The sequence below is a fragment of the Lycium barbarum genome, chromosome 5, assembly GCF_019175385.1.
Source record: "Lycium barbarum isolate Lr01 chromosome 5, ASM1917538v2, whole genome shotgun sequence".
Lineage (NCBI taxonomy): Eukaryota > Viridiplantae > Streptophyta > Magnoliopsida > Solanales > Solanaceae > Lycium > Lycium barbarum.
Window position 1 is genome coordinate 67,461,915 of NC_083341.1, and position 72,089 is coordinate 67,534,003.

A 72,089-nucleotide genomic window follows, 5' to 3' on the forward strand; every position below is an offset into this window, starting at 1 on the left:
CTCGAATGTTAAACACTCGGGATTCTATTAAAATTTCGCCTGAGTTTCCCCTGTAATCTGGCACTACTGACCTGTCACAGCAACCCATAATATCATCGCCTCACAGGGCTACATAACAATATCAACACATCTATGGCCACACACGACCAAAAAAACATTAAAAAAATAAAGCATACATACCTTATATCGTCGACGTTTCATCTTGAATCTCTTCCGGGGATTGGAACAAATGGGGGTACATAGATTTCATCTACTCCTCTGCTTCCCAAGTCATTTCTTCCCGATAGTTGTTCCGCCATAGAATTTTGACTGAAGCAACCTCTTTATTCTGAAGCCTTCGTACTTGTCTATCTAAAATAGCAATAGGCACTTCTTCGTATGTTAGCTTCTCTGTCACTTGCACATCGTCAACCAGAACTATTCTTGTAGGATCCCCAATACACTTGCGGAGCATCGAAACATGGAATACCGGGTGAACTGATTCAAACTCCGAAGGTAAATCCAATTCATATGCTACCTGTCCCACCTTACGGACAATTTTATAAGGTCCGATGTATCTTGGACTCAATTTCCCTCTTTTTCCAAATCTCATCACCCCTTTCATTGGCGATACCTTCTGAAATACCCAGTCATTTTCCTGAAATTCTAAATCCCGTGGGCGGTTGTCTGCATAAGACTTTTGGCGACTTTGAGCTGTTAACAGTCGGTCTCGAATCAGTTTAACCTTTTCAACTGCTTGTTGGATCAAGTTAGGGCCTATCAATTGTACTTCTCAGGTTTCAAACCATCCAATTGGAGATCTGCATTTTCTTCCATATAAGGCTTCATACGGGGCCATTTGAATGCTGGAATGATAGCTGTTATTATAGGCAAATTCAATAAGAGGCAAATGCTCATCCCAACTAACGCCAAAGTCCAATACACATGCTCGTAGCATATCCTCTAAGGTCTTAATAGTGCGCTCGGCTTGTCCGTCAGTCTGCGGATGGAACGCCGTGCTGAGCTTAACTTGGGTACCTAGACCTTCTTGAAAGGACTTCCAGAACTTGGCTGTGAACTGTTCCCCTCTGTCTGTAATAATGGCCAAAGGATTACCGTGAAGTCGTACAATCTCCTTGAGATACAATTTAGCATAATCTTCCGCTGAATATGTGGTCCTAACGGGGAGAAAATGAGCTGCTTTCGTGAGTCTATCCACGATCACCCATATAGAATCATACTTCCCTCGCGTACGGGGTAATCCTACCACAAAATCCATCTTAATTTCGTCCCATTTCCACGTAGGAATTTCTATTGCTTGCAATAAGCCTCCTAGCTTTTGATGCTCGGCCTTCACTTGCTGGCAATTTGGGCACTGTGCTACAAATTCTGCTATGTCTCGCTTCATGACATCCCACCAATATATCAATTTGAGATCGTGGTACATCTTGGTTGCACCTGGATGAATAGAATACCGGGAATAATGTGCTTCCTCTAAAATCCGTTGGCACAAGTTTGCCACATTCGGTACACATAGCCGGCCTCGATATCTAAGAACCCCTTCTATGGAAACTTCGAATGGAGACTTTTCCTTTTCCTAAGATAGATCTCGATAGTGGCGTAACTGAGGATCTTCATATTGTCGTTCCTTCACTTCCAGATTCAATGATGAAACTGTGGGGTCATGGATGCTAATACCTGCGTTATCCGAATCAATTGGTCATACACCGAGACTTGCTAACCGATGGACTTCACGAACCATTTCTCGCTTTTCCGAAGGAACTCCACATAAACTACCCATCGATCGGCGGCTAAGTGCATCTGCTACTACATTCGCCTTCCCTGGATGATATAGAATGTTCACATCATAATCCTTCAGTAATTCTAACCATCTCCTTTGCCGCAGGTTCAACTCCTTCTGTTTGAAAATATATTGAAGGCTTTTGTGATCCGTATAGATATCCACGTGTACGCCATATAAGTAGTGTCTCCATATTTTCAATGCATGGATGACCGCAGCTAGCTCAAGATCATGAGTGGGATAATTCTGTTCATGTTTTCGCAACTGCCTCGAAACATATGCAATAACTTTCCCATTCTGCATCAATACACATCCTAATCCCACACCGGAGGCGTCACAATACACTACATAGCCATCTGATCCTTCTGGAAGTGTTAGCACTGGCTCTGTGGTCAACCTGTTTTTCAGCTCTTGGAAGCTACGTTCACAGGCATCACTCCACTGGAATTTAGCCGACTTCTGGGTTAACTTTGTCAATGGGGCTGAAATAGATGAGAAGCCCTCTACAAATCTTCTATAGTATCCTGCTAACCCAAGGAAACTACGAACTTCTGTAGGCGTCGTAGGTCTTGGCCAAGTCTTCACAGCTTCTATTTTCTGAGTGTCGACTCGGATACCATTATCTGAAATAACATGACCTAGAAATGCCACTGAATTTAGCCAAAACTCGCACTTCGAAAACTTTGCATACAATTCCCGATCTCGAAGAACGCCAAGAACAATTCGTAGATGATCTGCATGTTCTGACTCTGTGCGAGAGTACACCAAGATATCGTCGATGAACACGATCACAAAAAGATCCAAAAACGGCCTGAACACATTATTCATTAAATTCATGAACACCGCCGGGGCATTCGTCAACCCGAACGACATTACTCGAAACTCGTAGTGACCATATCTTGTCCTGAAGGCAGTCTTGGGAATATCTGCTTTCCTAATTCTCACCTGATGATAACCCGATCTCAGATCTATCTTAGAGAACCATTTATCACCTTGCAATTGATCGAACAAGTCGTCAATTCTAGGAAGAGGGTATTTATTCTTTATTGTCACCTTGTTCAACTGCCTGTAATCAATACACATTCGTAACGAACCGTCTTTCTTCCTTACGAACAAGACTGGGGCTCCCCATGGCGAGGAACTAGGCCTTATAAACCCCTTCTCAAGTAAATATTTTAGTTGTGCTTTTAGCTCTTTCAGTTCTGCTGGAGCCATTCGATACGGAGGAATAGAAATAGGCTCGATGTTTGGTAATACATCAATGGCGAAATCAATCTCCCTTTCTAGAGGAAGGCCTGGTAACTCGTCGGGAAACACATCTGGGAATTCATTCACTACCGGGACAGACTGGAAAGTTGGCACTTCCACTTCCGTGTCATGAACCCGAACTAGATGACAAATATAACCTTTGGCTATCATTTTTCTCGCCTTAAGGTAGGAAATAAACCTACCCTTTGGGGAAACTGTATTACCCTTCCACTCGAGTATGGGCTCTCCCGGAAATTGGAATCGAACAACCTTTGTCCGGCAACAAACATTAGCATAGCATGATGCCAACCAGTCCATACCTATAACTACGTCAAAATCTATCATCTCAAGTTCAATTAGATCATCCCTTGTCTGACGATCACCTATAATGACTACACAGTTCTGATATACTTGCCTCGCTATTACAGGATCACCAACCGGAGTGAATACCTCGAAGGGTTTATTTGGCTCAGGTCTTACCCCAACACAATCAGCGATATATGGAGCAATATATGAGAAGGTAGAACCTGGATCAATCAGAACATATACGTCACAGAAAAATATAGTCAAGGTACCTGTGACAACATTTGGGGAAGACTCAAGATCTTGTCGCCCAGCTAAAGCATACACACGGGGCCGAACAGCACCTGAAGTGGATGCTCCCCCTCTACCTCTGCCTCTGCCTGCTGTAGTCTGAGGAGTATGTGCTGTCGGGCGCACTGAAAAAGACCCCGCTGCTGAACCTGTGGGCTGAGTCCCCGCTCTATCTCTCGCTGAAGGACAATCTCTCATCATATGACCAACCTGCCCGCAAGCATAATAAGCATCCGAACCCTGACGACACTGTCCAGAATGTAATTTGGCACACTGGCTACACCGCGGTACTGGAGGTCTCCTCTGGCTAAAGTCTCCCCTAGACTGCGAATCTGAGGCCCTCGAACTCTGCCCCTGGCCTGACTGAAAAGAACGGTCGAATCTCCTATCTGAGAATCTGGGAGGTGCACTGGTCGCTGACTGACCTGAGTGCCTGGAATGCGTCTGTCTTGGTCCCCCTCGGTACTCACTGCTCTCCCCCATAGATCTAGCCCTCTTACCTTGTCTTCTGTCACCCTCACGATCACTTCTCTGTTGTCGTTAGGGGTGTTCATGGTTCGGTTTGGGTCGGTTATTGATTAAAACCATAACCAAACCAATTTAGTCGGTTTTTAAATGTCAAAAACCATAACCAAACCAAATAAAATAATAACCACCGGTTTGGTTATTGTCGGTTTGGTTCGGTTTGGTTGGATTTTTCGGTTTATGACTAACAGCTATGAGACTTACCAATAAAACATTAAAAAGTTGAAAAAGACATGTCTTTTTTTTGTTCAAACGATAACTTTTATTTATCGTTTAAGGTGGAACATACATCATAGAAATATTTTCACTATTAGTGATCGTGTCATACTCAAGTTACCCAAAGTTGATAAATTATTACATATAGAGCTAAAAACTAATTAAGTAGTGGCTGCACCATTTTTGTCATCTTAATACACATACCTAGAAATAAAGTAGACCATAGGAGCTTTTAGTTGTTGTTACAAACATACATATTAATTAAACATAAAAACTACCTAAAATTAAAATGAAAATATATGAAATAAAAAAATCTTTATGTAATGATCCCAAATTTTGGGGCAATACTTGCATTTTGTCCTCAATTCTCCCATTTTATTAAAAACACTTTGTGTAATGATCCCAAACATCATATGTTTTTCTATCATTATCCCCAGGGCTAGGGTCTCGACTACAAAGAGTTGTTCTTTTCTGCCTTTTAGGAGGATTACTCACGGAAGAAGTATTAGGGCATTACCATGGGTTTGAGTTGCAGCAAATGCTGATGTTACTGAAATATCTTCTATAGGAACCTCCAAATCTACAACCTCTGTCCTTTTCATATGAAAAATATTAGAAGTTTAAGACCCATTCAGACAAGAAAAAAGAAAGGTATAAATTCGGGGAAAAAAAAAAGAAACAACCTAAAATCAAATGGCTGACAAAGAAAGGCTAAAAATTTAAGTTAAAGACATTAGACTCTAACGTGAGCTTCTGTTAATAGGTTTACACTTAACACTTAAAGAGTTAAAAGACTTAAAGACATGGGCTTGGACATATTCTTAAAAACATGGGCCTTAAACAATCATGTGAAATAAGTAGACCAAAAATCAAATTAATGATTAAAAGGTATAAAATATTTATAATTATTTATGAAAAACTAATATTATACATATAAATAATTATTTATGTATATAATTTATCGGTTTGGTTCGGTTATTTATTCGGTTATTTTTTAATATAACCATAACCAAACCAAATATTATCGGTTTTTAAAATTTAAAACCAAATCAAACTAAACCAAACCAAATGTCGGTTTTTTTATTCAGTTTGGTTAAATTTTCGGTTTGGTTTTGGTTTTAACCAAAATCGTGAAAAGCCCGTTGTCATTCCTCGAGGTTCTGAGCATGGGCCTGTATCCGGGAAATATCCATCTCGTCTTGCAAAGAGGCTGTCAGGCAATCTCTGAACAAGTGTGGTCCTAAACCACTCACAAATCTATAGACTCGGTCTCCCATGTCAGCCACCATAGTCGGAGCATACCGGGCCAATGAGTAAAATTGCATACTATACTCTCGGGCACTCATGCTTCCTTGTTTCAAATTCAAGAACCTGTCCGCTCGAGCTCGGCGGACTTCAGGTGGCAAGTAGTGACGAATAAAGGCATCTACAAACTCTTGCCACACGGGAGGTGGTGCATTCTCCCCTCTTGTTATCACCCAATTGTTATACCATAGTACCGCCACGTCGCGAAGTCTATATGAGGCCAACTCTACAGATTCAGTCTCAGAAGCATGCATAAGTGTTAACGTCCTCAGCATTTCATCGATAAAACCTTGTGGGTCCTCATCCGGCTTCGACCCGAAAAATTCTAGAGGATTTAGAGTAAGGAAATCACGGGCTCTTGTACTAGCTGAACGATCACTTGGACCCGCATTCTGTCGTTGTGCCTGAGCGGCAACCAACTGCGTCAATAAATGTATGGCCTCGGACACTTGTTGACCCGAAGCACCCGGTGGAGGAATCGGAGCTGAGGCTCCTCCCTGCTCTTCTACATTAGGGGCGGCCTCACTTTGCGATTCACTTTCCTCTACATTTGCCGGAGGCTCTCCTTCCGCCTGCCTCTTTGTCGTAGCTTTGCCTTTCTGGGCAGCTGTAGCTTTTCCTTTCGGCGGCATTTTTCTGAAACCATAACACACTTTTAGGAAGAATATAACCCTAGACATGGCTCTATCGCACGATCTCATGAGAAGAAAAATGGTCATTTTCTTAAATGCCCTGTAGCCTCTTGTTTATTAGTGTGGCGCGCAACACACCATAAACAAGACTCTACTAGACACGGCTCGTAGACACTTCCTAGGGCGAACTGCTCTGATACCACTTCTGTCACGACCCAGCTAGGGGCCGCGACGGGTACCCGGAGCAATTACCGAGCACCGCTTACTATACTGCTTGTCTCGCTCATTTAATACTCTTTTATCAATTTTACATACTAATTGTAGGAAAATCATAGTTAATCAAAATATAAATACTTTATATATATTTGCCTCTCGGCCATCAAAATAGTATACATACATATGAAAACATCTTGTGAGACCATCTAACCACACTGCGTATCTACGAGCCTCTACTAACATAATGAATACATGGACGGAACAAGACTCCGTCATGCCCAAAATATGCATGTGTGAATGTACATCAAAAGAATAGTCATAAGCACCTCCGAACAATGGAGTGCTATCTATCAACTGGCACCTACTGAGGACCTAGGCCAAGCTCTCCTCCCTGTCTACCTGTGGGCATGAACACAGCGTCCGAAGAAAGGACGTCAGTACGAATATTGTACCGAGTATGAGAGGCATACATAATGAAATGAGACATCAATAGTATGGGAATAACATCGACATGAGACATCTGAATCTGACTGATAATCATAAATGAAGTAATGCATGTTGTCGTACTCATACTCATCATCATAACATGTATGCATCATAAGCAAGCTGCCCGTCCATGTCGGAACGGTGTGATAAAAAATAATATTAGCCCGCGTCCAGGCCTCCCGCGTCCGGGGTACCATCTCATGCCGCCCACTAGTGGTGTCTGCCCACGCCCGTAGGTCGTGGTGTATCCGTATCGCCGCCCGCCGAAGCGGTGTCTGCCCGGTCAACTAGGCCCGGTGTGAAATGCTCATGACATGCTCAATGTAAATGCTCATAGTAATATGCTTACCATAAAATACTTATCTTGTCATAATGCGTATATAAGACTCATGATCAACTTTACTCTATCGGGGTGACGTAAGGTCGTGATCCCCCGATTACATTATGGAACCATCATGGACGTTCTGCCTCACCTTGAAAGGACTAGTACATAAGGTGAGTGTAGGCAAGGAATAACATCATCATCATTCTAGTGTCATCATATCGTATAACTTATCTCATATAGACATTCATAGGCATAAGCTTTTAACTTCTTAGAATGTAAGAACTCATGGAAGGAATAGGGATTCAAGCTAAAAGATTCATGCCATTAGAAAGAAGGACTAGCCTCACATACCTTGTCGCTTAGCTACGTTATCGATCACTTGTCTTCCTTCAAGGTCACGTCGTTACCTTCACGAGAGAATTGGACTAACATTAGTTAATCACCTACAAGAACGCATCGTTAATTCTAGGAAAAATTGGGCAGCACTCCCTTTGTTTATGATACTTCTCCCATGTTCTATATCAACTCCCGATATTTATAATATTATTCGCAATATCATGATCGACAATCGTCATTTACGTGCGTTTGGCAAAATCCACCATTTTCCTCCAATTTTCCCATATTTCTCCTTATAACTCATCTTTGTGTTTTCACGCGTTTAATACTTGTTTCATGATATAAACATCATTATAACGTATTCATAATCTCAACTCTTCAACTTTCATGATTAAATTCCACTATCATTCAATTATGTCACTATTCACTCAGTAATGACCCACTTTTTATGTTCTTCTACATTTCAAGTATCTAAGCCTCCCAATACCTTAAACAACATGAAATGATCATGAAACTTACCTTGGATGATGGTTGAACAAGTCTTGAGTTGAAATACTCCACTCAGACAAAACCCTAGTTCCACCTTCTTTGGATTTCCTTGACTTAGATGAACTATGAGGAGTCTCACACTCTTGATTTCATGAATTTGGGTGTTATTGATCTTGATTTTCACTTGAATTCTTGGTTTGGAGTGTTTGAAAGTTTCTAGAGAGAGAGATTGGGTCGTGTAGAGAGAAGAGGAAATGAGGAAATAAAACTTGGATCATATTTTTATAAATACAAAACCAGTCCCGATGCCATTATACGGTCCGTATAAATTTATACGGTCCGTATAATTGACCGTAAAACTGACTCAGTGATCACCCCTTTCTGTGTCAACTTGACGGTTCATTTGACGGGCCGTATAATCTACCGTAAAACTCACTTTTCCTCAACTTCTTTCTGTGACACTTTAACGGTTCATTATACGGCCGTAAAACCATTATACGGTCCGTATAATCTACCGTAAAACCCACTTTTCTTCAAATTCTTTCTGTGACACTTTAACGGTTCATTATACGGCCGTAAAACGATTATACGGTCCGTATAACCTACCGTATAATTCGCCAGTTCACTGAGTCCTATTTTGTCACTTCGTTTTATCTCTGATCCTTACGGGACCTTCTTAACAGTTGTTCAACACCTCGATACCAATCAAATGAACGTTATCACTCGTCTCCACAACATCATATACACTATAACCTTGTTAGCCTATTCACTGTACGCTTAACGGGAAAATTTTCGGGGTGTAACATGAAGCATCCATTCTTGCAAGCTACAAATTCTAGTCAAGTGAGAAGTTAAAGAAAAAAGGTAAGAATTAATCTTCTTTTATATGTTATGGATGGTTGTGTATGTTGTATCATGTAGAAATGGATGAAATTCATGAAAATATGGATATATGTGTTGTGGCCGTGTGGTTATTGTAAAGCATGGAAGAGAATGAATCAATTTGTCTTAAGTATTTTGGTTGTTGTTGTAATGGAACCTATGACGGAAATGAAAGTTTGATGATTCTAGTTGAAGTTGTAAGTGTTGGAAAGTTGTTTAAAAGCTAATGTGATGTCAAAAACCATTTCTTGGATATATGGAAAAATAATGTTGTTAGTGTGTGAATTGTTGGTGTAGTTCATGAATTTGAAAGGAAGGAATGTGTTATTATTGTTCTTGTTGAATTTGGAAGGTTTCGGATGGAATGGCATATTGGTTGGATTATTGTGAATATTGTGTGGATTGTTTGAAGCGTTCTTGAATATTGTTTGAATGGCTTCGGATTAGTACTTGAATGTGTGAGCAAATACGAATTGAATATAAGTGAAACGCCGTTGAAGTTTGTAGAAAGAAGTTGCTAATGTTAGTATGCGTTTTGAATCGATTGTGGATGTGGTTAGAATAATTGTTGGTATTGTTGTTGATATTTTGGCCGAGTTAAATTCTCGGATTTGTTGTTGTATTTTTGGCCGAGTTGAATTCTCGGGGTTGTTGTATTTACAGGGGAAGTGCTGCCGAAATTTCGGTGCAATATAAATGAATTCATTTGAAAGACTAAGATAAGTATATGACGATGAGTCTAATGATTTTATCGACTCTCTTGAATGTAGACTAGCGAGCTTGGACAATTAAGCGTAGCTAATAGGACGTGGAGCATGTATGTAAGGCTTACCCTTTCTTTCTTTTGGCATGTCCTAGAGCTCAGTAAGGTATGACATGACACGCACCTTGGGGTAACTCTACTCTTTGATTCTGAGCTTGGTTATGATGCTTATTCTCTTTTGTCATGAGCATGTTTCATATGGTTGAGTCTATTGTATGATTAATAAATGAATAAGCTACTTCATATGGTTTTGATATGTATCCATGATTCCGAAGCTCCGTTTGATATGTTTCCGAGTTTGTCTATGATTCTTATTCACTTTTGATATGAGTACGCTCGATATAGTTGAGCTTATTATATGATTGAATAACGAGATGAGCATAAAGAATTCTGTTTCTAAATGAGTTCTGTAAGTTTTAATGTCCCTAACTTTCGTAAAAGATCTTGGATTTGCTTTGAAACGTTCGTAAAACTTCTGTAGTAAAAATGTCCGTAACTTTCCCATACTAAACTGGATTGACTTGAAACGTGGTTATGATCCTTCAAATGTCGGTAAGAGTACGTCTCTATCGAGTCTTGATTTATGTGCATATGGTTTCGCACTACTCTGTTCGTGCAAGTCTCAGTATGTCCTTCACTGCGTCCCGGGCCAGGGTATGTTCTCGTGCGTACTTCTCTGCATTGTTCACCGCGTCCCTCTCACTTGCGGGCCGGGGCATGTTACATATGATATGATGACATGATGATATGATGACGGGGTGGTGGCCAGGATGGCATATGATGACTTTATTCACCGCGTCCCGCAATAGAGGGTCGGGGCACGTTACATGCATACATGATACATGACATGGACATATATGATTCTACTTACCGCGTCCCTCAATGGAGGGCCGGGGCACGTTATATGCATATATGATATATGGTAATGACATACATGAATTTACTCACTGCGTCCCTCACTAGAGGGCCGGGGCACGTTATATGACATATGATATACGATGATGGTATACATGATTTTTCATTTGAAAAGGCAAGTGCTTTGATGTTTAAAAGTTCATACTTGATTCTGGTAAACCTCTGTTTCAGCTATGATTCTCTTTTACTGTGATTCTTACCTTACATGCTCAGTACATTTTCCGTACTGACCCCCTTTCTTCGGGGGCTGCGTTTCATGCCGCGCAGGTACACCCAGATGAGTATAAGCCAATATAGAAGATTTTCCAGCGGCGTTGGCAAGCTCCACTTGCTCCTGGAGTGCTGCCGAGTCAGAGTATATGTGCTATGATTTCTGATTAATGTTAGAGACTTTGCAGACAGAGTCGTGGGTATAGAATGTCAGTTTTGTAAGCGGCTCCATCAGCCGATGTGTCATTCCGTGTTATGTGATAAATTTCATATGATTACAGATTTTGTTTGATTTGAAAATAACGAAAGAGAATATTCCTGAAAGCTGTACTATGTATTTCATCCTGGTTTGATTTAAAAGTCCAAAAAGATTATGTGTGTGTTAAAGGTCAGAGGGTTCGCTCGGCCCTAAGTAAGGGTCGGGTGCCCATCAAACCCTAGGGAGATTAGGGTGTGACAAATGCTCACGTTTCTACCTTCATTACAGTTATACTATCATTAGAAATTGATAGCTAGCATACATGACTAAAGCTTAGAGAGAATTGGACAGCATCTCTTTTATTTATACGACTTCCTCCCTATCATACATCAACTCCCAAACATCAATAATACACTCACAACATCATAACAATAATCTTTATTTAACTACATTATCCATATTCCTCAATCAAGTCATCCATATCCATGGTCATAGCACACTATTACCTTCACTCATATAAAATGTTTATCCCATGTTCTTAATGTCATTTATAACATGATTATAATCATAACATATCAAGAATCATTACTCAACCCAAGCCATTACTCAAAAATGACACTATTCCCACATTCGTGACCCATTTTCTGTCTCCCTCTACAATCCAAGTGTTTCAACTTCTCAATACCTTAAATAACATGGAAATATAATAAAACTTACCTTAGATGTTGTAGGAATAAGCTTTGGATGGAAATACTTCACTTGAGTCAAAATCCTAGTTCATCTCCAATGAGATTTCTTGGCTTAGATGATCTTTAGTGGGTTTCTTACACTTGGTTTTCTTAGTTTGATGAAGTTGATCATAAATTTCTCTTGTGTTCTTGTAGATGAAGAGTGGAGAGGGTCTCTAGAAAGTTCTTGAAGTGTTGGATGAAAAATGAAATAAAATAATGACTTGGTCCTTTTTTAATAGCGTGAAAGCTGATCTGTCGGGAAAATTATACGGACACTTATACGGTCCTTATAAGTGACTGTGAAATTTCCCCCTTTTCCACTCGATTCTGTGCTCATTATACGGCACATTATACGGGTCGTTTAAGTGACCGTAAAATGATCTCTTCAACATCTCGCCTCTGTGACAATTATATGGCACATTATACGGGCCGTATAACTTTATACGGTCCGTATAAGTGACCGTATAATCTCACCAGTGAGGGACTTCACTCTGACAATCCTGTGGACCATATAATGGTCCGTATAACATTATACGGACCGTATAATCGACCGTATAACTCATCTCTTCACTGATCTTTTTCTTGTCACTTCATTTGATCTCCAATCCTTAGGGAACCTTCTTAGAACTTGTTTATCACCTCATTAACAATCTAAAGGACGCTATCACTCTTCTCGAAAGCATCATTAAGTCGTCATTAACTCGTTACTCGTAATTCCTTTTCGATACCTATCGTACGCCTTGCCTTCTCTTGGCAAATTTCCTTCCCCTACCTCGAACGTCTTTGAAATATTAATTAGGGTCATCAAATGTCATCTCTCACTATCAATATACCGCATACTTCGTGCTCTTCGTTAGTCTATTCACTGTGCATCAACAGAAAATTTTCCGAGGTGTAACATTCTTCCCCCCTTAAGAACATTCGTCCTCGAATGTTAAATTCTCGGGGATTCTATAAAAATTTCGCCAGAGTTTCCTCTCTAATATGGCACTACCTGTTATATCCCGCATTTTGTACATTCGGATAATTCAAGACAATTGCAAGAAGTTAAGGACAAGGCTATATTTTGATCTTGTTTAATACACAAGTTGTGTATGAGAATTTTTGATGTTTAAATATTAAGTAAAACTAGGGGTAAAAAGGGAAATTCACAAGGTGGCCTATGGAAATCTTAAGGAAAATTTGGGGTTAAAAGTGAATTATGGAGACTTAGAATTCTTGAAGCAAATGGGCCAAGTGGCCGTGTGGTATGAGGTGGGCCTTAGCCCATATGGGTAAATTATATATGTAACTTACTAGTTATATTCTTCATCTTATCACTTGGAAATTTCAAGAAACTTGGAGAAGGAGAAAAATAAGAGGCCATTCGGCCATACCCAACCAAACAAGAACCTTGGAAAAAAATTGATCAAAAATTATTTTCATCTAGCTAAACAACCAATTGAAGGGTCTCTAGCAAAGTGAAGTGGTCATTGGAGCAAGTAAAACATCTATTCTTGCAATCTACAAATCCTAGCCAAGTGAGAAGTTAAGGGAAAAAGGTAAGGTTTAATCCTTTTCTTATATGTTATGGATGATTATGTATGTTGTAGTATGTAAAAGTGGATGAAATTCATGAAAATATGGATGATATATGTGGCCGTGTATATGTAGTGTGTGGCCGTGTAGATATGGTGTGGTGTTGAAGAGAAAGAATCAATTTTACTTAGTATTTTGGTTGTTGTTGTAATGGAATCTATGATGGGAATGAAAGTTTAATGATTCTAGTTGAAGTTGTAAGCGTTGGAGAGTTGTTTAGAAGCTAATGTGATGTTAAAAATCATTTCTTGTATTTATGGAAAATGATGTTGTTAGTGTGTAATTTGTTGGTATGGTTCATGAACTTGAAGGAAGGAAATGTGTTGTTATCGTTCTTGTTGCATTTGGAAGGTTTCGGGTGGAATGGCATATTGGTTAGATTATTTTGAATATCGTGCGGACTGTTTGAAGTGTTCTTGAATATTGTTTGAATGGTTTTGGATTAGTATTTGAATATATAAGCAATTATGAATTGAACATAAATAAAACGTCGTCGAAGTTTGTAGAAAGAAGTTGTTAACATTGGAATGCGCTTTGAATTGATTGTTGATATTGTTAGAATGATTGTTGGTATTGTTGCTGATAATTTGGCCGAGTTGAATTCTCGGATTTGTTGTTGATAATTTGGCCGAGTTGGATTCTCGGGGTTAGTTGTAGTTACAGGGGAAATGCTGCCGAAATTTCTGTAAATAAAGTGTTGATTGAGGATTGGACTTCTAAGTAGCTATAGCTAATGTTTGGTATATAGTAATATTGTTGTAGATCTTGCGAAGCCAAGGATTTAAATTCGGATTAGCTTAGGAAGCGGGCAAGGTATGTAAGGCTTACCCTTTCTTTCTTTTGGCATGGTCTTTGTGAAACAAACAGACAAAGTATATGTATATGATTCCAAAGAAACTCTCATTCTTAGAGCCACTAGAATGGCTAACGTTCTTGATTTCCATAAGTTGTTTCATATGGTCTTGATGCGTATCTATGATGTCCGAAGTTGTGTTTGATATGTTTCCGAATGGCATTCAAAAGATAATTGATATGACTAAAGTTTTGATTTTCAAATGATAGTACGTTTCATTATTCCATTGAGTCTTTGATATATTTTGATACGTACATATGGTTCCAAAAGCTCTATTTGATTTGATCCATAACGATATTCGAAAGGTACCTAACATGATTGTTGCTTTGATTTTCAAAAAAATGGCTTCTGAAACGTTCGTAGAAGGCTCTGTACTTCAAACGCTCACAACTTTCTTATACGAAATCGGATTGACCCGAAACTTGTTTCTGAGCCTTCAGGTGCCGATTTATGTACGTACCCATCGAGTCTTGAAAATTTGTTCTATGTGCATATGTATATGAAGCGACGCCTTATGAGATTTATGATCTTATTCCATGTTCTCTTAACGCTGTTATTCGTTATTAGTCCCATCTTATAATAATTGTTTCTTCAAGGTGAGACAAAACCATGATGATTCTTCCATAATATATTCGGAGGTGACCGACCTTACGTCACTCAGATAGAGACATAATATTCTTTGGGCTCTCCTGCATGCTGCTTACATGATATATGTATATCATACATGAACATGATATATGTGTAAGTATATGGGGTAAGGGAAAAGGTGAGGCGCTATAGACGCATAGCCACCTGATCAATTGGTATAATATGATATCGTCCCGGACGCGGGATATATGGATAAATGGATCGGGCTGCACGTTCCGCAGCAATATAGTATATATATATGGATCGGGCTGCACGTTCCGCAGCACTAAGCATGCATGGTACCCGCCAAAAGGCACTCATATGTACAGGTTGCTCTTCTATCTCATGATATGCTCCATATTTCCTTTATGTCATTATTCATGCTATGTATCCCTCGTATGTTATTATTCATGCCTTACATACTAGGTACATTACTCGTACTGACGTCCCCTCTTGTGGACGCTGCGTTTCATGCCACGCAGGTAAGCAGGTAGACCCGTTCGATTCCTAGGAGCTCCACCAGCGGTATGTTGAGAGCGCTCCATTTGTTCCAGAGCTTCGGTTTATCGGTACTACTTTTGAGTGTATATTTGGGCGTGGCAGGACCCGGCCCTCCTTGTGAATATATGTATTTTGTTTAGAGGCTCGTAGACAGATATGTACAGTTAGATGTTTCACAATCTTGTTCGTCCTTGTCGCTGTATAATATGTTAGTAAAGTTTATTGACACTTGTTTACGAGTATTCTATTAATAATGGTGTTGAGTAAAGCAATGACGGTATCGTCCATACGGCCCACTCAGTAGTGAGATTAAGATGCGAGATAAGAGGTGCTCGGTATAGTAGTATCGGGTGCCCGTCACGACTTCTAGTGGGGTCGTGACACTACCGTCCTATTACAACAGCCCATAATAACAATGCCTCACAGGGCCACAAGATAGTAGCAATAGAATTTTGCCACACACGACCCAAATGCATAAAAAGAAGATATACATACCTTATGATCTTGATGTCTCATCTTGGATTTTTCTTCTAGGGGCTGAAATAAATGCAGGTATTTGGACTTCATATTTTCTTTCGCTTCCCATGTCATCTCTTCTCGGTTATTGTTTCTCCACAAAACCTTAACTGAGGCCACTTCTTTGTTTCTAAGCCTCCGTACTTGTCTATCTAATATGGCAATGGGTACCTCTTCATAAGTTAACTTTTCTGTCACTTGTACATCATTTACTGGCACGATCCTAGTAGGATCTCCAATGGATTTACGAAGCCTCGAGACATGGAAAACTGGTCGAACTGACTCCAAATCAGGAAGTACATCTAATTCATAGGCCACTTTACCTACCTTGCGCACATCTCATAAGGCCCAATGTATCGGGGACTAAGTTTTCCCTTTTTGCCAAATCTCCTTGCACCCTTCATTGGTGACACTTTTAAGAATACCCAATCTTTCACTTGGAACTCTAAATCCCTTCGACGATTATCCACATAGGACTTTTGACGACTTTAGGCTGCTAATAACCGATCTTGTATGAGCTTAACTTTCTCTATGTCTTGCTGGACCAGGTCTGGCCCTATCAATTTAGTCTCTCCTACCTCGATCCACCCAATTGGGGATCTACACTTTCGCCCATATAAAGCCTCATACGGTGCCATTTGGATGCTAGAATGATAACTATTATTATAAGCAAATTCAATGAGTGGTAAGTGATCTTCCCAATTACCTCCAAAATCTATCATACATACCCGTAACATATCCTCAAGAGTCTGAATGGTACGTTCAGCTTGTCCATCAGCCTGCGGGTGAAATGTCGTGTTAAGGCTCACCTGAGTCCCCAAACCCTCTTGGAAGGACTTCTAAAACTTAGCTGTAAACTGAGTTCCTCTATCTGAGATAATAGATGTTGGGACACCATGGAGTCGCACTATCTCTTTAACATAAAGCTTTGCATAATCTTCTGCCACATATGTTGTTCTGACTAGCAAGAAATGAGCTGACTTCGTGAGTCTATCCACAATTACCCATATAGAATCATATTTACGTCGAGAATGGGGTAAGCCTGTAATGAAGTCTATGTTAATTACTTCCCACTTCCAAGTTGGAATTTCTATAGCTTACAACAATCTGCCCGACTTTTGGTGCTCGATTTTCACCTATTGACAGTTGGGACATTGAGCTACGAATTCCGCTATATCTTTCTTCATCCCATTCCACCAATATATAGATTTAAGATCATGGTACATTTTCGTTGCTCCGGGGTGGACAGAATAACGGGAACAATGAGCTTCTCTCAATATTTGGTGGCGTAACCCTGCCACATCAGGAACACATAATCTGCCTCGGCATTAGAGAACTCCGTCTCCTACACTCCTAAATGATGAATTCTCCTTCTGAGGGAGTGTATCTCTGTAATGCATTATCATGGGATATTCGTATTGTCGCTCCTTCACTTCCACTATTAGTGACGAGACTGCTGAATTCTGAATGGTAGTTCCCCTGCTACCTGAGTCCACTACTCGAACTCCTAGGCTAGCTAACTGCTGGAGCTCATGAGCCATTTCTCCTTTCCCTGGTCGTACATCACACAAACTTCCCATGGATCTACGGCTAAGAGCATCAGCCACAACATTTGCCTTTCCGGGGTGATATAGGATATCGACATCATTATCTTTTAGCAATTCCAACCATCGTCGTTGCCGCAAATTCAACTCTTTCTGCTTGAAGATATACTGAAGGCTCTTATGATCTGTGTAAATATCCACATGGACACCGTATAAATAATGTCTCCACATTTTTAATGCATGAATTACTGCAGCCAACTCCAGATCATGGGTTGGATAGTTTTTCTCATGTTTCTGTAATTGCCTTGAAGCATATGTAATCACCTTACCATGTTGCATCAACACACAACCTATCCCAATGCCTGAAGCATCGCAATAAACAACATATCCTTCCAATCCTTATAGAAGTGCCAAGACTGGGGCAGAAGTCAACCTATCTTTCAGCTCTTGGAAACTACGTTCACAAGCATCTGTCCATTGAAACTTAGCTGATTTCTGGGCCAGCTTTGTGAGTGGTGCAGAAATAGAAGAAAAGCCTTCTACAAATCTCTTGTAATAACCTGCTAAGCCCAGAAAGCTACGAACCTCCGTAGGAGTTGCGGGCCTTGGCCAAGTCTTCACGGCCTCAATCTTTTGGCTATCTACCTGAATACCATCGGCTGCAACAATGTGCCCCAAAAATGTCACTGAGTTCAACCAAAACTCACACTTAGAAAATTTGGCAAACAATTCTCGAGTCTGAAGAACTCTAAGGATAGTACGCAAATGATCCGCGTGTTCTGCCTCAGATCTGTAATACACCAAGATGTCATCGATGAATACAATCACAAATAGATCTAGGAAGGGCCTGAACACATTGTTCATCAAATCCATAAATATTTCCAGTGCATTAGTTAGCCCAAATGACATTACCCGGAACTAAAAATGGCCATATCTTGTTCTGAAGGCTGTCTTAGGGATATCTTTCTCCCTATCTCTCACTTGGTGATACCCGGGCCTCAAATCTATCTTTGAAAACCATTTGGCACCTTGTAATTGATCGAACAAGTCATCAATCCTCAAAAGAGGATAGTTATTCTTAATCGTCACCTTATTCAATTGCCGATAGTAAATGCACATTCTCAAGGAGCCATCTTTCTTTCGGACAAACAATACGGGTGCTCCCCACGGGGATGAACTAGGCCTAACAAAGCCTTTCTCGAGCAAGTCTTTCAATTGCTCCTTCAACTCTTTCAATTCTGTGGGAGCCATTCTATAAGGAGTAATAGATATAGGCTTAGTGTCTGGAAACACATCAATAGTAAAATCAATCTCCCACTCGGGAGGAAGGCCTAGAAGCTCTTCCGGGAATACATCTGGAAACTCATTCACTACGGGAACTGACTGAAGAGTCGGCGGTTCAGCTTCTACATCTTGAACCCGCACTTGATGATAAATACACCCTTTTATGATCATGTTCCTTGCCTTTATATAGGAAATAAACCTACCTTTTAGTGACGCAGTATTCCCTTTCCATTCTAAAACTTGTTCTCCCAGAAATTGGAAACGAACCATTTTCATTCTACAATCAACATTGGCATAGCAAGAAACCAACCAATTCATGCCCATAATAACATCAAAATCTACCATTTTTAACTCATGCAAATCAATCATAGTATGACGGTCACAAATCACTACTATGTAGTTTCTATATACTCGGCTAGCTATTACCGATTCACCAACGGGTGTAGACACCTCAAAAGGTTTGATCGACTCCAGTTTGACTCTAAACCGACCCGCAATAGATGGAGTAACATATGACAATGTGGAGCCCGGATCTATCAAAGCATATACATCATGAGAAAATACCGATAATATACCTGTGACCACATCAGGAGAAGACTCAAGATCTTGGCGTCCAGCCAAAGCATAAATACGGTGCTAAGGACCGCTAGAACTGGGGACTCTCCCTCTGCCTCTACCATGACCGACCGGCGCATGTGAACCTGGCCCGATAGGGCGTAAGACGATGAAGATCCGGCTACCGACCCTGAAGGCTGGGTCCTACCTCTACCACCAACTGAGGGGCAATCACGTATAATATGGCCTGGCTGACCACATGAATAGCAAACCTCTGAACCTAATAGGCATGGACCCCAATCTAACTTCCCACACTGGGAACATAGTGGTACGGGTGGCCTCGCCTGATCTGAATCACCTCTGAACTAAGATCCCGAAAAACTCTGACTCGGCCCAGAATGAGTAGATCTATCAAGTCTCTGGCCTGAAAACTGTAGAGGCGCACTAGTCATAGAATGGCCTGAATGCCTAGAAAATTACTTTATGTGACCGCCTCTAAATTCACTCATCGGACCCGAAGATCTAGCCCTCTTTCTATGTCCCCTATAATGCTCACGCTCACTCCTTTGTTGTTGTAGGCTTTCTTTTAAATTCTGAGCATGGACTTGAATGCGTGAAATATCCATATTGTCTTGAAGGGACGCTGTCAAGCACCTATCCATCAAATGTGGCCCTAGGCCTTTCACAAATCGGTGCACTCGGTCACCCATATCCACTACCATGGCCGAAGCATACCTAGCCAAAGAATTGAAGTGGAGACTATACTCTAAAGCACTCATGCTACCTTACCTCAATCCAAGAACTTATCGGCTCTAGCTCGCCGAACTTCTGGAGGCAAATAATGTCGGAAGAAAGCATCAACAAATTGTTGCCATACCGGGGGAGGCGCATTGGCTCCCTGTGAAACCATCCAAACCGTATCCCAATGAACCGCAATATCCCTCAATCTATAGGACGCTAACTCCACCGATTCGGTGTCCGAAGTATGTATCAAGCGAAGCGTCCTCCACATTCCATCAATAAAATTCTGAGGGTCCTCATCCGGCTTTGATCCAAAGAATTATCGAGGGTTCAAGCTAATGAAATCACGGGTCCTTGCACTAACAGCCCTATCACTTTGCACTGTACTTTGCCGCTGAGTCTGGGCAGCAACCAATTGAGTAAGAAAATGAATGGCCTCTTTTACATCTTGGCCTGAAGCATCCGGTGGAGGAGCCGGAGGTGCTGGAGCTGGGGCTGAGGCTCCCTCATGCTCCTAAAAAATAGGCACTGACTGGGAGGCCTGAGATTGAGCCGCATTCTGGGACTCACTTTCCTCTACAACTATTGGCGGTGCTCTTTCAGCCCACTTTTCTGCCACTGTCTTGCCCTTTTGGACTGCCGTATCCTTTATCTTTACAGGCATCTCTGAAATACATAACACCATTAAGGAAAAAGAAGTTCTTATGTCACAGCTCTATCGCACGATCTTATGAAGAAAGAAGGTCAATCATTCCTAAAATGCCCGCAGCCTTTTGTTTATAAGTGGGGCGTGCAACACACCCATAACCAAGACTCTACTGGACACGGCTCGTAGACACACCCTAGGACAGAACTACTTTGATAGCACTTTTGTCACGACCCAACCGGAGGGCCACGATGGGCACCCGATGCTAACCCACCCGGGCACCTCTTATCATACTTTCACATTTACCTCTAGGTGAGCCACATATTAAATCATACTTTCTATCCATCGATCATACTATTTCCATTGGGCAACAATACATATATACATATTACCATTAATAACAATGCCCATAGCAATGTACATAAGCCGACTAGGCTAACAAAATGACATCAAAATATAGACCGACAAGGCCAAACACATCTAACTGTATACACTTGTTTACGAGCCTCTAAGGAGAGTATGTCATATCATATAGGTGGGACAGGACCCCGCAATGCCCATTAATATGTACACAAAAGAATCAATACCCAAAAGCTATAGCTCCGAATGAAGTGGAGCTCCGCTATGTAGTCCCTGAGAAATATAGCTATGGATCAAGCCTGTCTCCCTGGCCACCTGCGGGCATGACGCAGCGTCCACAAACAAAAGGATGTCAGTACGAAGAATGTACTGACTATGCAAAGCATGATCAATATCATTATAGAAGCACAATAAGCAACATAGGAAATAACATAATATGGGAGGTAGGAGTATCATCATCATAAGAACATACTTGCTTCTCATAGGGACTTTCCATTTCTAATGCGAGATTGTGTACATACGTCCGAATTCGTATCCGTACTCATATCCGTACTCATTTACATTCCATATCAATAGTCGTATTCATATACATATTCTTATTCGTATTCGTATCATATTCGTATTCATACTCATATCTATATCGTACACATATCCATATCATATACATAGCATTTACATAGCATACCCGACCACGAAGGTTCAGTGTTTCACGTACCCGACCATGGCTAGGCTCGGTTATCATACATACCTGGCCAACCAAGGATCAGGGTTCACATACCTAGCCCTAGCAAGGCTTCAGGGTTATCCGTACCCAACTGCAGAGGTACGTGCGCGTTACATAAATATACATTCTACCCGGCCATATAAGCTCGAGGTTCCATAATAGTCATACATAGACACATATATATAATAGCTCGTAAGCATCTTTAGCATCATTACTATTATCATCGTCATCATTATCATCATAACCATTATCGTCATTCATTATATCTATCTTTTTAGGATTACTCGTCATGTGAGGATTTTAGTACAATCGTGACGTATCGAGAATCATGAGCTTAGTAGCTTTTGAAGATAGAATCATTTGGAGCACATCATAGGCTCATAGAAGAATAGATAGTTGGCCAAAGAATCATTCCTTATGAAACAAGGGTTAGCCTTACATACCTTTATTTTCAACTATTTTATCACTTGCACGTTCTCCTTCAATGCTCACGTTTTTACCTTCATTACAATTATACTATCATTAGAAATCGATAGCTAGCATACATGACTAAAGCTTAGAGAGAATTGGACAACATCTCCTTTATTTATACGACTTCCTCCATATCATACATCAACTCCCAAACATCAATAATACATTCACAACATCATAACAATAGTCTTTATTTAACTACATTATCTATATTCCTCAATTCACTTCAAGTCATCCATATCCATGGTCATAGCACACTATTACCTTCACTCATATACAATGTTTATCCCATGTTCTTAATGTCATTTATAACATGATTATAATCATAACATATCAAGAATCATTACTCAACCCAAGCCATTACTCAAAAATGACACTATTTCCACATTCGTGACCCATTTTCTATCTCCTTCTACAATCCAAGTGTTTCAACTTCTCAATACCTTAAATAACATGAAAAGACCATAAGACTTACCTTAGATTTTGTATGAATAAGCTTTGGATGGAAATACTTCACTTGAGCCAAAACCCTAGTTTATCTCCAATGAGATTTCTTGGCTTGGATGATCTTTAGTGGGTTTCTTACACTTGGATTTCTTAGTTTGATGAAGTTGATCATAAATGTCTCTTGTGTTCTTGTAGATGAAGAAAGTGGATAGGGTCTCTAGAAAGTTTTTGAAGTGTTGCATGAAAAATCAAATGAAATAATGACTTGGTCCCTTTTTACTAGCGTGAAAGCTGATCTGTCGGGAAAACTATACGGACACTTATACGGTCCGTATAAACTTATACGGACCGTATAAGTGTCCGTGAAATTGCCCCCTATTCCACTAGATTCTATGCTCATTATACGGCACATTATACGGGCCGTATAATTTTATACGGTCTATATAAGTGACCGTAAAATGACCTCTTCAACAACTCGCCTCTGTGACAATTATACGGCACATTTACGGGCCGTATAACTTTATACGGTCCATATAAGTGACCGTATAATCTCACCAGTAAGGGACTTCACTGTGAAAATGCTGCAGACCGTATAATGGTCTGTATAACAGTATACGGACCGTATAACTCATCTCTTCATTGATCTTTTTCTTGTCACTTCATTTGATCTCCAATCCTTAGGGAACCTTCTTAGCATTTGTTTATCACCTCATTAACAATCTAAAGGACGCTATAAATCTTCTCCAAAGCATCATTAAGTCGCCATTCAATCGTTACTCGTAATTCCTTTTCGATACCTACCGTACGCCTTGCCTTCTCTTGGCAAATTTCCTTCCCCTACCTCGAACGTCTTTGAAATCTTAATTAGGGTCATCAAATGTCATCTCTCACAATCGATATACCGCATACTTCGTGCTCTTCGTTAGTCTATTCACTATGCATCAACGGGAAATTTTTCGAGGTGTAACATCAAGACATAAACTTATCCGCTTTGCAACCAAGTACTTAATCAGAGAATCGCCACACCATAAAATAGTTCAAGATACTAATATTTCAAATACCAAGTGTCAAGAAATCTTACAAAGCTAACCCATGAAACATCATTCAGTTAGTTAATTTCGCCCAACACATACGTGATGCCATCACATCAAGCCCTATCAAATATTATGAAGGACGGAAGTCCCTATCAAGAAATGGCCTTTGTGGTCTTAATGAATGTAGTAGATATATGTCTTGGAGTTCTATAGAAACTTAAATCACCACAATATCAATTTCGTACAAAAATATATGCCCAAAATACTAACAGTAGCACATGGGGGTTTGTAAAACAGAATCTGGGCAGCACCTTCCCTGTACTTCATCACCTCTTTCTGAGTAAATACAAGCAAAAATAGGTTTTGGGGCCTCAAAAAAAGTTATTGATCAATGAATTAGCTTTCGAGATCATCTTTGCTCACTTAAAACTAAATTTTATACAAGGAGATATGCTCAAAATAGCAACAGCTGATCAGTTCAAAAACGGGATTTAGATACTTACCTCAATCGTCTGAAGTTGTTTGTGGGTCAACCAAAACAGGTCTTGATGATTGATTTAGCGGATGAATATTACGAGAGGAGAGAAGCTTTGGGTTTTTATTTTGGTGGAGGAAACAAAATTGGGGGTGGAAGGACAAGAGCCCAAAAAGATATTATATATATATATATATATATATATATATATATATATATATATATATATATATATATATATATATTACTTTTTTAAGGATGACGGAAAAAAAAGATGGTTGACCAAAATATCAAATATCCATTTCTTAATTTACTAATATAATAATAATAGGAGTAGTTTACATAACTACACCATAACACTTCAAACAAGTTCCAAATATCCTCAAATTCAAGTTCAAGAAGTGCGAAATAAAATATATCCCCACTATCAAGATATGGTCAACCGAAAATTCAAGTGTTAGTTTAAAAATTTCGGGGTGTTACAACTCTCTCCCCCTTAAGAAATTTCATCCAGAAATTTACCTTATACCAGTCTTGAAAAGGCAATGCAATCAAGTCTACAGAGAAAAAAAATAGATTTTGAATCATGATAGGATAATGTTTATAATGTCACACCCCGATCTTACTAGGATGTGATGGGCACCCGACCCCATATTCGGAGCCGAGCGAAACGCTGACTCGTATTACATACATAATCTCTTGGACTTCTTAAATCAGACAGAAATGAAATACATAGTAAAGCTTCCTTTCATTGTACTCAATTCAAATAAGATCTATCATCACATGAAACTCGTAACATGAAACACAGTAACACTTCGGCTGGTGGAGCCGCTTACAATACCGACACTCTATACCCACGACTCTGTCTGCAAAGTCTCTAACTTCGAACAAGACATCATAGCATAGTACTCTGACCCGGCAACACTGCAGAGCAAATGGAGCTTGCCAACTCCGCTGGAACATCTTCTATAATAGCTTCTACTCATCTGGGTGTACCTGCGCGGCATGAAACGCAGCCCCCGAAGAATGGGGGTCAGTACGAACAATGTACTGAGTATGTAAGGCATGAATAGTAACATAGTAAGGGATATAAATATGAATAATAACAGAATGGAAATATAGAGCATATCATGAGGTAAAAGAGTAACCTGTACATCTGAGTGCCTCTTAGGGCGGATGTCATGCATGCTTAGCTTTCCTTTGGAAAACATTTCTTGTTCATACATATAGAAAATAGAACATATCATAGCGCCGAACAACGTCGGCTCCCCGACATATGTCCCGCGTCCGGGCATCCCGCGTCCGGGATGATAAGTTACGCCAACTGACCAGGTGGCAATGCGTCTATAGCGCCACATATGTCCCTTTTCCCCATATTCCCCAGATACATATACATATATCATGTCCATGTGTTATATACATATATCATATAAGCAGCATGCATGAGAGCCCAAAGAAAGTCATGTATCCATCGGAGTGACGTAAGGTCGGTAACCTCCGATTACATTATGGAATAACTATGGTCGCTTTCTCACCTTGAAGGAACAATTATTATAAGATGAGTCTAGCAACGAATAACAGCGTACATAAACCGACACCTGAAGACTCAGAAACAAGTTTCGGGTCGATCCGATTTAGTATAAGAAAGTTGAGCGTTTGAAGTACAGAACCTTCCACGAACGTTTCAGAAGCTATTTTTGAAAAATCAAAGCAATAATCATACCAAGTACCTTTAAACATGAAATCATTCGTATCATGGTCGATATAGAAACATTCTCATCCTTGACATCATCAAAGTCATTGTAAAACATATCCATCGTTATTATCGTAAAATCTTACAAAATCATAAACCTCTGTTTTGGTAGAATATGAACACTTTGGAAAAACATTTACGAGATATTGGGAAGAGAATCATGCCTTGGAATCATAAACATCTAACTTTTGAAAAACAAGATATGGAAACAATTATGAAATCATAACATCGGGATCATGCCTTTGAAAGAAAGGGACAAGCCTTAACATACCTGTTCCACGTCCTATTAGCTACGCTTAATTGTCCAAGCTCGTTATCGCTAGTCTACATTCAAAAAGATTGACACAATCATTAGACTCATTATCATATACTTGTCTTAATCCTTCAATTAAATTCACTTATGATCTGTCGAAATTTTGGCAGCATCTCCCCTGTAAATGCACCATCCCCGAGAATCTAACTCGGCCCAAATCATCAATCAACAATCCGAGAATTCAACTCGGCCAAACTATCAACAACAATACCAACAATCGTGACAACAACATCAACAATCAATTCAAGACGCATTCTAACATTAACAACCTTTGTCGTACAATTCAACGACATTTCATTTATATTCAATTCAATTCACATAGCATTCAAAACAACCCAATCAACATACCACTTCACCCAACGCCTTCCAAATTCAACAAGAACAATAACAACCTATTTCCTTCTTTCAAATTCAATCATAACAACCTAACTTACAATCTTCCAAACACATGTCTCACTTCTAAATTCATGAATTATAGTTACAACTTACACATTAGCAATATCATTCTCTTAAATATAAGAAACCATACCAATGCTACACTACCCTCTTCAACAACCCCACAATGATTCCAAATTCACTTCAAGTCATTAAACCTTCATTTTCATCATAGAATCCACAACTACAACAATCAAATACTAAATAAAATTAATTCATCATTTCTACACAAACAACCACTCACACGGCCACAACCATACACATACATATTTCATGAATTCCATCCATTTCTACATACAACAACATACGTAAACCATCCATAACATATATAAAAGAAGATTGAACCTTACCTTCCTTCACTTGTCTTCTTACTTGGCTAGGGTTTATAAATCACCCAAATTAATGCTTGGCTTACTCCAACAACTCCTTCATGTTAATGAGGACCTTCCAATTAGTTGAAATGCTAGAAGAAAATAATTTTTCTTGACCAAATTTTCCATGGCCAAGTTCGGCCAACCCTTGGCCGAATGCCTTTGGGTTTCTTTCCTTCAAGGTTCTTGAATTTTCATGAAGAGTAAGTCTTGCTTGGTAAGCTCTCTCTCTCATATATATATACATACATAGTCCACACAAGACTTGGCCACATGTCCCCACCCTTGGCTTGAGCCAATTCGTCATGAATTGGAGTGGGGACCACTCCACACCACACGGCCAAGAGGAGCTTGGCTAGAACATTCTTGAAATTTTTGTGAAATTCCCATTTTTCCCCTTAGTCTCCCTCAATATTACCATGAACCCTTTTGTGAATTTCCCTTTTTACCCTTAGCCTTTCTCAATATTTCCATACTAATAGTATTCATAAATAATATTTATAACCAACTTGTACATTAAAATAATTTTTGAAAATGGTCTTGCCCTTAACTCACCACGACTACCTCGAAATATCCGAACGTACAAAATACGGGCTATAAACTCGGTTAACAACCTGGTGACCCAAAAGATTTCCGACAAACACATCAAAATAAAATCTCGTAAATATCACACCTCTAGAAAATGCAAGTGATTAGAAACATAATAGTCAGTAGAACATAGATCAACATCCTCATTAGCTCTATTAAAGAGGAGGCCATGTCTTAGTTCCTATAGAAGAGAAGATCACATTGCATTAGGGACATGTACATGATGCATACGAACAATACAACGAAAGTCCTAGAATCACAAACCTAAGCTCTGATACCAAACTTGCAGCACCCCCTTTTTGGGAAGATGCCACTTATCCGCTTTACAACCAAGTGCTTAATCAGAGAATCACCAAACCACAAAATAGTTCAAGATACTAATATTTTAAATACCAAGTGCCAAGAAAGCCTTCGAAGCTTCAAATACCAAGTGTCAAGAAAGCTTTCGAAGCAAAGTCATGAAACGTCATTCAGTTAATTAATTTCGCCCAACACATACGTCATGTCATCACATCAAGCACAATCAAATATCAAGAAGGACAGAAGTCCCTATCAAGAAATGGGTTTTGTGGTCTTAATGAGTTGTAGATATATGTCTTGGGGTTCTATAGAAATTTAAATCACCGCAATATCAATTTCGTACAATAATATATGCCAAAAATACTAACAGTAGCACATGGGGGTTTGTAAAACAGAATCTGGGAAGCACCTTCCCTGTACTGCATCACCTCTTTTGGAGTAAATACAAGCAAAAATAGGTTTTGGGGCCTGAAGAAAAGTTATAGATCTATGAAATAGCTTTCGAGATCATCTTTGCTCACTTAAAACTAAATTTTATACAAGGAGATATGCTGAAAATACCAACAGCTGGCCAGTTCAAAAACGGGATTTAGCAACTTACCTCAATCGTCTGGAGTTGTTTGTGGCTCAACCAAAACAGGTTTTGATGATTGATTTAGAGGATGAATATTATGAGAGGAGCGAAGCTCTGGGGTTTTATTTTGGTTGAGGAAACGAAATTGGGGGTAGAGAGGACAAGAGCCCAAAAAGATATTATATATAATACTTTCTTAAGGATTAAGGAAAAAAAAGGTGGTTGACCAAAATATCAAATATCTATTTCTTAATTTTCAAAGATAATAATAATAGGAGTAGTTTACATAACTACACCATAACACTTCAAAAAAGTTCCAAATATCCTCAAATTCAAGTTCAAGAAGAGCGAAATAAAATATATCCCTACAATCAAGATATGGTCAACCGAAAATTCAAGTGTTAGTTTAAAACATTCGGGGTGTTACAACTCTCTCCCCCTTAAGAAATTTTGTCCAGAAATTTACCTTATACCAGTCTTGAAAAGGCAATGCAATCATGTCTACAGAGAAAAAAAAAATTTGATTCATGAAAGGATAATGTTTAAAAACTCGGTTAACAACCTGGTGACCCAAAATATTTCCGACAAGCACATCAAAATCAAGTCTCGTAAATATCACACCTCTAGAAAATGCAAGTGATGAGAAACATAATAGTTAGTACAACATAGATCAACATCCTCATTAGCTCTACTAAAGAGGAGGCCATGTCTTAGTTCCTATAGAAGAGAAGATCACATTGCATTATGGACATGTACATGATGCATACTAATAATACAACAAAAGTCCTAGAATCACAAGCCTAAGCTCTGATACCAAACTTGTAGAACCCCCTTTTTGGAAAGATGCCACTTACGAATCAAAAGCAAATTTCATACCTCAACGTTCAGAAGAAATTTATTTGGTAAGGTATTCACAATAATTTAATAGTGGAAAGAGGCCCATGTATACAAGTTTCAAAAATGCATACCTAAGTGTGTCACATGGATCACGTACAAGTCCCCAAAAGTACGCAAAATGAACATGCTCATGCAAATGTGATCTTCATCTAAGCTTCCAAATAGCCTACCTCAATTGGCCATCATTAAGTCTTCCTCGGAACATCACATACGATAGTAACAAACTATCGCTAAGCGTAAAGCTTAGTGACACATAACTTAACTAACATTTCATATCAAAAGGAGAAGTAGGCTATGTAAGGAGTACAACAATAAATTTTAGGAATGAGCATATCAAAATCATCATCAAGCACTTAACGGAGGTACCATGATTTCAAGAGAATGAAATATCAAACAAGAACTAAATGAAGGTACAATCCTTTCAAGAGAATAAATATCATATATTAAAAGAATTCAAGATATCAACAAGCTTTCCAAAGCAAATCCCAGAATTTCACCATTTGGTTAATTTAATCGTGAGCTATGAATCAAATATAAGTTCAAGAAGTGAGTTCAAGACATAAGCTTATCCGCTTTACAACCAAGTACTTAATCAGAGAATCACCAAACCACAAAATAGTTCAAGATACTAATATTTCAAATACCAAGTGCCAAGAAAGCCTTCGAAGCGTCAAATACCAAGTGTCAAGAAAGCTTTCGAAGCTAAGTCATGAAACGTCATTCAGTTAGTTAATTTCGCCCAAAACATACGTCATGCCATCACATCAAACACTATCAAATATCAAGAAGGACCGAAGTCCCTATCAAGAAATGGCCTTTGTGGTCTTAATGAATGTTGTAGATATATGTCTTGGGGTTCTATAGAAATTTAAATTACCGTAATATCAATTTCGTACAAAAATATATGCCCAAAATACTAACAGTAGAGCATGGGGGTTTGTAAAACAGAATCTGGGCAACACCTTCTTTGTACTTCATCACCTTTTTTGAGTAAATACAAGCAAAAATAGGTTTTGGGGCCTGAAAAAAAGTTATAGATCTATGAAATAGCTTTCGAGATCATCTTTGCTCACTTAAAACTAAATTGTATACAAGGAGATATGCTGAAAATACCAATAACTGACCAGTTCAAAAACGGGATTTAACAACTTACCTCAATCGTCTGGAGTTATTTGTGGCTCAACCAAAACAGGTCTTGATGATTGATTTAGAGGATGAATATTATGAGAGGAGCGAAGCTTTGGGGTTTTATTTTGGTGGAGGAAATGAAATTGGGGGTGGAGAGGACAAGAGCCCAAAAAGATATTATATATATATATATATATATATATAATACTTTCTTATGGATGAAGGAAAAAATAAAGTGGTTGACCAAAATATCAAATATCCATTCCATTTCTTAATTTACTAAGATGATAATAATATCCAGCCCAATTTCACACCAGAAGGTTCACATGCTGTCTCTGACATCATAATTTAAATATGTGATTCACTATACTAAGTCTCATCAAAGGTAAACCATAACCTACCTGGTCTACCGAACCGCAACAACAACAAGTCATTCTATCGCCTTGCCCTTTCTCTGAAGCTCAAAACCAAAGTAGTCTAAGCATAATCGAATTCTAAATTAGAAATCATGAATAATGATACTAATATTGCTATGATATCAATTAAGTCCAATTTAACCCTAGAAATTGGGAAAACGGGCCCACAAGGGCAAAACAAGAAATTCAAGGGTAAAATACCAAATTGAATCCTAGGTAATCATAACCCCATCATTAATTGTTAATTTAGCTCAAGAATTATCCCCAAATCTGATTTCTAGTAAAAACCCCAAAATTGGGTATGAACCCTAATTCTCCAAATTCGAAATTCAACGTGAAAAGTGAAAGATATATGATTACTAAGCTTAGATTCATCAAGTGTTATCATCAAAATCATCAATTTATCATGTAGGACCCTAAGGGAAAATCTCCCAAAACCCTTCTTCAAATTCCAACTCTAAGGGATTGTAAAAGGGAAGGGGGAATTCTAAGATGATTGTAATTAAGGAAGAGTAAAGGATTGGGCAAGGTTGACCTGCAAGAGTTTCTTCAAATTATCTCCAAGAAAAGTTTCTCTAAGCTCCAATATCGAGATATGAAATAATGAAGGTCAAAGACTTATTTAAGACATGTTCAATGAAATGTCACTGCCCGTCACCGCCACGGCGGTTGGAATGCCACTACGGCGGCTGGGCTACCGCCGTAGCGGTATGGCCTACCACCCCAGCGGACATCACACCACCACAGTGGTGCTGGTGGGGCGGCTCTAGTGCCGCCATTGCGGGCACTAGACACTAGATTCCCCATAAATTTTCTAAGTTTCAATCGAAAATCCAGGTTATTCCCGAAGCCAGGCTCACAACCTAACCACCTAAACCTATACAAAAATATGCTGCGAACGTACTTATGGTCTCAAAATTTTCAACGGAGGTCTCGTTGACCAAGTCAATCACCGGTTCCTACTTCCCATTTCCCATATAAAGTCTCGAAACGCGCCAAAATGCGTTGGGAACCAAAGCAATCATACATACAGGTTCTAAACAACCATCCGGACCTCTCGGAGTTGACGAAACTTGGAAAAAGGTCCATTTGCCCAAAAGTCAACCTCGGGTCAAAAGTGAGTCAATCAATGCTCGGAAGTGGCGAAAGTGCCGAAAGAGCCATAACGACCAAATAGGTCGTTACATCAGAGGATTGCCAAACTCAGGGGCATGCACAAGCCTTTTCAAAGCTACCGTTACAAACACAACGTATCCCTGATGCCAAAGATCCAGAATGACAAAGTCATTAACGACAACCAGAGATATTACTAGCTTCACAAATGATAAGCCCATTCACTCGCTTGAGTTGGATGGCTACTTTATGACTCAACTTTTTATTTTACTAAATACTTTTATCGTTCTCTTTACTTTAACAACTTCACCTTGATCTTACAGAAGTTAACATCAGGTCTTCCAAGACAACCAGATATACGAAGCAACAAGCCCATCCGCTGGCCCAAAGCGAACGGCTATACTATAATTTTACTCTATATCGTGGACATTTGTTCATGCTAACCTGTTCTCAATCTCACAGGAAATATTATATTTGGGTCATCCGCCCTTCAAAGAGATGAACTGGACCGTCACCGAAATGACATATTGATTATACTGGAGTCATCCAGACTCTCTGAACCATTACCTCATTCAAGGCAATGTAATATTATATTTGGGTCATCTGCCATTCGTCCAGACACACCAGACCATCACTTCGTTCGAAGTGACATACATATTATATTTGATTTTCCAGACTATTTAGATCGTCACCTCGAACATATTTGATACAATATTGGGCTGTCACCTCGTTCATTATTATAATATTCATCCAAACTCTCTAGAACATCTCTCGTTCAAGGTGACGTATCTTATTATGTTTGGGTCATCCACGCTTCATCCAGACACACCAGACCGTTATTTCGTTCGATGTGGCATATCTATTATATTTGATTCTCTAGACTATCCAGATCGCCACCTTGTTCGAGGTGACGTATCTTATTTGATACAATGTTGGGTCGTCACCTCGTTCAACGTGACATATTTATTATAATATTCATCCAGACTCTCCGAACCATAATCTCGTTTAAGGTGACGTATCTTATTACATTTGGGTCATCCGCCCTTTATCCAGACATACCAGACCGTCATTTCGTTCGAAGTGACATATCTATTGTATTTCATTCTTCCAGGCTCTCCAAAACGTCACCTCGTTTGAGGTGAGATATCATATTATAGTTGGGACAATGTTGGGCTGTCACCTCGTTCAATGTGACATCTTTGATTCTTTCAGACTCTTCGGACCGTCACCTAATTATTTAGGACAATGTTGGGCTGTCATTTCGTTCAAGTGACATATTATATTCATCTAGACTCGCCAAACTGTCACCTCGTTTGAGGTAAATTATTATTATACTTGGGACGATGTTGAGTTGTCACCTTGTTCAAGTGACATATTATATGTTACACCTTTTAGTTTTATGCATTAAGATTCGTCGTACGTTAGTTGTCTTAATTTTGGACACCGGGTTTGTTCCTTCGAGGATATATGAGGTTAAACATGCTTAACTTGTGCTAATAAGTGTTTAAGTTCATGTTCAGTAAGTTATGGAAGGATTGGAGATTAAGTGAATCGACGAGAATACATCTCGTTGAAGTTCCATTTTAAGATTGAATTATATGGACCGTATCTTGGGGAATACAGACCGTATTTAAGGATTTTAAAAATTTCCAGAGAAGGCAGTTTTGGAGGTGGTATTATACGGCCAACTATATTGACCGTATAATTTTATACGGCCAGGATGTTGGTCGTATAATGTTACATGGCAGAGGATACGAACCATATATATATGATGTTACATCTCGCAAATTTTCGCATCGGTTGTGTCAAAGGTAAACTAGCATAAGCGGGAGAGGCCATAGAACCCTCATAAGGTTAAGGAAGACTTTTAACAAGTGTTAACCAAGTATCTAAGGGTTCCGGGATCAAGCGAATCAAAGAAATTAAGTTTGTTGAAACCTTGGCGGAATTCTGGATAGAAATTTTTGGTCCAACTTGAGGGAGGTATATCGCTCAGCATATAAGGAGTTATTTGTTACACCTTGGAAATTTCCCCCGCTAGCGTACAGTGATTAGGCCAATGAAGGGTATGACGTATATGGTGTTTTGACGAGGGACAACGTCCTTTAGACTGGTATTGAGGTGCTAAATAATTGTTAAGAAGGTTCCATAAGGATCGGTGATCAAACGAAATGACGAGAATAAGACTCAGTGAACTGATGGGTTACACGGTCGATTATACGGACCGTATAACATTATACGGCCGAATAATAGACCGTAAAAGAGTCACAGAATAAGGTTGATGAAGGGAGGATTTTACGGTCAATTATACGGACCGTATAAAATTATACGGCCCGTATAATGTACCGTCAAGTTGACACAGAAAAGGGGTAGTCACTGGAGCAGTTTTACGGTCGATTATATGGACCATATAAATTTATACGGACCGCATAATGATGTCGGGACAGATTTCAATTTTTAAATAAGGACCCAAGTTCATTTTATTTATTTCATCTTCTCTCTCCACGACCCAACATGTCACACCCTAATCTTGATTAGGGCATGATGGGCACCCGACCCTTACTTGGGGCGGAGCGAACCCGCTAACTCTTATTACACACATAATCTCTGTGGACCCTTAAATCAAATAAAAATGAAATACATAGTTTAGGCTTTCAGAAACATTCTTTTCGTCGTTCTCAGTTCAAATAAAATCTGTAATCATATGGAATTCGTAACATAATGCATAATGACACTTCGGCTTGTAGAGCCTCTTACAAGACTGACAACCCACATATATGACTCTGTCTGCAAAGTCTCTAACATCAATCAAGAAATCATAACATATATACTCCGACTCGGCAACACTCCGGAAGAAAATGGAGCTCGCCAATCCCGCTGGATCATCTTCTGACAAAATCTTCTACTTATCTGTATGTACCTGCGTGGCATGAAACGCAGCTCCCGAAGAAAGGGGGTCAGTACGGAATATGTACTGAGCATGTAAGGCATGAAATGTACTAAAGAGGATCATAACCGAAACAGAGATTTACCAGAAACGAACATGACTTTTAAAATCATCACAGCACTTGCCTTTTTAAATGAAAATCATGCATGTTAACGTCGTATATCATATATGCATATAACGTGCCCCAGCCCTCTAATGAGGGATGCGGTGAATAAAATCATGTATGTCAAGATCATGTATCATATACGCATGTAACGTGCCCCGGCCCTCTAGTGAGGGACGCGGTAAATAAAATCATGTATGTCAATATCCTGTGTCATATATGCATGTAACGTGCCCCGGCCCTCTGTTGCGGGTCTCGGTGAATAGAGTCATCATATGCCGTCCTGGCTGCCATTCCCGTATCATCATATCATCATGTACATATACATATAACGTGTCCCGGCTCGCAAGTGAGAGGGACGCGGTGAACAATGCAGTGGAATACGCACGAGAACATGCCCTGGCCCGAGACGCAGTGAAGGACATACTGAGGCTTGCACGAGCAGAGTAGTGAGAAACCATATGCACATAAATCAAGACTCGATAGATACGTACACTTACCGACATTTGAAGGATCATAAACATGTTTCAAGTCAATCCGGTTTAGTATGAGAAAGTTATGGACACTTTTACCACAGAACCTCTACGAACGTTTCCAAAGCAATCCAAGACTATATACAAAAGTTAGAGACATTAATATTTACAGAGCCTTTTTAGGGACATGAACTCTTTATGCTTTACTCGTTATTCAACCATACAATAAACTCAACTATACTGAGCGTACTTATGTCAAGAAGTGAATAAGAATCATAGACAAACTCGGAAACATGTCAAATAGAGCTTCGGAAATCATAGATATGTATCAAAACCATATGAAGTAGCTTATGGAAATCAAGAATATTAGCCATCCTAGTGGCTCTAAGAATAGGAATTTCTTTGGAATCATATATATACATTGTCTACTCTTTTCACAAGGATCATGCCAAAAGAAAGAAAGGGCAAGCCTTACATACCTGTCCCACGTCATATTAGCTACGCTTATTCGTCCAAGCTTGCTAGTCTACATTCAAGAAGACTTACATAATCATTAAATTCATCATCATATACTTGTCTTAGTCCTTCAAATGAATTCATTTATAATCTGCCGAAATTTCGACAGCATTTCCCCTGTAAATACACCATCCCCGAGAATTCAATTCGGCCAAATTATCAACAACGATAACCCGAGAATTCCACTCGGCCAAATTATCAACAATAATCCGAAATCTTTCAAACTTAATAAGGACAACAACAACACATTTCTTTCTTCCAAATTCATGAACTATACCAATAATCTACACATTAACAACTTCGTCAATCAATCCAAAATACATTCTAACGTTAGTAACTCCTTTTACATAATTTGACGACATTTTACTTATATTCAATTCAATCACCACAGCCCAACTTACAATCTTCCAACACATCTCTCGCTTCCAAATTCATGAATTATATCGACAACCTACACATTAACAAATTCATTCTTACAAATATAAGAAACCATACTAATATCACATTAACTTCTTCGACAATCCGCAAACGATTTCCACTTCATTTCAAGCCACTAAATCCTCATTTTACATCATAGAATCTACTACAACAACAATTAAAATACTAGGTAAAATTAGTTCATCACTTCTATACCATACAACACCCACACGGCTTCATTCCAACATATATAATTCCATGAATTTCATCCATTTCTTCATGCTACAACATGCATAAATCATCCCTAACACAATTAAAAGAAGATTGAATACATACCTTTCTCACTCCACTTCTTAACTTGGCTAGGGTTGTAAACTTGCACAAATGAATGGTTTGCTTGCTTCAACAACCACCCCACGTTAATTAGGGCCTTCAAATTAGTTGGAATACTAGAAGAAAATAATTTTTCTTGATCAATTTCCATGGGCCAAATTTTTGGAACCATGGCCGAATGGCCCCTATTTTTTTTCTCCAAGTTTTTCTTCTCCAAGCTTCTTGATTTAAAAGATGAATATGCCTTATTTTGTCATCAATTGTATGTATATATATATATATGGCTTCTACCAACACAAAGTGGACACATGTCCCCTTCTCCCTTTTTCTTGAAGTTTCTCAAAATAAACAAAGATGAATAATTGTCTTGTTCTGTAAGCTTTGGTCCATATATATATATATATATATATATATATATATATATATATATATATATATATATATATATATATATATATATATATCCCCATTAAATAAAAATATGGACATATGCCACACGGCCAAAATGGTCCCTTCAAGATCCTTCTTGAATTGTTTGTGAAATTTCCGTTTTGCCCCTAGCCTTCCATAATATTACCATGAACCACCTTGTCAATTTCCCTTTTTACCCTTAGTCTTTGTCAATATTTCCATACTAATAAACAACTTGTATATTAAAATAACTTTGGAAAATAGTCTCGCCCTTAACTTACCACGACTACCTTGAAATATCCGAATGTACAAAATACGGGATATAACACAACATCTCTCTAGAACTTTCCAAAACTCTTCCAATACAAGAATCCAAGTGAAAATCAAGATCAACAACACCCAAATCCGTGAAATCAAGATTGTGAAATTCATCAAAGTCCATCTACACCAAGAAATTGCAAAGGAAGTGAAGTAGGGTTTTTAGTATAAAGGAGTATTGCTACTCAAGACTTGTTCAACCACCATCTAAGGTAAGTTTCATGACCATCTCATGTTGTTTAAGGTATTGGAAGGTCAAAATACTTGAATTATAGAAAGGCATAGCAAATGGGTCATAAATGGGTAAATAATGCAAGTCGTTGAATGGTAATTGGATTGAATCACTAATGTTGATGTGTTGTGATTATGAATACGTTATAAATGATGTTTATATCACGAAACAAGTATTAAATACGCGAAAACACAATAATGAGTTATAAGGATAAATGTGGGAAAATTGGAGAAAAATGGTGGAATGTCGTAAATATATATATATATATATATATATATATATATGATGGTTGTTGGATGCAATATTGTGGATGGTGTTGTGAACGTTTGGAGTCGATATAGATTATGGCTAAAGTAGTATGGATAAAGGAAGTGCTGCCCAATTTTCTCTAGAAATAGTGACGCATTCCCTTAGTCGATTAACTAACGTCTATACGAATTCTCTCTTGAAGGTAACGATGTGACGTTAAAGGAGAGCAAGTGAACGATAGCTTAGCTAAAAAACAAAGGTATGTGAGGCTAGTCCTTTCCTTCTAATGTTATGAATCCTATAGTATGAATTCCTTTCCTCGTCATGAGTTTGTATGTTCCGGAAAGCTAACAACCTATATCCATAAATGTCTATATAGGATAAGAGATATGATATGACGGTGCCATATTGTTAATGATGCTATTTGTTGCTTACACTCACCTTATATGCTACATCCTTCAAGGTGAGGCAGGATGTCGAAGATTGTTCCATAATGACATCGGGGGATCACGACCTTACGTTACCCTGATAAAGTATAATTGAATTTGAGCCCTATGCATGTACTATGATAAGATAAGCATGTTATGATGATGATATTACTATTACACCGCGCCTATTTGGCCAGGCAGTCACCGCCAAGGCGGGCAGTTATACACCATGGCCAGATGGCATGGGCAGACACCACTAGTGGGCGGCGTGAGATGATACCCCGGACGCGGGAGGCCTGGACGCGGGCTAATGTTATTGATTATCACACCGATCCTATATGGATGGGCAGCTTATACATTATGCATATATGATATACTGATGAGTATGAGTAAGACAGCATGCATTACTTCTATTATAATTGCCAGTCAGATACAGCTATTTCACATTGGTATTTTCTTTACATCATTGTCTTATTTCATCATTTATGCCTCTCATACTCAGTACAATATTCGTACTGACGTCCGTTTTTCTTTGGACGTTGTGTTCATGCCCACAGGTAGACAGGGAGGTGAGCTTGATCCAGATTCTTAGTAGCTGTCAGCTGATTGAGAGCACTCCATTGTTCGGAGGTGCTTATGATTCTTCTTTTGGTATATAAGTACATTTTGGGCATGGCGGAGTCTTGTTCCGTCTATATGTTTAGTATGTCAGTAGAGGCTCGTAGATACGCAGTGTGGGTTAGATGGTCTCACAAGATGCTATTGTGTGTATATATTATTTTGATGACCGAGAGGCAAATGCGTGTAAAGCATTTATGTTTCCATATAAAATATGATTTTCCTACAATTAGTGTATAAAGTTGATAAAAGAGCATTAAGTGAGTAAGATGAGTAGTAGCTCGAGTGGTGCTCGGTGGCCAGTTCCGGGTACCCGTCGCGGCCCCTAGTTAGGTCGTGACATTATTGAATTCACAACCTACATAAATTCAAGTTCAGAGAGTCTTCTTTCCAATTCAATTGACAAATTGCAAATCCGAGAAATACGGCCAAAGTTACAGCGCGTATGAAATTGTATGATTGAAGATACAGACCATATTTATTATACGGCCAGAGATACGACCAGTATAATTCAATGTCGATGAAAATTTTCTGATTTTAGACGTGACGACCCCTCTTCATTTTAAGTCATTCTAGACATAGCCCCAAGTTCAAGAAAGCTCTAGAGACTTCTCCAAACACATTCAAACATTTATCCCAGCATAAATCAAAGATCAAAGTGCTTAGGGTCTCAAAGTGAGGTTGAAGCTTGTCTCTTCTACTTGTAAAAGCTTCAGAGGGTATTTCAAGGTGGAGTTATGTTGGAATTGAAGTGTTTTTGAGGTAAGAATTCCTCTTAGTCTCATGTTTATGAGTTTATGTGGTAAATATGTTAAGATTTTAGGAGAAGAAATTGAAGGAAAAGCTCAAATATAAATTTGATGATATTTTGAGTTGAAAATTAACTTGAGCTATAATTGTTAGCATGTTTTGAGTATAATTTGTTACGAGGGATAATAGTAATGTTGGGGAAGTGTTGTATACAAGTGTATATAAGGTTGCTTAATGGTATATCTTTAGATATGGAGAATTTGAGGCTAAAGGAGATCATATGGAGTTGTCGTGTAAATTGTTGGTTGTGGACCTTGCGGTAATGAATATGAAATAAGGAAAAACTTTCTGTTTCATTTTAGAATTAAGTATCGTTGATATACATGATATACCAGCGCCATCTAAGTTTGTATATGTATTTCTTATTATAGGATTTGCATGCTTGTTGTAAATAGCTTGATTGGTGGGTTGCTTGGACGACTTGACGTATGTAATGTCTATCCTTTCTTTTCTTGGCATGATCCGTAGGTAATTAGCGTTTACCGAATCTAAAAGAAAGAGAATTATTGTTTATAGCTGTCATAGAGGTGTAACAATTAAGATGTGATAATGTATCTGTCACACCCTCGTCTTGATAGGGCATGATGGGCACCCGACTCTCATCAGAGTCGAGCGAACCCTTAAACGTTCGCTTTACCAAAACCTGTCATTTCAAAAACTTTTAAAAACATGGAACTTTTCCAAATAAAGATCATTGTCTTTATACAGATTATGAAAACTTTCAATTAATTACGTACTTCAAATCAACTGAAATCATCTAAAAATACATACTCTTTTAACATATATAAATGATTCGCACTTCTCGACGCCCTATCTACAAGACACTGTCTGCAAAGTCTCTAACATATACAAAATACTATGACATAAGTACTTTGACCCGGCAACACTCCGAACTGAGATGGAGCTCGCCAATCCCGCTGGAACGCCTTTAACAAAGTCTTCTACTCATCTGGGTGTACTTGCGTGGCATGAAACGCAGCCCCCGAAGAAAGGGGTCAGTACGGAATATGTACTGAATATGTAAAGCAGTAACAAATCATAACCATAGCCTAATTTAGGAGAGAAGAAATCACAATCAAACTCAATACCTGCAGCCTTCGCTAGAAGAAGCATAAATGTATACACGAGGTCTCAAAACGATCCTTAAGTAAATAATGCAAACAAACACACAATCTTCAAGCAAATGATGCAATCTAACACACGTGTCGCTTCCGACATGCTAACCAAATAGTCCCTTCGGACGGCCGCTTCCGGCGTAGCAATGATGGCCCCTTCGGGTAGCCGCTTCAGGCTTGATAACAATGATGGCCCCTTCGGGTAGCCGCTTCCGGCATAATAATAATGATGGCCCCTTCGGGCAGCCGCTTCCGGCATAATAATAATGATGGCCCCTTCGGGCATGCCGCTTCCGGCATAATAATAATGATGGCCCCTTCGGGCAGCCGCTTCCGGCATAATAATAATGATGGCCCCTTCGGGCATGCCGCTTCCGGCATAATAATAATGATGGCCCCTTCGGGCATGTCGCTTCCGGCATAATAATGATAATGATGATGTCGTGCATGTATGTAAATATGAAAATGCATGAAAATCTTTGAAAACCATCGAAAGACTCCCTTCGGAGCAGCTTTAGTTTCAAACGGGAACTTCTTCCCTTTCTCTTAGTCACGTCATGAAATCATCCAATAGCTTAGGCTCGAAAATCTCGCACCCCCTTCGGAGTGGTTTTGAAAGTCTAAATAGTAAAATCTCGCACCCCCTTCGGAGTGATTTTGAAAGTCTAAATAGTAAAATCTCGCACCCCCTTCGGAGTGGTTTTGAAAATCTAACCTTATGTTTCCTTTAGTATAAAACTGATTTTTTTTTCCCGAAATTATTAGTAAAACCATATGCACAACTCAATTGGCATAACATAAACTGAGGCCATATGTTATATAGCACGCTCAGACATAAGCTGAGGCTATAGCACACTCAGGGATCAGCTGAGGCCATAGCACACCCGGACTTAAGCCGAGGCCATATGTGATATAGCACGCTCAGTCACGTCATGAAATCATTTAGAAAAAAACTATTATGGACGTCATGTATGAAATCAAACCCTTTTCATTTGTCTCCTTCGAGACTCACAAATTTAAATGTAAAATGCATAGGTAAGAGAAAGACCTTATGAATGTCCCTTTCGGGATTTAGACGGCATTATGAAGTCGCACAACTTGAGGATGCCCCTTCGGGCTTAAGAGGTCAAAGAACTCAGGATATCCTACATCTAGGAATGGATTCATTATGGATATCGTACGCTACGTTTCCAAAACAATCTGAGTTAGCATATGAAAGTTAGGAACGTTATTCATTATAGAAACCTCTACGAACATTTCCAAAACAATCCGAGACCATCCACGAAAGTTAGGGACATTACTACTTACAGAACTCTTTAAAAGAAAACAAGAACTCTTTATGCTTTGCTCGTTATTCAATCATATGATAATCTCGACTATACTAAGCATACTCACATCAAGAAGTGAATAAGAATCATTAACAAGCTCGGAATCAAGAATAGAGTTACCCTAAGATAAGTATCACAGCTTACTTAGCTCTAGGACATGCCAAAAGAAAGAAAAGGTAAGCTTTACATACCTGTCCCACGTCCAATTAGCCACGCTTATTCGTCCAAACTTGCTAGTCTACATTCAAGAGAATTGACATAATCATTAGACTCATCGACATATGCTTGTCTTAGTCCTTCAAATGAATTCATTTATATTCTGCCAAAATTTCAGCAGCATTTCCCCTGTAAATACACCATCCCCGAGAATCTAACTCGGCCAATTTATCAACAACAAATCCGAGAATTCAACTTGGCCAAATTATCAACAACAATACCAACAATCATATCTCCAACTTCAACAATTATTTCAAATACATTCTAACACTAGCAATCCTTTTTACACAATTCGACGGCATTCCTTTTATATTCAATTCAACAACACATAGTCAAGCTAACATCAATGATTTCACATTCAAGTATTAATCCGGAATCATTCTAACATGATTCAAGAACACTTCAAACAATCCACATAATATTCCAAACAACCCAATCAACATACTACTTCACCCGAAACCTTCCAAATTCAACAAGAACAATAACAACCTATTTCCTTCTTTCAAATTCATAAACTACACCAACAATCTACATTAGCAACTTCATTCTCATAATTACAATAAATCATGCTAAAATCACATTAACTTCTACAACACCCACAAACAATTTCAATGCCAACTTGAACCATTAAATCTTCATTTGCATCATAGAATCCATAACAACAACAATTAAAGACACTAAATAAAATTAGTTCATCACTTCTTACCAACACACCTCTATTCGGCCACCCACATAACATCCATATTTCATGAATTTCATCCACTTTTACGTACTACAACATACATAATCATCCATAACATATAAGAAGAGGATTAATCCTTACCTTTTTTCTTTGACTTCTCACTTAGCTAGGATTTGTAGCTTGCAAGAATGAATACTTTACTTGCTCCAATGACTACTTCACTTTGCTAGGGACCCTTCAATTAGTAGAAATGCTAGGAGAAAATATTTCTTTGGTTAAGATTTTTGGGACTCTTCTTCTCCTTTGCCATGGCCGAATGGCCCCTTTGGTTTTTGTCTCTCCAACTTTCTCGAGTCTTCTAAGGGATAAGAGATGATAAAATGAGTTCCATAAGTCATCTTTTGGACTATTTATTTAGCTTCCATGTGGGCTTTAGCCCACCCAACTTGGACGGCCCACTTGGCCTTTTCAAGAACATTATATTTTTTTTTTGTTTTGGAATCCATGAAAAATTATTTCTCCAATTTTCAAATTTACCCTTAGCCTTCCTCCATATTTTCTATGAGCCATCTTGCGAATTTCCCTTTTTGCCCCTAGCCTTTCCTAATATTTCCACATCAAAATTTTCATAAGCAACTTGTGTGCTAACAAGGTCAAAATATAGCCTTGTCCTTCAATTCCCGCAATTATCTTGAATTATCCGAACGCCCAAAAATACGGGATATAACAGTATCTTCCAAGGGATTTCTATCCGCTCCTTAGTACATTGTTAATAGAAGAGTCAGAAAGATACATGTTGACATCTCCATATATTTCAGCTTATCCATGATATACAACATGCTATTCATATATATTATTTAGCCTGGCCACTTGGTCAGTCAGATATTTTCTTTAGCCTGGACACTTGGTTAGTGAGACAGATATGCCTGGCCTATGGGTCAGTGAGACAGATTGCCTGGCCGACGGGTCAGCGAGACAAATTGCCTGGCCAACGGATCAGCGAGACATTTTCTTTAGCTTGGCCACTAGGTCAGTGAGATATATATATATATATATATATATATATATATATATATATATATATTGTATTTCACATGGGTCAGATCAGGTGAGATATTTCAGGGTATTCCTTGACCTCCAGATTATATTGTTTAGTTCAGTTTCAGTTATTCTATTGCCCTAAATACTTGGTACATTATTCGTATTGACATCCTTTTATTTGTGGACGTTGCGTTCATGCTCGCAGGTAGACAGGGAGACGGTTCAGACCCTTAGGCTGATTTCTCAATGCTTGTACAAGAGCACTTCACTTGTTTCGGAGTTACAGTCCAGTTGGTATGGTTTTGTGTGTACAGACTGGTATGGCGGGGTCCTGTCCTGTCCTTATTATGTTATGCACTCCAGTAGAGGCTGGTAGACAGATATGCACAGTCAGATGTTCCATGAACTTCTCGGTCTATGTTTTGTTATATTATCGTTTTGGTAGCCTTGTCGGCTTGTATACTTGGGATCCTCTTGATGACGTACGTATATTATCTTTTGGGCTTGTGTTCCATAAAACTTATGGTATTTATGAGTTAGTACTATGGCCCACTCAGGAATGGATATGAGATGCATGTATATTTAGTGGTGCTCGGGAGGGTAGCTCCGGGTGCCCGTCATGGTCCTCCGGTTGGGTCACGACATTATATCTTCCAGATTCGCCAGACCGTCACCTTGTTCAAGGTGGCTTATTATTATATTTGGGACAATGTTGGGCCGTCACCTCATACAATATGACATCTCTATTATTTTCATCCAGACGCGTTAGACTGTCACTTCATTCTAAGTGACGCATTATTTTGGATCGTCACCTCTTTCAGTGTGGCATATTAAACCAAGTTTACGCAGTTTATATTTACATTTATGTTACATTTGTTACTAACAATTTTATTTTAGATTTTTGCAATACATCAACATTTAATTTAGGTCGTCTACCTTTAAAGAGACATGTTGGGCCTTCAGCTCATTCAAAGTGGCATACTACATCAGACTTGGGTCATCCGCCTTTAAAAGAGACATGTTGGGTCGTCACCTCGTTAAAAGTGGCATGCAACATCAGACTTGGGTCATCACCGCGTTCAAAGTGACATTTAGTTTTGTTTGTCTGCCTTTAAAGAGACACGTTGGGTCGTCACCTTGTTCAAAGTGGCATACTACATCAAACTTGGGTCGTCCGCCTTTAAAGAGATATATTGGGCCGTCACCTCTTTCAAAGTGACACACTATTTTTGATCGTTACCTCTTTTAGAGTGATATGTCAACCAAGGTTTGGACAGTTTATGTTTAAGCATATATTACTAACAATTTTATATCAGATTTGGGTCGCCCGCCCTTAAAGAGACATGTTGAGCCGCCACCTAGTTCAAAGTGGCATATCGCATGTTAAGTTGGATCATCATCTCCTTTAGTGTGGCACATTAAAAAAGGTTTGCGTAGTTTGTATTCACGCTTATATTGCTTTTCTACTAACAATTTTATCCCAGAGACACGTTGGGTCGACACCTTGTTCAAAGTGACACAGTTATATCTGATTGTTACCTCTTTCAAGAGTAGTACATTAAATTGGATCGTCACCTCCTTCAGTGTGGCATATCATGCCAGGTTTGCACAGGTTATATTTGAAAATATATTGCACTTGCTACTAACCATTTTATCTCATATTTTGTGGTATACAAAACCGAACTACACAAAAAAATAACATCACAATGTGAAACTCTTACTTAGTTAGCGAACTGGGGCAAACTGCAGAAGAGGGGCTCAAACTCTTCGGGCTAGAGTCGAGGACCTACCTTTCACCAGATTCAAACTACACCCCTGTAAGAAGGCATGTATATTACTCGTGAAAAGGTCACTTGACCATTATTAAAGTTTCGCATCCAGTATAATTTTCAAGTCTATACTGGAGCACTTTCACTCTTTTTTCAAATCCAGATGACGATGAACTCGAGTTATCTGAAATTATGTCCGTGTGAAGACTTAATTATGAGTGTGAAGCATGCCACATTCATAAGTAAGGAATTGCAAGCCCCTTTTCATACTCTGATTTACTTGTCATATATCTCAGACCAAAGGCTACTTCCGCATAAGGAAATACCCTTTTCCACATATCGAGTCGAACTACATGCGGCTTGATTTCGGATACCGGGAATATGTAGGCGAACTCAATACCAGAGCTCAACCGTAATCCGAACTCCACCCAATCATGTTCCAAAATCCAGTCTCTCAGTATTACTCAAAATTTGTGTCATTTAAAAAAAAAATGAATTGGTGGTCGGACAAAATCAGCTTAGCCAAATTTCCTTGCACAGGGTTGCCTTCGTCATCTCTGGACAACGAAGGGCCAGTTGTTAACACTCAATTTTGGCCCTCCACATTTTTTATTAACTAGTTAAACTTCTTGAATTTCAAACAGAGTGAAGTACGTACTCATAAAACTCAAAAATATTTCTAAATTGTTCTAGTGCTATATTGCCATTTCATATGGCAAAATATCTTAATATATATAATTTATATATTTTAAATATTAATTATGTTCAAAATAAATTTACTTACTTCAAATTGTGAATTTTAAGTCATTAACGAGTTAATTGATACAATTAGCTTATTTTCACAAATAATATTTTACTTTGTTAGATCAAGAAGCTTGATTAACTAATTAAATTTTTCACCTTAATTTTTGGTCGAATCATTTTAATTTGGTCATTTTGTTAACGAAGAAGCTGTATTTTAAATCCCAAATTGGCCATATTGGTAAAAACCCATCATCTCCCTATTTACTACTATTAAATTTGAATCCAACAAATCCTATTCTACTTCAGCCAAACAATAACCCCAGTACCCCCCCCCCCCCCCCCAATTAATTCTCTTAAATCACCTAGGACCCCTTAATCCATTATTTTCCCCTTTTCCCAAACCAATAGCAAACCCAAACCAACCAAGCTCAGACACTGGCCTCATTTGTTTGCACTTATTGGAGGTCTGAATCTGAATGGTTCAGACCTCAAGCCATTAAGTGCATTTGTTTGCATTAAGATCTTAGCACTTATTGGGTCTGAATAGGTCTTAATCATTAAGATCTTGAACCAAGTCTTAATATTATTAAGAGGTATTTTTGTATGGAACTTTTTTATCACCAGCTCCAACCCCAACCCCAACGTCAACCCCACCCCCACGCACTCTCCACTCCAACCCCACCCCTACTCATTCTCCACTCCAACCCCACCCCACCACCCACCCACCCTCCCCTCCAACCCCCACTACCTCCTGCCCCTACCCCACCACCAACCACAATCCCACCCCACACCACCCACCCCACTTCCCACCACCAACCCCAACCCCACTCCCCACCAACTCTGCCCCCACTACATCTCACCCCTCACCCCAACCACCCACTCACCCCTCCACCCCCACTACAAAACATCTCCACCATTACTAGAGAACATAAATGTTTCATTTTTTTTTTATCAAATAATATTTTTTTTTATTAAATTTGTATTTATTTTCTACTATTTAGTTACTTTTTAATTTGAATTGTATATTTATTATGTTTAAATAAATACATTATGCACATTCAGATATTGAAAAACAAACAGTCTTAATCATTCAGTGTTCAGACCTAGAGACAACATCTTAATCATTTAGATGTGCATTCAGATTCAGACGTCTTAATCTTAATGAAAACAAATGAGGCCTAAATCCCTTTGATCTCACGAACCAGCACTCAAGCCTGGCAACTCTAACGGTGACCAGACCATACTAAAATTCCATTAGCTTTCCTCCATGGCAGTCAATGTTCGCCCATTTTGGGCAAACATTTACTGAGAGTTTGTCTCAATCTCCCTTTCCAGCTAATTTCAAACAGTAAGGTCCATTTCTCTCGTTTTTGTTTTCCCTTTTGTTTTCTCAGAGATTCAATTTCAAACTGAGACTTCAAATTTTCTTCAAAATTGAGTTGAACTCCAGATTTGGAGTCCGTCTCACATCGATTTTATTGTTCAAAACCCAGCCATATAGGGTTCTATAAATAGAGCCCCAACCGTCATTCCCAGACAACGGGGGACACCCCTAAAAAATCCAACACTCATTTTCTCACTTTTAATATTTCTTCACTGGCTCAAAGTGAAGTGTTCAAATCTTTGGTGAAATTCAAGGTCCAATTTCGACTCTTGTCGCCTCAGTCGCTGCTCCACAACAGGTAATTCTCCTTCTCTTTAATTTATTTTTCTTTAGTTCTGTTTCTATATGCTTTATATGTATAGTTCAGTTTCCTGTTTTAATTCCAACATTTTTAGTTATGGTTTATTTGTTTAGTTTCAGCATGAATTAATCTTGTTCCATAGTTGTTTTAGCTGAATCTTGGCCTTTTTTCTGTGAAGCACGAATAGTTTATGGATTTTCTTAATACTCCATATATGTTTAAAATGAGTTTAGTTTAACTGGAAAAACTTATTCCAAAGATTATGGGCTGTCGATCATGTAGTAGTTTGAACCAGAATGTGTTATTTTCTTGTTTAACATAGAAGATCATCCTCTCCCTGTTTTGTTGCATAAAATGACATTCTCTTTGCCAAAATTGACATATTTGTTGTATGTACATACCTAGGCTCAGTCATAAATAGAGAATTTTGAATCCTATTCATTCACATAACTATTGGTTCCTTTCATTGTTTCGGGATTAGCTTGGATCTGTTAAGAGTTCACTATGATTGGCTTAGTCTTTTTTTTTAGATTGTTGATTGTAGGTCCTAATTCAGTCCTCAAATGATTTCACAAGTATCAATCCTACTCTTCGTTTTATTTCTTTGCTTAAAACTGATTTAAGACATAAATTAAAGGGTTCACTAGTTAAGTATTAGCATAAGGTTTAAGAGGATTTCTCCACTAATTAAGTTTTGCAAAAGTAAATCGCAAAACAGTGAAGATCTTCAACTTCACTCCTTTTAAAAGTGATTCAATCCACGTTTTAAAAGCATGTCATGATAAGTTTGAGGAGCCAACGATTAATGGCATTTACGTAAAGCTTGTTATATTCCCTCAAACTTTAGTTTGTTCAAAATGATTGCAGTAGATTAATCCTTGGCTTTAGTTCTTGTGCTAAGTATTTAGAGTTATTTTATTTTTTCGTACTTTGTCTTCCAGGAATTCAGATGTTTAACATCCAAGTCTTTAGCTAAGCAACCATCTTAAATATATGTAATCAATTATGAATTGTGGTGTGTCTGAATTTGCCTTTCTATTCTCTTCATGGTTGTCAGTTAGCTAAGAGTGGCTTAGAAATTGTCATCTTCTTTACTTTTAGCGATGTTTTGTTTCTCTTGGAATGTGTGGCTCAAATAAATTTTCCCAAAGCTCTTTCTTGCTAAATCATAGAGCTCAAATAATTTATAGTTTGATTAGTCAAGTTTAAGCCATATTTGTTCACTCTTTAAATGATATTGAGAATTTGAGTTGACATGCCCACCTATTTGCTAATCTGAGCAATGAGTTGTCTTTCTCCTGTTGCAAAATAAAGTCTTCTCTTATTTTCTTCTTAACTCAAGGTGTTTTAGTAATAACAGTTGATTAGATTCAATCTTCACATATTTCTTTCTTTCTAAAAATTCTTAAGTATGGATTTAAGTTGGTTTGTTGGTCCTTTTGAGTTCCAGATGTGAGTTACTCCATTTGTAAGCTTGAACTTTAGTTTAATTAAGTTTCATGGTACTCAAACCTTAAATCACGAGCAATCCTTGTTTATTGGTGTATGTTTTAACGCTTGCTTGCATGTCTCTGGAAATTAGATTTTCTCGCCTCAATTATTGTAATAAGTAATTGTTGAATATTCCTTTCGACATTATAGTTTTGTTGATTAGAATACTAATCCATCTTTCTTTCCATTTTTGTGCATGACCACCGAATCCATTGGACTTATTTGACCCCCATTGCATTATGTGTTGGGCTGGAAGTCCAACATAATACATTTTTTTTGCACGGATTGCCCTTCTTTTGGGGTGGTCTTTAAATTTTTCCCCTCATATTTGTGGTTTTTAAATTTTGCCCTTCGCTTGGATACCTGAGGTTCTGGGTTCGAACCCCCGCTCAGGCATAAAATAAAAAAATAATTTCGCAAGGCAAGGCTGGAGGAGTGTATGCCGGATCCGGCATAAAGTCCTTAGGGAAAAACTAAAGTTATGCCAGAGGGGGCATAACTTTTCCTCAAGGCATAGTTTAGTTATGCCTTATGGGGCAAAACTTTTCCTTAAGGAACTATGCCTTATGGGGCAGACTTTTAATTAAGGCATAACCAAAAGTATGCCCCATAAGGCAGAACTTTTTCTTAAGGTATAGACTTTGTCTTATAAGACAAACTTTTAGTTATGCCTTAAGGAAAAATTCCGCCTTATGTGGCATACTATAAAAGTTTTCCCATTAAAAGTATGCCCCCACCGGCATAAACTTGTGAAGGAATAACCAAAGTTATGCCGGACCCGGTATACTTATGCCGGACCCGGTATACTTATGCCGGACCTGGCATACTTATGCCAAGTCTGCCCATAAGGCATAAGTATGCCGGGTCCGGCATAAGTTTGGTAATTTCTTAACAAGTTTATGTCGGTGGGGGCATACTCTTAATGGGCAAACTTTTATGCCGGACCCGGCATAAATTTGTGAAGGAATTACCAAAGTTATGCCAGACCCAACATACTTATGCCACGTCTGCCCATAAGGCATAAGTATGCCGGGTCCAGCATAACTTTGGTAATTCCTTCACAAGTGTATGCTGATGGGGGCATAGCGAAATTTAAACTCTGCCTTGCGATTTTTTTTTAAAATTTTGACTGTGTGGGGGTTCGAACCTGGAACCCATTGGGTTTAGCCGAAGGGCAAAATTTAATGATTTCAAATATGATGGGCAAAATTTAAAGACCACCCCAAAAGAAGGGCAATTTTGCCAATTGCCCAACATAATATCCTCATCGAGTCAACCCAGCCGAGCCTTAGAACAATGGTCCAGCAGCCCGTTAGTGTCAAAAGTAGCGGCAGTCGTGGGCTAAAGGCCCAATTAGTTAATACTTTCTCTACTTTATTTTGTTTGCTTATTTTGGTTGTAGTACATGAATAACTTTTTACTTTGTTTTCCTTTTAACCAGATGTTTATTGTTACATCCTGTGTTTCATGTGTTAGAAAGCCTGCAAGTTAAAAGGCGCAAGTAGGGGAAAGTGAGGTTACCCCCAAGCTTATAGGTGGTTAGGATGAAGACCTGAAATTATTTGAGACTCGAAAGTGGAATGATGGTGATTGGAAATAATATTTTGTGTGTACCAAAAGGGGCTATGGACTAGTGCTATGTCACATGATCATGACAAAGAGTATATGAAATGTGTTAAAAATGATTGCTATTTAAGTGAATTGAGATCGAGAAATTAATAAAGATTATTCGATAAATATTACATGAACAAGAATATTTATTCAACAATAAAACAAACTTTGGATCTACAAGTTTCCATGTGGCAGTGGACAAGTTAATGATAGCATTAAGTTTTGATGAGTCATAGCACATTTGGTGCCTAGGTGACACATGTAAAAGGGTGAATAAGCCAAATTGGACCATTAACTCATCTACTTCTTACTAATCACGTTGGAAAAATAAAGACAAGTTAGGATATAATGTTTAGTGGATATAACGTGTCTTTGCTGCTCCTATACAGCAACGTGAGATACAATTTTAAGGAAACAACATATTATTTTACTCAAGGAGTTTTGCTCACTGCTTCGACCTCGTTGTTCCGTTTTGTCGTGTTGTTGAATCCGGAATTTCTTCGAAGTGGAGTAAAGTGGAAGAAGCATAGTTCGTGGAATATAAGGAAAAAATTCCCCTCTCCTAGGTGTATTTGAGTTTATTCAAGTAATAGCTAAATGAGAAAGTACAAAATTTACACCGGAAATCATAGTTAATGTTGTTATTGTTATGTGGATTATTTGGTGGTTGTTTTGAGTTGATTTATGGGCTAGAATTGATAGAATTTGTATGGTTATTGTTGTTCTTGATATCGTGAACTTGGAGAAATAGTAGAAACAGGGGAGATGATGCCCGATTCATGACACGACAAGTTTGACACTTGATATACATGATATACCGAATGAATCCTTGGCCTAATGAAAGACGTTATTGTTTTTATAGGTTGTAACGCTAGACGGGTTGTGAGGTTGAATTGTCGAAGAAGCCAACAAGGTTTGTGAAGGCTATCCTCTCTTTCATTTTGGCATGATCCATGACGGAACAAAGCGTAAATGAACGTTACTCCATAATGGCTCTACTCTTAGAACGTTAGGGTGGTCTACTCTTTGTCATTCATATGATTAAGTTTCAAAGTATATCGTACTTGAGTTCCTAAGTCCTGAAGGGGCATACATAAGGTTTCATATTTCATACACGTTTTCATGATTGATTCTAATTCCCGAAGGAGGCATATGATAATAATGATGGTATTCTTAACAAGATAGAAAGGAAATGACTAGAAAGTGACTCTGAAGGGAGTTCCGAGTTTTATAAGTTTTGTCATGCATCATTCATATATATATATATATATATATATACTTATGTATCATGATTTTATGGGGAAAGGGAAGGGTTACGGCGTTATATAAGCAAACCACCTGATCAGCTGGTATATGTTGATTATGATGCCCGACCGGGTGAAGCTCGAAGGAGCGAATGGGTAAAAGGTGCATATATTTCAAAAGGACATTATGCATATTCATGGTCCTTAGTGAGAGTCATAGGTACAGGTTGACTCCTACATTCTTCTTATCTTTTGAGTCTTGATATGTTGTTTCATTTCTGCCTTACAAACGCGGTACATTATTCGTACTGATGTGCCTTTTCCTGGGGGCGCTGTGTTTTATGCCACACGAGTGCAGACAGATGTAGAGGACACTTACCATAGGATGTTCCTGAGCTATGAGCTGGATTGGTGAACTCCATTTCTATTAGGAGTATTGTCGAGTCGGAGTACGTATGTATATATATGTTATGTTATGCTATCTTGGTTCATGTTAGAGTCTTTGTAGACAGTGTTTTGGATATGGTGTGTCGAGATGTCGACAGTGTCTATAGCAGTCATGCAGATCTGCACATTCATGTGTATTCATCACGAAGAGTTTTACTGAGTTTACGATAAATTGATAGCAAGTATTAAATGAATGGTTTATGGGCTCACGTAAGGATAATAAATAGAAATGAATAGCATGGTGACGCTCGGTCAGGCTGGGCATCGGGTCTCGGTCGTGGCCCTCCAGTTTGGGTCGTGACATTTATCCCCGAGTAGAGTGTGAAAATTGTAGTCGCTAAAACAATTAAATGGTTTCTTATTACAATTTTGCTGGTTTTAACAAAGTAATTTTTCTAGAAATAATTTTAAACCACTAAAAGAAGGATATGTTTTTGAGTTACGTGATTCCAAATATGAAGCTTAAGCTCGAGAGATGTTTTCAAATTAAAGATGGAGGATGTTGTCTTTTTGGGGTCGCATCCGATTTCAAGAAATAAGTAGATTTTAAAAATTAGATGTCAAGGTCCAAACTCTTATTGTTAAACAACGTAAAGATTTTTATATCTTTTGAGTTAAAAACAAATGAGTACGTTGGCGGATTAAGAAGTTGAGTTATAATTATAATTCAGAGTTTTAATAAACCGTACACATTTTGAAGAGATTCATTCCTTCATAATTAACTCAGTTATAGAATTAATTCATTAATTGAATTGATAATATAATTGAAATGCTAAAAATAATTTTCAAAAAACAAAAACCATCCCTAAAGCTCATTTTTCAATATATATTTCCTTTTCTAATTAATTAGCCATGAATATGCCTCTTTCAAACTTTATACATATGACTTTTTAACCACATTTTACAAACAAGTTATACAATCTTTAGCCATAAAATGTTAGATCTGTAGGTAAACCGTATTGAACGGATCCTTAATACCGAGGTTCTTAGCACCTTCCTCGGGGATCACCAGAACCCTTACCCGTTCTCTGGATTATTTTTTAAAGGTTTAAAAAATTAACCTTTAAATTGGTTTCCTAATTCTCATTCAATAAATTGGGTGGCGACTCTATTTGTTCATGACAAAGAGGTTAAGTTATGAGAACCTTTTATTGGCGAGCATAAAGGCGGACCGTAGCAGAGGGTCATATTGCATTTGACTTTATACTTTCATTAGCCTATTTGTACTTAGGGACAACTTAAACAGCCACTAAGCTTATCTCGACAGTGTCTTCAGCCTGAACCTCCCAAATATGGATATACTATAATCTAGACTATCCTAGAAGAGCAAAATAACATTTTTTTTCATTTGTCAAATCCGGGTTCTTAAGAAAACAATGAAGCAGGGCACAACACAGAAGCAAATGTATTGATTTAACTATCCTTACACAAAGATACATGCGAACCAACAAATGAGCACTCTCACAAATATGTAGCAATGATAACTAGACTCACAAGTAGACTCCTTTGAACTTAACAGATAGAAATTTAAGCATGAATGGGTACATGAAGACCTTAATGATACATAACTGACCAAAATTAGTCATGGATAATGTTCAAACAAGCTGCGGACTAGACAATCTCCAATGAGTACATAGTTGGGCAATTTTCACATTAAACAGAACTCGTAAGCATGTTAGTGATTAGGTAAAACTCATTTTAGCCCATATCTGGTTGAAACAGTAGCTAAACTAGGCTAAACCACAACTGGTATACACAACAAAATAACAGACTAATATGTATGATTCCTAAACTAAGCTACATGTGCAATTAATTTTTAGCTTAAACTGGAATAAGTTCATGAATCAACTAGGCTGGAGATAAAGCAGGCAGTTATATTAAACAAATACATGAAGACCTACTAATGAATAAATTAATCTACCAACCATGAACATACTAATAATTAGACCAAACACATGATTAAGCTAACTACTAAACATACATAAACTACTACAAATAGACTAATGACTAATTAATACATAACTATGCTAAATTAAACTATTAAGCACAGAATTTAATCAGAATTTAAAGAAGATAACTAGAAGGAGGGATATTTACCTTTTTTGTGTGCAGCCTATTGTCGAGATTGAACTTGGAGATCCCTTGCTCCTCAACCGCAATACTCAGCCACAAAAACAAAAGAAAATTTTAGACTTTTAACTTGAAAACAAATATTTAGGTTAAAGTGTCCAATTCTAGTCGGTCACTTTATTTAAAACCCTAGTTTTGAGCTTTAGGTTGTGAATTTGTGATATTCCGTGTGTGTATTGTGAATTGCGGTTTCTTTATATAGATCCCCAAATGTGATCATCTCAAACCCAAGAGTCGATGTGGGACAAGTATTTTTGGGGGGAATTTCTCTTGAATTTCCCCTTCAAACCGACATAGACCAATAAGAATTGAGGATTCAAATTCGCATACAACAAAATTCATTAAGGGATTCCAACTCTCTTGACCATTAATCTACAAAAAAAAATCAGAGAGAGAAAGGGTATTACCGTGTTTAGGTTGAAACGTAGTAGAAATAGGCAATGCATTAATTGCTTTACCTCATTTGGTCGAGCAAAGCTGCAGAAAAGCAACGTACACTGTCCCTTTGCCATTTAAGGATAGATGACGCGGAGGGAGAGAGAAGAGAGTGGTGGCGCTAGGGTTTCACGTAGAAACCATTGTTTCTACGTTGAAATTAACGAAGGGAGTCATTGGTCTGTCCGTTTGGTGTGTTTGTTTGAGGAATGAGGAGATGGACCGGGTCAGTCTCCTATTGGGCTGACTCGGCTGAAATTTTAAGGAGGAAGGAAGGGCCCAATGCCTATATATATATACATAGACGTGTATATATATGTATATAGAGAGGCAAAAATGTGGTTTAGAACTAATTAACTAATTAATCACTTTAAAACAGCCATGTACATAAAAAATGACTAATTCTGCAAGACATAGCCAATTGACTTAAATCATGTAATTGGCTATTTCAATTATAACCAAACCATCACATAGCAAACAATTTCAAATATAAATGTAATTAAGCACATAACCAATTTGTAGGTAACCTTGAATCATAAGAGCAAAAATAAATGTGATTATGCAATTTGTAAAATTGACATGCAAATTGATTATTTCATTTAATTAATCAATTTTCTTGAATTAACGGAGTAAAATATTTTTCAGTAATTTAAAGAATTAATTGAATACTTGTTTTGAACTATTTCTTTTTGACATAATTTGACAAATACTTTAATATAATCCAAATTATTATTAAATGGCTTACAATATATATTTGAACTCATTTTGCCAAATGAAATGGCAAAATATTATCAAAATAATTTTGGTTTATAAAATACATATTTCATTCCTTTTGAGATCCAAGAACTCTGGGAAATTAAATAAAATTATTGGAGGGCCAAAATTAGGTGTCAACAACTAGTTTGGGCAATTAGATGTTGATCATTTATCTAGGATTGGTTATGATCATGCCCCTATGGTATTATCTTGTGGTCATCAGACACAATATTTTGTCAAATCATTCAAGTTTCTAAAGTTTTGGACTGAGCATGAATGTTTTCCTAAGGTGGTTAGACAACATTAGCAAGCTGCAGACACATATGATGTTTTCTTATCATTTAAGAAGAAGATGAAGTGTGAAAACTGCTTTATCACTGTGGAGCAAACACATTTTTGGAGATATTTTCAAGCAGTTGAGCATCAGGGAAGACATTGTAAGAGCTAAAGAAGTTTTGTTTGAGGAATTCTACAAAGGCCTCAAGTAGAACTAAAGAACAACAACAACAACAACAACAACCTAGTGAAATCCCACAACGTGGGGTTTGCGGAGGGTAGAGTGTACGCAGACCTTACTCCTACCAAGGTAGGACGTCTGTTTCCAAAAGACCCTCGGCTCAATAGAGAGCATAAAAAGAGGTCAGATAAGGCCAAGAGATTAAAAGCGATATAGAAATGAAAATAACAAAAGCGACTAAGCCATGATGAAGCAGGTTGCAAAGGGGCAGTAGCTATCACAGATAAAATAAGATAATCAAAGACAGAAAATAACAGATAGTAGCAGAACTAAAGAAGTATTTGCATTATGAGGAGGAATTTTGGAGACAGAAATCTGATTTTGACTGTTTTGCTGAAGGAGACAGAAATACAAGATTCTTCCATAATATTATAAAGGTTAGAAGGAAGAGGACTCGGATCAAAAGAATTCAAAATGCTAAAGGAAGTTGGGTAGAAGGAACAAATAATCTAGCAGCTAAGTATTTGTGGCATCCCAAGCATGGAAGAGGTTAAAAAAGCAGTATTTGAATTATCAGGAGATAGTGCAAGTGGTCCTAATGGACTAACATGTGTTTTCTATCAATCCTGCTGGGAGACTGTTGGTGTTGATGTTTATAATGTGGTTAAAGCTTTGTTTGAAGGTCATACTCTTCGTAAATCTATAAATCACACCTATCTTGAATTGTTGCCAAAGAAGAATAAGGTTGAGACTTTTTCTGATATGAGGCCTATAAGTCTTAACAATTTTATCAACAAGATAATTTCTAGAGTTTTGCATGACAAGATTGATAAACTGTTACCCAGGCTGATTTTTGCTAATCAATCTGGTTTTGTCAAAGGGAGGAGTGTCAATGAAAATGTATTACTGACTCAAGAAGTTGTTACTGATGTCAGGTTAAGGGGAAAGCCAAAACATGTAGTCTTAAAGCTTGATATGATCAAGGCTTATGATAGAGCATCATAATTGTTTTTAACCAAGGTACTCAGAAAGATGGGATTTGCAGAAGGACTTATTGACTTAATGTGGAGATTTTTGGCTAATAACTGGTATTATGTACTTGTGAATGGTCAAGCTCATGGTTTTCTCCACTCTACTAGGGGTGTTAAACAAGGGGATCCTTTGTCACTTGCTATTTTCATTCTGTCTGCAAAAGTGCTAACAAGAGCTTTAAATTCACTTTTTGAAGTTAAATATTTTAAAGGATATGGGATGCCTAAATAGAGTGGCAATATCAATCATTTAGGATATACAGATGACACCATAATCTTCTCTTCTACAGACAACAAGTCTTTACAGATGATTATGCAAGTGTTGCAGGATAATGAGACTATATCTGGTCAGTTGATCTAACAAGATGAAAAGTTCCTTTTATATGTTCTCCAAGGTTTCAAACAATATAGTTCAAGAGGTGACATCAATCACTGGTTTTTGTAGAAGGTCTTTTCCTTTTATGTACTTAGGTTGTCCAATCTATTATGTAAGGAAAAGAAAACAGATTACACTGATTTGATTAAAAAAGTGAAGGATAAACTGCAAGCATGGAAAGGCAAGTTGCTATCACTAGGCGGGAAAGTTGTACTGATTTCTAGTCTACTTCAAAGTGTTCCTATACACTTATTCTCTGCAGTAAAGCCTGCAAAGTGTGTAATCAAAGAAATTCATCAAATTTTTGCTAAATGTTTTTGGAGTAACAAGGAAGATATGAAGTCTAGGCATTGGTCTGCATGGATTAAAATGTGTTGGATTGGGTTTTAGATCTTTGTTTGATGTCTCAAAGGCATTATGTGCTAAATTATGGTGGAGGTTTAGAACTTGTAATTCATTATGGGCAAACTTCTTATGGAATAAATATTGCAAGAAGCAGTATGCTCAATATGTACAATGGAAAGGTGGTTCAGAAGTCTGGAAAATGGTTTTGGAGGCAAGGGACAACATAAAACAAGAGATATGGTGGGAAACTAGAAATGGTATAGCCAATGTTTGGTTTGATAATTGGACAAAACTTGGAGCCTTGTACTATGTTTTACCTCTTCAATTTCATATTGATGAAAGGATGGAAGATGTTAAAGAACTTCTAGATGGAAATGGTTGGGATGTTAACAAGTTGCAGCAACTGTTACCAGAGGAAATAGTTAATCATATTCATGAAGAGCTGGAGATTAAAGAAAGTTCAACACTTTGGGATAAACCATGGTGGATGATGACTAGTTCTGGCAAGTTTACAGTTTCTAGTGCTTGGAATCTGCAGAGGCAGAGGGAACATGCTTCTGAGACTTAGAAACAGATATGGATAAAAGGGGTGCCTTTCAAGATATCCTTTTTCTTATGGAGACTCTGGAAGTTTAAAATTCCTGTAGAGGGAGTTTTAGTTAGCACTTGCATTAATGTTGTTTCTTGGTGCTGTTGTTGTACAGATTTTTAGCAGGAGACCATAGATCATTTATTCCTGAATGGTGAGGTTGCAAGAACAGTTTAGAATGTGTTCAATAGTGCTGCTGGCATACAATTGAATTGTTCTCATGTGAAGCAAGCATTTCAGCTTTGGTGGAATAAATCTTGCCCTTACAAACTAAAGCCTATTTTCAAAGCAATACCATCAATGATAATGTGGTAAATCTGGAAATGGAGGAATACCATGTTACATGGGGGTTCAATGTCTATTCATAAGGTCCTACATGAGATTAATCAAAACATTTACTTATTGTGTAGAGTGAGATATCCAGCTTGGCAGAATATACCACACAAGTGGCCTGATATAATAGATTAGTTTTAGAAAATTATGCCAGTTCACAAATGTATTATTGTGAAATGGGAGGTTCCTGCAAAAGATTGGTTTAAGTACAACAGTGATGGTGCATCAAGAGGGAATCCAGGCCCTAGTGCTGTGGCATTTTGTATTAGAAAAGATCACGAAGATCTTATTTATGTAGCAGGATAGAAGATTGCAGATGGGAAAAACTCGATTGCAGAAGCTATTGCCATCAAACAAGGGATTGAATACTGCCTTTCTCATCAACTGTATCATTTGCTTGTGGAAACTAATTTCTTAGCTATGAAAATGTTTCTCATAGGAGAGTGGGAAGTGCATGGTGCATTAGCATGATAATAAATGAGATCAATAGGTTGAGGAGAGGGCATACAGTATAGATGGAGCACATATACAAAGAAGGGAACTGCCTAGAATTTTTTGGCTAACTATGTTTTTGATTTTGCTGGTACACAACAGTTTAATACTTTTCAGGAGTTACCATTTATGGCTGGAAGATTGTTAAACATTGACAAGGCTCATATACCAAATCTGAGAATCAGATATGCTTCAGATATGTTACACCATGTGGTTCTGTACGTTGAGATTTATAAGTGTTGGCTATTTCAAGTATGGACATTGGAGTTACCTCCAAGGATATATGAGATTTGATGCGCTTATCTTATGTTATGAGGGTTTAAGTTCATATAATAAGCACCGGAAGGATTTGGAGGGCAAGTGAATCAAGAAAATTAAGATTTTTGGATTTTGGAGAGAATATGAGGGGTAATTTTGGCCCTACTCAAGAAAGGAATATATTTTAGTATATGAGGAGTTTTGAGGTAAAACAAGAGCCTAAATTGGAGTTCATGAAGTCTAGTTTCTAACGCAACAAACCGCTTGAACGCAACAAGTTGGGCTGGTAGGCCAGGAAAATGCTCTGCACGAACGCACAGAAGGGATGACAGACAACCCAGCCTGAACGAGCCACTACCCAGCGCGAACGCGCTTAGTACTTTTTTAAGTCGGTGCAACCCGAGCCTAAAATGTTATATAAAGGGATTTACCCCCTTATTTATTCCAAACCACCCCTGAAAATCATCCCAAATATTCTGGAAGTTTTTTGCAACTTCCACCCATCAAATTGTCACGCAAACCAAGTATAATTCCCGGATTCTGGTCCGGACAGCTTATAGTTGCGATAATAAAATCATATTGCGGCAAGTCTTGGCTTGAATTAAAGGTGAAAAGTGAAGATATTGCAGTTCTAGCGGAAGTAATTTATGAATCTTCCCTTATTGATATTGAATTAGGTTTATTTACGGAGATAAAGTTATTAAATCGTTAGATAACAAATTGGTTAGTTAAGAAACATGGAAAACATCGTGTGGGATGTTTTATGGAGCCTATTGGTGTTGATAATGCTGTTGTGATGTTGGTATTGTTGTTGTTGTTGTTGGTTGTTGGATTGCGATTTCGGGCTAGGCATATAAACAGGGAAGATGCTGCCCGAATTTCGGTAGATTCTAAATAGAATTAAAAGGAGGATTTAAGATGGGCATATGATACTGAGCCTGACAATAGTATGAATGGTTATATATAGATTTACGAGCTAGGGAAGATAAATGTCGAGTGGCTAAGGAGACTGAAAGGTATGTTAAGGCTAGTCCCTTTCTTTCTAAAGGCATGATTCCTACGTTATGATTCCATACATGTCTTCCATAACATCCTTGTCCCGAAAAGCTAGAAGTTCCTGGTTCTTGAGGTTTTTATGATGTTAAAGACAAGACGTTTTCTATGATGACCGTGATGACAATGATGACTTCTTTCTTGTGAACTCATACATATTTTCCCGGATGTCTTTTTCCCACAAGCTAGAGATTCATGATTCTTAAGGTTTCTTATGACGCTAAAGATGATTATATTTTCAAGATGATAATGATGATGATGATGATGATGATCCTCTTTCTAGAAATTTCAAAGCTTATGATTTTAATGCTATTATGAGATTATTGAGTTTATTTCCCCATTTTCTTGAAGTGCTCATTGTTGTTGATCCCGCCTTATGAATTGTTCCTTCGAGGTGAGATATAGCGATGATGATTGTTTCATAATATAAATCGGAGGTTACCGACCTTACGTCACTCCGATAGAGTCGTAGTTTTATTTGGGTACTCATGCATGCTACTTATATATATATATATATGGGATACGGGAAAAAGGGCGAGGCGTTATTTACGTATAGTCACCTGATCAACACGAATATTATGACATCGTCCCGGACGCAAGATGCCCGGACGCGGGATATATGGGTATGGATCGGGTCGTTCGTTCCTCGGCACTATTATATGATATATGGATCGAGCCAAGGTTTTGGAGAGCGAGAAGCGGAAAAAAACGACGAGGCCTCGCTTCACCGAAGCGAGAAGCGTGAAGCGAAGCGCGTGCTTTTTTCATGTGAAGCGCAGTTTAATACAAAAATAAAATATATTAAATAGGCATAGATAAATAACTTAAATTAAGAAGTAAATAATAGATACTAGAACTAGATATTCAATAATCCTCATAAGTCATAACATATTAAGCAAATGCAAAACCAAATCACAAAGTGAGCAACATCTTATTGAAAAATAATAGAAAAGAAGAAGAGAAAAAAAAGCAACCCAATGAATCAAAAAACATAACTTACTACAATCACAACAAAAAAATAAATTTCAGACCAGTCAACAGGGATGAAAAAAACAGAGCAGAAAAAAATTGAAGAACAGAGACAAAAACAGGGTAGAACAATGAAAGAAATTACAAAACAGAGATAAAAAATTGCAGCCCAGTTGAAGAACTGAAAAATAATAGAAAAGAAGAAGATAAAAAAGAGCAACCCAATGAAGAATTGAAAAAATAAAAAAATAAAAAAGAAACTGGAAGTCGTAGCAGCATAGCAACAGGTAAAAGAGAGAAAATAAGAAGAGGAAGAGAAGAGGAGGAAGAGAAGAGAAGGAAGAAAAGAAGAGAAGAGAAAACTAACCTTGAGACTTGAAAGAGGCGTAAAGAGTTGAGGAGCAGCAGCCGTAAGAGTCCCAATAAAAGCGGGAAGGGTGTTTTAAGTTAAAACTTTATTTAAAAAATCCTAGGGGCTGAAGCGCACGCTTCTCCGCTTTTCTCGCTTTCCTCGCTTCACGCTTCTGGGGCTAAAGCGCGTGCTTATTTACCAATGCCTCGCTTCAGAGCAGAAAAGCGCAAGGGTTGCGCTGCGCCTCGCTTCTCACTTTAAGCACAGAAGCGCTCCCTTTTCACAACCCTGGATCGAGCCGTTCGTTCCTCGACACTATTATATGATATATGTATCGGGCCGTTCGTTCCGCAATAATATAATATATTTATGGATCGGGCCGGTCGTTCCGCGACAATATAATCTATTTACGGATCGGGCTGCATGTTCCGCAGCATTACTATTTCGTGTATATATGTATGAGAAATGTTTTTCTAAGAAAAAAGCCAAGCATGCATGATATTCGTCTTACGAGGCAATCAGACGTACAAGTTATCTCTTTATCTCATTTTATGCTTCATGTCTCTTGTTATTCCGCTATTCATGCCTTACATACTCAGTGCATTGTTCGTACTGACGTCCCTTCTTGTGGACGCTGCTTTCATGCCCTCATGTATAGACACACGAGACGAGGACCCTCCACAGTAGGCTGCGTTCAGGTAGTAGTTTTTCTTGGCGGGCTCCACTTCTTCCTAGAGCATTGCTGAGTCTGGGTTTGTATATGCATTTTGTATCAAGGTCATGTCGGGGGCCCTGTCCCGACTTCTGTACTTCAGTCATGTTCATAGAGGCTTTGCTGACAGATTCCTATGTGTAGCTTAGTTATGTTTTGTTAAGTGGAGATGTTGACGTCCTAAGCTGATGGTACTTATACGTATGCATGATACCATATTCATAGTTGTCTTTCTTAGCCCTATTTTACCGTTTGAGACATAGAGAATGCGAGTAATAAGTTGGTTCGCTCGGTTTCCGTAAGATGCGGGGTACCAATCACGCCTCACCAAGGTTGGGGTGTGACAAAATGGTATCAGAGCAGGTCTATCCTAGGGTTGTCTGCAAGCCGTGTCTAGTAGAGCCTTGTTTATGGGTGTGAAGCGCGCCACACTTATAAACAGGAGGTTGCGGGGCATTTAGGAATAATTGACCTTCCTTTCTCATCTTAGATCGTGCGGTAGAACTATGTTATCAGGATTCCCTTTTCTTAACCATGCTTTATGATTTCACTGACGCCTATGAAGAGGAAAGTAACCGCTGCCCAGAAGGGAAAGATAGTGGCTGGAGAGGGGATTGAGCAAGAACCGTCGGCAGACATGGAGAAAGGTGAGTCACATAATGAGGCTCCATCTCGGACCTCTCATACTTCACCCATTTTAGAGAAGCATGAAGGGGCCTCAACTTCGGCTTTTCCTCCACCAGGTGCCACAGACCAGGAGATGAGACAGGCTATCCTTTTGCTGACCCGATTAGTAGCAGCTCAAGATCAGCAACAAGGTGCGGGCCACAGTAATAGGGGTCAAAGAAAGAGGGTCAGGTCCACAAGGATTGACATTGAGTTTAGAAGTGGCCTGAGGCAACTGTTCTCTAGGCACACAGCTTATTCAATAACTAGTGCGCCTCCACAGTTTCCTGGACCCGGGTTTGATAGATCCATTTATTCTAGGCTAGTTCAGAGCTCCAGAGTTTCCAGATCTCAGATTAGGATTGGTTCCAGTCAGACGAGACCACCTATACTACGATGTACCCAGTGTGGTAAACTGCATTTTGGACCGTGTCGATTGGGGTTAGATGTTTTCTATGCCTGTGCTTGGCCAGGCCATATTAGGCGTGACTTTCCATGAATTCATGGTAAAGGTAAGGTCCCGCCCCCAGGATCAACAGCCGGTTCTTCGTCATTTGTACGCTCTGCAGGGAAAAGCTCTCAAACATCAGTAGACGGGGGTAGATATCAAAGAGGAGCGTCCAGGTCGAGGGATCCTCAGTATCATACCTACGCACGAGTTAGGCGACAGGGTCTTGAGTCTTCACCCGATATTTTTGCAGGTAAATTTTTAGTATTTCCGTACGATGTATATGTATTGACTGGTCCGAGTCCAACATTGCTATATGTTACTCCTTATATTGTTGGTCGGATCAGGGCAAAACGTGAGACAATTAAACCTTTCAAAGTATTTCATTAGTGAGGCATCAGGGTGATTAGATGGGAGTTGTAACTTCTTCTTAAGGTAGGAAGTGGAAGGGATAAGTATATGTTTAAATACGACCCTTGAGTATAAATATGCTAATGATTTAAGAGTACAAAGGGGTAACTGAGATAAGAGAACGATGTACGTTACTAAAAGAGCCAGATGTCGACAAGGGCCTTTTATCACATAAAATATATTAGCAAGGACCTGTACGGAGGTACGAATATAAAGACACATGAATATAAGACAAAGGTAGAATTAAGGTAAAAGAAAAAGGAACCAGGAACCACTTCAAAAAGTATAAGGTTAGAAGATTTCAAGGAAAGCCTTACTCGAAGATCTAAGACAAGGATGCTATGAAAGGCCGAGTAATGGAGAAACAAAGTGAAATTAGGGATGGAAACATGAAAGCAAAAACTTATGGATGATGTAAAAATCTTAGTTACAGAAGATCCAGGATGTAAAAGGATTAAAGTCATATTGCAGAAAGATGGAATCAGATAGACCTAAATAAGTGACTAAGGGTTGGTAGCGTTAACAGAAGGGGATAACAACGAGTAACTTAGTGCAAAACATCTTGGATGTATTAAAAAGAATCTCAAGGATCTTAGTAAAAAGGTAGTTATGAATGAAGATTTCAGCTGAAAGAGCGGTGTATGGGGAGAAACTCCATAAAGAGTCTGATGGGCTTTGATGTCACCATTAATTCATTGGCCTAAAGAATTAAGGATCACTAAAGGAAGAAGTGGTCGGAATTGTATTCAATATGTGTAAACTTTTGACTAGGTACAACAGTTTAGCTAATGAAAGAGGAATGACTAAAACCATGCAATGAAAGGCAGTCCAGTATAGTATGGGATAAAGAGTTAGAGGACCTCTAAATCTGGCTAGATGTTTACCAGAGATGGCGAGTATTTGAATATTACTGGTATATGAAAATATTCCTGAAAGGGCGGGGGAAAGCTAAATTCAGTTTCGAGATGAATTACAGTACTCCTAAGCTCGGAAAGGGGAAAATATATCGACATAAAAAAGCCAAAGTTGAGATGTACCAGTTTACTAACAGAAAGTGGGAATGGACTAAATGCAGGTGTATATGAAACGAACCGAAACAAAGGTGGAACAAAAATGCATGACAAGATGGTGATGTAATGACCCGTTTAGTCGTTATAGTGTTTTGTCCCATTTAACCTTGTTGACCCTTTCCTCAAGTCCCGTTAGTTTGATCTATGACTTAATGAAGTCATTGGGGTGGTTTTCGCAAGGTTCGAGTGTAATTGAGTCATTGATGGAGAAACTAGTTAAGTAGACGAGTTAGAGTTGACCACGGTCAACGCCGGGTTAGGATGTGTTATGTCCCGTGTTTTCGTATAATTGGAAAGCGAGAAATAATTACGATTTATGTGTTATAAGGAAATATTTTTATTTTGGTGAATATGACTATGTTGGTTATGGAATCTTAACTGTTAAGACATCGGGGAAGGCCGAGGGTAAATTTGGAATTTCGGAAATTAGTTTCGGGAATTACAAAACGGGACTTTTCGAGAATTGGGCCAAGGAAAATATGACACAAAGTTTAGGCCCAAGGGATTAGGGTGGCCGGCCTTAGCAAGGCCCAAACCCATTATGTTGATGTATGCACATGACTCTTAAAAGGATATATATCATGTACACTTGATAATTATCAAGAAAATAGAACAAAAATTCAAGAACACCCCACAAAAGGGCTTCGGCCGAACCAAGAAAGAGAAGAGAAAGAAATTCTCCAAGCCTTGTTTGTGATCCAAAAATCCTAATTTCTACATAGTTGTGAAGTACTCAAGACCCTCTTCAACGGGGTATAATTAGTTTGGCACAAGAACTACGTTTACGAGAAGTCGGGTTTTCAAGAAAAGGTAAGAATTTTGCCCCTTTAATGTTATAGAATTGATATGAATATGTTAAGGATTGGGAATAGACGAGAATCCCGTAACTTTGATGTAAATAGAAAGCCGTGGGTGTGTGTGTATATTGCATGTTGGCCGTGAGCCCTAGGAAGAAGAAAGTGGTGTGCATTGATCTTGTTTAGTTTGTATAATGTGTTGTTGTGATCTTTATGTCGTAAATGATTGATTGATGAATTGGATTGGTGTTGGAAAATGATTTCGGAACGTTATCGGAAAGTGTATACCTTTTGTATATTCGCGTATATCATTGTATATCTTTGATGCAAAAGACTTTAAATGTGACATATAGTTGATGTTAACGAATTCGGAATGAAACGACGCAAGTTAGAATGTCCGTCGTGACTTTTGATGTTTTGAATGAAATATGGAGAATAATGAATTTCGGGAACTTTCGTATATGGTTTGGAATATATTTGGGATGTGATTGACTAATCTTGAATAAGTAAATGAATATAATGATGTGGATATAGATTTGGAGTTTTGGAAGTTTGAATGAAAAGTTGCCAACTTGTGTACTAAAGTAGAACTTTGAAGCTAGAGTGATTTGTATTGTTTGATGATGTGTGGGCTGTTGTTGTTGATGTATTTTGAGCCGAGTTAGGCCTCGGGGGTGTTAGATTTATAGGGGAAATGCTGCCGAAATTTCGGTAGGCAAGAATGATGTTAAAGGCATTTTTAAAGCCTAAGAGTCTCAATTGGTAACTTTGACCATTTGCAGATTTCGGGCGAAACGGGACTTGACTTTTGGGAGAGCGTAAGACGTCCGTAAGGTATGTAAAGCTTCCCACTCCTTCGTTTGGCATATCTTAGTATGATAGGCGAATATGAGAACTTCCGGAGCATTCCTGCTCCTCGAAACCCGATCCACAGAAAAGTTACTATTCATTCAATTCAATTGAAGCCTAAGGGCTCTATTTTGGCTAGAATGCCACCACTCGTCCGAAACCTATCGAAATGTGGTCGGGTAACTTAGAAATGATTGTGTATGACCCTTTGGCCTATGAATGTTCAGAAAATATGTTCGCCACCTCAATTTGACTCGAGGTGGGCCCGCTAACCCCGATACGCCCTATTTGCCTTATTAGGCTATCTTTGTGAATAAAGTTTGATATGATACTTTCGATTTTGGAACTCCCTCCTACGAGATATGTTTTGGATATTATGATATACAAAGTTACGTTTTGAGCCATACGTACCATTTTGGGAAACTTTTTTTTTGTGAAACGAACCTTTGTATCGTCTAAGTATTCGATTACTTTGTATTATGGAATGACTTATGAAACCATTATGTTTTGAAAGACTATTTTGAAATATGATTTGCATTTGTTTGCTCACGACTCCGCTCGTGCCCTATTATGACTTCGTTCACCAGTTCCCGGGCCGGTTTTGATTCGTGCGCCTTATGATAATTCGGCCGTATGCTGTGTTACGGTTCCCGAGGCTTTGCCATAGGGCCGGGTTCCGTTTGGAGTTATGCTGTGATATGGCTCGTGATGCGATACGCTCACCTATGATTATGTTTGTGTTCGGGGATGTACGGAGATTTGAAACCTTCTGGTGTTATGCTGTGTGTGGCGCCAGCGTCGGAGTGGCGACCACGTTCCTAAGCATTTGCATGATTTCGTTTGCATTATATATACGTATATGATCTTGATACGGATTTTGACATACCGATTTGTATTCCACTTTGTTATCTGATTTTCTTTCGTTTTGATCCATATTTCTGTACTCCGTGCTTTACATACTCAGTACATATTTCGTACTGACCCCCTTTCTTCGGGGGCTGCGTTTTATGCCCGCAGGTACAGACATTGGTGATCCTCCACAGTAGGCTTCCCTCTTTGCTATTCTGGAGTACTCCTCTTTGATCCGGAGTCCACTTTTGGTACAGACTCCTTTTGCTTTGTAGATATTCTGTACATTTGACTATTTGGGTACGACGGGGCCCTGTCTCGCCATATGTCTTTGTTTTGAGTTCGTAGAGGCTTGTAGTCATATATGTGGGGTAAGGGTCCTGTATATGTTGGTTTGATTTCGTTTTCTGGTCTTAAAGCGGTTTGCTTGTTATGATGGCCCCAAATGGCCCTTATGCTTATGTTTGCACTTTTGACCGACGATGTCTATTCCGCCGCTCAGTTGTATTTGATTTGTGCGACCGCTTAAGACATATTTTCATATAAATTATGTTTGATATGATTTCGTAAAATTCGGAAATAAGTTTGGACCTTATAATGAATGTGGGATTCGGTCTGGGCACCCAGGTAGGGTGCCAGTCGCGGCCCACGGTTTTGAACTTGTCCAAAAGTTTTACCAAGGTTCCGAAGAGTTTCGGACGGGTTTGGGTTTTGTCGCGCTCGTATTCGATGTTTTCTCCAGAGGTTTGTGGATAGAAATGGATCCAGATTGAGAATCTGACCTTTTTTTTGACTTAGGTCCGAACCATTAGTTCCGTATCAAAATTATGAAGCTATAGGAAAAAGAATCGACGCGTTTGGCCTCCGGATGAGGGAGTTATGACCATTTTAGTGTGGACCTGTCCAACAGAACCGTTATAGCGATAAAGAGGCCACTATAGCGGGACCGCTGCAGCGGTCTGTAGACCGCCACAGCGGCCAACTGGGCCTGAATCTCCTATTTTAATCCCCCCAACTTCGAACCCTTATTCCCAAGACCCCAAAGTCAGTTTTCAAGAGAGAAAGAGGCAAAATTCATCCCATTCTTTGATGGAAACATCTTGGAGGGTAAGTTCCCATCTTTATTTGTTCCTTTTCCTTTCTTCTTCAAGTTCCATGATTATTTTAAGAGGTCCATCAATGGTGGGTAAATATCCAAGAACCCTAGAATTAGTAAGCCTTTAAATAATTGGTGGGTTGTTGATTTTATTATTGATTAATCGTCTAAGCGTATAGATTTTATTGCTGATTGATGTTTGATTTACTGTTGATGATAATATATAGAAAAATGTAGCATCTTGATGATACAAGACTTAGTTATGAGGCGTACTTGCTATGTGTGGAAGTAAATAGGGACATAGACTCTTATGTAGGTTGAGACAATTCATATGATTCATTTCATGGTTGAGTTGATCCAAGTCTTGATAAGGCTTGTGGCTTGTGAATTGTACCTTCACTGTTGTTTTATTGGTTTACATTGATTTACCATGTTTACACTGATTTATGCATTCATAGACTCACGCTTGATGGAAATGGTTTGGAAGACTTGTGGCATGATGCCTTGTGTTTAACATTGATGATGCTAATTGTTGATAGTCCATACATGCTAATGAACTGGAATACGTTGAGAGATACATTGTTATGTGAAATTAGAGAAGAAGTTAATATAATCTTCTTATTAAACTCGTGATACTATTTGATACATAGTACTTGATGATGTGAGCATCGATAATAAGAGGCAGGAAATACCGTTATGTATAGATATATGGAAAGGCACATATGTGACCTAGATTATGGCTCGTGGTCTGAGGTTCATTCCGGAAACGAGGGATACATAGATGTGGCCTGTTACACCCCGTACTTTCAGAGAAGCACTTAGTAAATTTGAACGTAAGTATGTCGAGCTATGGCTAAGTAAAACAACTTTGGATTATGAGGAACGAAGCATTATTAAGCATATTGTATGAGTAAAGGATGAATTACGATCTTGTAAGTAATAACCGAGAAGGACAACCTTGGAACCAAAGGATATGACTATTATCAATTATGATTAATGATAACTACCATGTGTAGAGAGTTTCGGAAGATCCTGGGACCAAGCAAATCGTAGAAAATAAGTTTGTCAAAAATTCTGAAATTGGTAAAATTTCGGAAAGAAGTTTTGGTCAATTTTGGAGGGGTATATCTCAAGGAGTTATAAGGTGTTTCAAAAGCTTTAAATGAAGTTCGTCAAGTCTAGTTTTCAAAGCAACAAACCGCTTGTCGATACGGCATCGAAGTGGAGAATTATGGACGTTACACGTTAGGCTGACAGAGCAGAAACACTACTACAGTAACTGGGCTGCTACAGTGTTGCTACAGTGACCCCGAATTTGACCCACTATTTAAGGATCAAATCTGATCCCAAACCTTATTTTTCAGCCAAGAATTCTCCAAATATTTCCCAAATCTTCTAGAAAATTCTCCCAATTTCTGTCCACTAGATTTTAACACGAATTAAGTATAATCTCCGGATTTAAGTTTGGACAGCGCGTAGTTGCGATTATACTATCGTATTGCGGTGAATCTTGGTTGGAATTCAAGGAAAATATTGGAGATATCGCGGTACTAGCGAGAATAAGGTATGAATCTCTCCTTATTGATATGGATATAAGTTTATTTACGGAAGTAGAGTTGTAGAAAAATCGTATCATGGATTTGTTGGTGGAAAAATTGGACAAATGTCGTGTGGGATATTTTTTGGAATATATTAGTATTGATAATATTGTGGTTGATGTTGGTATTTTTTTTATTGTTGTTGGTTGCTGGATTATGATTTCGGGCTAGCCATATAAACAGGGAAGATGCTGCCCGAATTTCGGCAGATTCAAAAAGTGGTTTCAATTAAATGCTTGAGACAAGTGTGTGGAGACGAGTCTAATAATAGTATAAATGATTTATATGTAGACATACGAGCTTGGGAGAATAAGCGTTGGGTGACTAAGAAGACCGAAAAGTATGTTAAGGCTAAACGTTTCTTTCTTAAGGCATGATTCCTTTATTGTTAACCTATATATGACATCTTCAATAAACTCGTTTCTAAAAGTACCAAAGCTTACGGTTCCCGATGTTCTTGTGATATCCTTGAGCTTGTTTCATGGCTATTGTTGTTATTCATTGATGTTGATCTCATCTTATGACTTTGTTCCTCCAAGGTGAGACGTGTTCATGATGACGGTTCCATAATAATAATCCAATGAGTTTAGGAACAGGTTCTTAAGGAATGTTTTATAGGGCATGAAAAGAGTGCTAGTAGAGGATCCCTAATGAGGTATTTAATGTTCGAAGAGAGGGTCATGTTGCATCTTG

At 38.4% G+C, this 72,089-nt stretch overlaps 1 long non-coding RNA gene across 3 annotated transcripts; it reads right to left on the reverse strand.

Annotated features, from left to right (window-relative positions):
• Positions 1 to 24,766: 24,766 nt before the first annotated feature.
• LOC132640927 (uncharacterized) lies at positions 24,767 to 56,099 on the reverse strand. Of its 3 annotated transcripts, XR_009582499.1 has the most exons (4): positions 55,913 to 56,099; positions 55,422 to 55,826; positions 42,586 to 42,632; positions 40,627 to 41,000 (listed from the first exon to the last, which is right to left on the reverse strand). It is a non-coding gene; the product is annotated as an uncharacterized LOC132640927 (long non-coding RNA). The 3 variants fall into 3 exon arrangements; XR_009582500.1 differs by lacking the exons at positions 40,627 to 41,000; positions 55,913 to 56,099 and adding an exon at positions 24,767 to 25,204 and having other exon boundaries at positions 55,422 to 55,855; XR_009582498.1 differs by lacking the exon at positions 55,913 to 56,099 and having other exon boundaries at positions 55,422 to 55,855.
• Positions 56,100 to 72,089: the final 15,990 nt, after the last annotated feature.